Source organism: Cervus canadensis, chromosome 17, assembly GCF_019320065.1.
Source record: "Cervus canadensis isolate Bull #8, Minnesota chromosome 17, ASM1932006v1, whole genome shotgun sequence".
NCBI lineage: Eukaryota > Metazoa > Chordata > Mammalia > Artiodactyla > Cervidae > Cervus > Cervus canadensis.
Genome location: NC_057402.1, coordinates 34,167,541 through 34,237,287, shown reverse-complemented (window position 1 = coordinate 34,237,287; position 69,747 = coordinate 34,167,541). Strand labels below are relative to the sequence as shown.

The 69,747-nt window shown below is 48.9% G+C and overlaps 3 protein-coding genes and 1 non-coding gene across 7 annotated transcripts; 1 reads left to right on the top strand and 3 right to left on the bottom strand.

The window, feature by feature from the left end:
- Positions 1 to 16,739: 16,739 nt before the first annotated feature.
- LOC122419633 (translationally-controlled tumor protein) lies at positions 16,740 to 17,464 on the bottom strand. The gene has a single exon (XM_043434361.1). It carries the CDS (start codon positions 17,433 to 17,435, stop codon positions 16,953 to 16,955), a length of 483 nt encoding a protein of 160 aa, XP_043290296.1. The 5' UTR covers positions 17,436 to 17,464; the 3' UTR covers positions 16,740 to 16,952.
- A 9,315-nt stretch (positions 17,465 to 26,779) lies between these two features.
- Positions 26,780 to 40,503, top strand: LOC122455135 (cholesterol side-chain cleavage enzyme, mitochondrial). Its single transcript, XM_043490046.1, has 9 exons — positions 26,780 to 27,168; positions 30,469 to 30,624; positions 32,327 to 32,526; positions 33,572 to 33,775; positions 34,667 to 34,824; positions 38,543 to 38,709; positions 38,994 to 39,072; positions 39,532 to 39,729; positions 40,100 to 40,503. Exons 1-9 carry the CDS (start codon positions 26,900 to 26,902, stop codon positions 40,229 to 40,231), a joined length of 1,563 nt encoding a protein of 520 aa, XP_043345981.1. The 5' UTR covers positions 26,780 to 26,899; the 3' UTR covers positions 40,232 to 40,503.
- TRNAK-CUU lies at positions 38,298 to 38,372 on the bottom strand. Its single transcript has one exon. It is a non-coding gene; the product is annotated as a tRNA-Lys (tRNA).
- Positions 40,504 to 40,634: 131 nt separating the features above from the next.
- Positions 40,635 to 67,132, bottom strand: CCDC33 (coiled-coil domain containing 33). Of its 4 annotated transcripts, none has more exons than XM_043490049.1 (10): positions 67,030 to 67,132; positions 49,160 to 49,325; positions 48,826 to 48,914; positions 48,499 to 48,630; positions 48,313 to 48,403; positions 47,133 to 47,281; positions 46,654 to 46,749; positions 45,619 to 45,705; positions 43,147 to 43,260; positions 40,635 to 42,287 (listed from the first exon to the last, which is right to left on the bottom strand). In XM_043490049.1, the coding sequence occupies exons 1-10, from the start codon at positions 67,096 to 67,098 to the stop codon at positions 42,183 to 42,185; spliced, it is 1,098 nt and encodes a 365-aa protein (XP_043345984.1). In that variant the 5' UTR covers positions 67,099 to 67,132; the 3' UTR covers positions 40,635 to 42,182. The 4 variants fall into 4 exon arrangements, with proteins under 4 accessions (XP_043345984.1, XP_043345987.1, XP_043345986.1 ...); XM_043490052.1 differs by lacking the exon at positions 46,654 to 46,749 and adding an exon at positions 46,507 to 46,518; XM_043490051.1 differs by having other exon boundaries at positions 48,499 to 48,591.
- Between the last annotated feature and the right edge of the window lie 2,615 nt (positions 67,133 to 69,747).

The following is a 69,747-nucleotide window of genomic DNA, read 5'->3' as shown; positions in this document are numbered from 1 at the left end:
CCTTGGCTTTCTCCTGCCTCCTCTACGTGCTTCTCCTTTGTCCTCTTTGCAGATTCTCATCTGGGAGCTCATGGGGGCCACCAAGCCTCAGCCCACGAATCCTACTTCATCCTTCTCTTTGGAGCCCAGAGTCCATCTAGTCCTTCCCTGCCTCAAGGCTTTCTCACTGCCTCCCCTAATTGTGCCCTCCAAGGGGTCAGGGCCCGCATGGCCTCTGGACTGCCACTCCCCACCCCAAACCATTACCTGGCCCAGTGTCTAGAGTAGAGATGTCAAATGCTGCAGGTGGGGAAATTAGTAAAAACACCAGCCTCCCACCCACCCCCCCAACACCTCTTCGTTGTGACCTGGCAAAATCTGGCCCCACCTAATCACCCAAGTAGACCTCTGAACTTCGGACTTTTGAACTTAGAAGAACAAGGCACAGATAAACTCATTCACAGAATGTGATGCAACTTTTCCGAGAGACAGTTCAGGGGCATTTAATAACAAATGAGAAATGCTTATGAAGATGTTGATGACCATGTGGCATCACAGAAAGTTGTATAAAAATAATGATCATAGCTGGGTGCACAGGATGTCTGGAGGGTTTCTGGGTCAATGTGTTGAAGTTTGCTCCTTGGAGTCATTGAACCAAGAAGGCTCTGGGCCTGGGGATACCACCTGCAATGAAGTGAGTGAGATGTCTTGTACTGAAAATGTACAAGATTCTTCCTTAGGGAAAATGATCAGCCTAAGTGAAAAGTCATATAACCGCTGACACTGGGGATCTGTCAGAGTCCTCTCTCATGACCTTGCCCTGAAGCCACAGCTGGGCAAGCCTTGTTCATCTGCTCCAAACTGGATAGCCTTGTGTGTGTGTGTGTGTGTGTGTGTGAGTGTGTGTGTGTGCTCAGTCATTCAGCTGTGACTGACTCTTTGTGACCCCATGGACTGTAGCTTGGTCAGGCTCCTCAGTCCATGGAATTCTCCAGGCAAGAATACTGGAGTGGGTTGCCATTTTCTACTCTAGGGGATCTTCCCAACCCAGGGATCGAACTCAGGTCTCCTGCCTTGTAGGCAGATTCTTACCCTCTGGGCCACCAGGGAAGCCCCAGCCTTTTGGGTCTTGACTGTTAAATTTGGAGTCCAGGCAGGACTCCTAGGGAACTGCCAAAAATCAGTAGACATTTGAGGAAACTTCTGACATGAAAAGTACAGACTGAAACAAATAGAAAAAGGGACTCAGAGGAAACAGAGATAGTAAGAGAACAAAAGAAAATTGAAAACAAAAAAACTTATAAAACAACCCTATGATTAATATCTTCAGAGGTTTGAGAAGCTGTCATGTCCATATTGTGTCGACATTCAGACACAGGAAGGGGCCTGAGGAAGCTGAACAATGGATTGTTGTTGTTCAGTCACTAATTCATGTCTGGCTCTTTGCCACCCCATGAACTGCAGCACGCCAGGTTTCCCTGACTTTCACTATCTCCCTGAGTTTGCTCAAACTCATGTCCATTGAGTCAGTCATGCCATCCAACCATCTCATCCTCTGTTGCCCCCTTCTCTTCTTGCCTTCAATCTTTCCCAGCATCGGGATCTTTTCCAATGAGTTGACTCTTCTCATCAGGTAGTCAAAGTATAGGAGCTTCAGCTTTAGCATCAGTCCTTCCAAAGAATAGTCAGGGTTGATTTCCTCTAGGATCAACTGGTTTGATCTCCTTGCTGTCCAAGGGACTCTCAAGGGTCTTCTCCAGCACCACAGTTCAAAAGCATCAATTCTTTGAAGCTCAGCCTTCTTTATGGTCCAACACTCACATCTGTACATGATTACTGGAAAAACCATAGCTCTGACTAGACGGACCTTTGTCAGCAAAGTGATGTCTCTGTTTTTTAATATGCTGTCTAGGTTTACCATTGCTTTTCTTCCAAGGAGCAAGCATCTTTTAATTTCATGGCTGTAGTCACCATGAGATTGGAAGTTGAAGGAGAGAGTCTCTCATTAGATGGAATGAAGAGACAGAGAAATGTAGTATGGGAGAGAAAAGGAAAAAAAAGAGATAAATCCAGGAAGTTCACATGTAACAACTAGGAGATCTAGAAATAGAGAAAAGAGAAATTGAAAGGGAGAAATAATGAAATAAATTATACAAGAAAATGTCCAGGGATTTGAGGATGTGAGTTTGCAGATTTAAAGGGCTTACCAAGGATCCAGCCCCAGAATAATGTGACAAGATGCATTGTGAAATTTGAAGCAACCAAAATAAAGAGAAGGTTCTATGAACAATTGGAGGCGGGTGGGGGAAAGAAGGCAAATGTGAAGCTTCAGGAAACAGAATGGCTTGGACTTCTCAACAACAGTTCCAAGATTCTATATCCAGCTAAACTCTCCATCAAGGTTGAGAGTAGAATAAAGACATTGTCAGAATAGCAAGATTTCAACATTTGACCTTCCATGCACTCCTTCTAAGGAAGGTCCTGAAAATAAGATGGGGAGCTAGGAAACAAGGACTAAAGGAAATACATCAAAATGTTTGCCCAGCATCAAGTTCTACCTACAGTTCACCCTGGAAGGAATTCAGGGCAAAGATCAAGAATGAGGTAGTCTGTGCTCCGGGAAAACAAGTAGAGTAGGCCTCCAGAGGTTAGATATTTTGAGGAGACAATTGTCTGAACACGAATTCTTCCACCTTGCATACTTACAAAAGAACTAAAATAGTGTACTGAGATACCATTCCTCATGACTAACAGTAGCCTTCTAGCGAAATGTGTGTTTGATTACACATACCTCTTCTCCAAAGTCAGGTATACACTGACTTCTCTCCTTACCTCTTTGGCACAGTTCTTCAGAGCCGTCTGAGAGGCTGTGTCCTGGGCTATAGTCCTCAATAAGTCTCCCAATAAAACTGAAGCTCACAATTCTCATGTTGTGCATTTTTTTTCCTTCAGTTGACATTTGGTTTATGTTTATCTTAGTGTGACAGAACAATAGGTATTATAGTGGCAGTCCCCACGATAAACCCGTGGCCCCCCTGTTTCCATCTAACACCACTTTGTTTTGCTTCTTGGTATTTTTTTTTTTTTTTGGCCATGTCTCACAACATGTGAGATCTTTGTCCCCTGCATTGGAAGTGCAGAATCTTAACCACTGGGCCACCAGGGAGGTCCCTCAAAAGCACTTTGTTATGAGACTTTCTCTCTTTGGTTCCCGGAATGTCCCCATAACAAATCTAGAGGGCATAAATTAAAAGTAAGATGATACAAAATGATCCAACTTAGCTTTATTAATTTAGGTGTAAATGACCATTGACATGTAGGAGTGTGATGGACTTTTAGCAATATAGTTCAGTTTAGTTCAGTTGCTTAGTCATGTCCAAATCTTTGAGACCCCATGGACTGCGGCACACCAGGCCTCCCTGTCCATCACCAACTCCCAGAGTTTACCCAAACGCATGTCCATTGAGTCGGTGATGCCATCCAACCATCTCATCCTCTGTCGTCCCCTTCTCCTCCTGCCTTCAATCTTTCCCAGCATCAGGGTCTTTTCCAATGAGTCAGATCTTCACCTCAGGTGGCCAAAGTATTGGAGTTTCAGCCTCAGCATCAGTCCTTCCAATGAACACTCAGGACTGATCTCCTTTAGGATGGACTGGTTGGAGCTCCTTGCAGTTCAAGGGACTCTCAAGAGTCTTCTCCAACACCACAGTTCAAAAGCAACAATTCTTCAGTGCTCTGCTTTCTTTATAGCCCAACTCTCACATCCATACATGACTACTGGAAAAACCAAAGCCTTGACTAGACGGACTTTTGTTGGCAAAGTAATGTCTCTGCTTTTTAATATGCTGTCTATGTTGGTCATAGCTTTTCTTCCAAGGAGCAAATGTCTTTTAATTTCATTGCTGCAGTCACCATCTACAGTGATCTTGGAGCCCCCCAAAATAAAGTCTGCCACTGTTTCCACTGTTTCCCCATCTATTTGCCATGAAGTGATGGGACCAGATGCCATGATCTTAGTTTTCTGAATATTGAGCTTTAAGCCAACTTTGTTTACTATTGATTCATTGAGAGTGCTTAGTTGTCAAGAACAGAATTCACTCCAGCTAGTATTTCTCAGGGAAGGAACTTATCAAGTGTTACTGTGTCATTCACAAAATCTATCAGAGGGAAGTTAATCAGGCTTGGATGCCACAGTGTCAGAAATATCAGTTGAATCATATCCTAGGGCTGCCTTGGTGGCCACCCACTGATCCCTGCCCATGCCCTACCTCCCCTCTGGGCTCACACACTGCAGCTGCCCAACCTGGAGGTCTCTGCCACAACAGGTGCCAGATACCTTCCACATGGTGCTACCTCTCCATGTCACTAGCTTCTCAACTAACATTTCACGACGGGGGCATTTGATTGGTGGAGCCCAAGTCATTGGCCTGCCACCAGGTACAAGGGATGCTGGGAAAGGGAAATTCTGGCTTTTGCCTCCAAACGGGGTGTGGAGATCTTAAATGGAGAACCTCTGAAAACAAAGCAATGTGTGGGCATTTGTCCCTGGGACAGCACAGCCCTGGATGCCCAGCAGTTATTTTGTTTTTTTGGCTGTCCTGAGTCTTAGTTGTGGCAAATGGGATCTTCCATCTTTGTTGGGGCCTGTGGGATCTTTTTATTTTTAGTTGCGGCCTGTAAGCTCTTAGTTGCTGTAAGTGGAATCTAGTTCCCTGACCAGGGATCAAACCTGGGCCTCCTCCATTGGGAATACAGAGTCTTAGTCACTGGGCCACCAGGGAAGTCCCCCAGCATTTTTTGGATAAAAGACAGTTTTTGATTCATTGGCCCCATAAACAGTGAGTCTGATGGCCACTTTCTGGGCCAGCAGGACAGATGTTCGGGTGGGGCAATGCTGTCATCCTTGCTGGAACCCACTGGGGGAACTGCTGCCCCTTCCTTACCAGAAGGACTGTGCTGTGCACAGCTTCTCAGGACCAGGGCTTCCAGTACCCTCCCCGTTCTGGTTGTCTGTGCTGTCGGAAGTGCTCACCCTCCCCCAGGGACTTCCTTCTTCCCACTGTACCTAAGGATCCGGGATCTGTTTGATTTGGATTTAACTCCTGCTCAGTGAGGCGGTTTCCTCTTTGCAAAGGCTCATTCTTTTTCTTTATATTTTTAATTGTGTATATTTCATAAAATACAAATGTTGCAAGTTGATGGCTCAGGTGAATTTTTACAAATGTAAACACACAGATTAAGACAGATAACATCCTTAGACCCCAGGAAGTTCTTACATTCCCTCTCCTAGTTACTATCCCAGGAGAGAACCACTTCTAAACGGCACAATTTGCCAATTCTTGAACTTTGTCAAAATGGAATGTGATAGTATATACCTTTCATGTCTGATTTCTTTCACGCCACATGAAAGACTCAGGAGATTTCAATTTTTCTTGTTTGTCTTTTTCCTTGGTGTTCTACAGTAAGCATTACTGTAATTCAGTTTATTTTTTGCAGATAGTAATATCTTTAAAAATAATTGCAATACCTGTCAATTACAACATTTTCAGAAACTATAGGTTTTTTGGTGAGCAGAAAAAGTAGAATTTGAAAAATCATCAAACTGTACAAAAACAATTTATAATCATGTGCATAGAAATAATGAGGTGGCAACTAAGATGTATGTTGTCCCAAAGTTGCAAGGTGGCTCCAATCTCCTCCTGGGCCCCTCATCATTAACTCCAACACCAGGCTGTCTGCACAACCTTATAGATTCCTGCAGCAGCTAGCATTACTGAACCAAATTTGGGTCCTCCTGCCTGACTTGCACCAAAGCCAACCTGCTGACACCAGGTTGTGGTGAAAGAAAGTACAGCGTTTATTGCAGGGTGCCAAGCAAGGGAGTGAGAGATCAGCCTCAGAGCCACTCTGCTTGGTCTTTGAGTTAGAGGTTTTTATTTATTTTGTTAATTAATTAATTAATTTGGTTGCCATAGGACTTTGTTGCTGTTCATGGGCTTTCTCTAGTTATGGTGCATCAGCTTCTCAGTGCAGTGGCCTCTCTTGTTGCAAAGCATGGACCCTAGGTGCACGGGCTCAATAGTTGTGATGCTTGGGCTTAGCTGCTCCTCGACATGTGGGATTTTCCTGGACCAGGGATCAAGCCTGTGTCCCCTGCATTGGCAGGTGGATTCATATCCACTGTATCACCAGGGAAGTTCAAGTTAGAGGTTTTTTAAATGGGGAAGAGCAAAGAGGCTGGAATGAAGCTTGGTCTTGTGACTCTTATGTGGCATTTCTTTAATGTAGTTTTGGGAGTCAAGATGTCCCTGGTTTATAATTCTCTATGGCTTGGGTATCTGTTAGCTTATCCTGTCCTGAAGAAACAACTTGAGTTTTTACGTTGATGATGATATCTAGAACAGCAATTTTAGTACATTAATAATGTTATTGACAATAATACTTTTATTCATTTAACTCTGATTAGCATAGGGTTGAGGTCAGAGGGGATAAAGAAATGGAATAAAGTTTTAGGCATAAAGATTAATCAGGGACTTCCCTGGTGGTCCAGTGATTAAGAATCTACCTTTCAATGCATGGGACTCAGATTTGATCCTTGGTGGAGGAGCTAAGATCCCACATGCTGTGGGGCAAATAAACCTGCACAACACAGCTAGAAAGAAGCCCATGCACCGCAACGGAGATCCTCTGTGCCACAGCTAAGACCTGACGCAGCCAAACACATTTAAAAAAAGAAGATTAATCATAAACTCAGTCAGGGAACTCAGTTTTAGGGGGATTCAGTTACAATAGGTCCCACAACAGAGGTGGTTAGCAAAGGGCCCCAGCAGAGAATAAATCTGTACCATTTCTGTATCATTTCAAGGGCCCATTGGGGCTGGCACTGAGTTTAGAGACATAGGGGTCTCCTGTGCTGTGGGGAGCCTCTCTGACTGCATGAATTCCAGGTCAAGCCTTTGTACTATCAACTGAAAAAACAAAAAAACAAAAACACACACACACAAGGTGAGAACAGTGGATTTCAGTTTAATTTTGGGACTTACCTGAAGACTGCTGGGAGGAAGAAATTTTCCTTTACCCTTTTAAGTTCTTCTAGCTGGTCTAAGAGTGAAATTGACATGAGACAGATTAACAGGAGAAAATAAAACAAAGTTAGTAACATGAATGCATGGGAAAGACCCAGAAAAACTGAGTAAGTTGCCAAAATGGCTGAAACCTTCACCACAGATACCATCTTCAACTGAAGACAGAAGAGGATGCTGGAGGAAGGAGTTTAAGACTTTGAAGGGGCAGGGAGATAGGAAAGCAAATGCTTGGCAAATAAATGTTTGGTGGGCCATGCAGAGACAGTGGGATGGAGTGGTCTCCTATCTCCAAGCATCGCCCCCGCCCCCGGCACATGCTCGGGTCTGCCTGCGTGCCTGCTCAATTGTTCAGTAGCGTTGGACTCTGCGACCTCATGGCACTTAGCCTGTATTCTCTGTAGATGTTTCTGGTAATAAGTCTGTTTCTGAAACAGACCCTCTATCTAAAGTCTTCAGGGAATTTGGGAGAAAATGAAAAGTTTCTACCTGAGTCTTTTGCTTTCATCTTGAAACAACATGCATTTCAGAGATATTTTGGGGTGGCATGTTTTGCTTCCTTGCAGTCCTGCCTTTGAAATTTTTAAGAATTGTCACATTCCAGAAGCTGAGTTGGTGGATTGTTCCATCTCTCTTAGTCCTGATAACAGGACTCATTTGATTAGACAACAGTCTAATCAAATTCATTTTAGGAGATGCTTATACAGGGGGATTCTCAAAGTTAGGTCTATAAGGTTCAAGCAATCAGGTATTTAATAAGAGACATTTCTATGGAGGAAAACAAAGGTTAGTGATTGGAGTAAATTATTAATATAAACCCAGTGTCTGAGTCCTGAAAGCTACCAGTCAAGGTTTCTAGGTGTGAGGGTCGAACCAGCTGTTGAAGTTTGAAATGTCTGTGATGATGCTCTCAGGTATTTAGGTAAACTTTCTGAGTGGCCCCAACAACAACAGAAGTGAAAGCAGTTTAAACATGAGCTGTTGTGGTGATTTCTCTGAAGTTTCTATCAAATCATCCAGCTTTAGTTTGCAGGGCTTAGGAAAAAGAGCAGTTTTAGTTCTCAATGATTCCAAGTCAAAGTAGGAAAAAAATTGGAAGAGTGTGGAGAGCTGTAGTCAAATATTTGAGGAAACCCTAAGAATTCAGGATCCAGCCCAGTTTACTGTTGGAAAAACAAAAACCTCAAAGATGATAAACAGAACCGGGATCTAACATCCGCAACTGCTGTGTTCTAGTTTCTACCGAAACACCTTTTTTCTCTCTGTAAAATCACCCATCATCCCAAGCTATTTTTCTTGCTGATAGATTTTGTAACAGGGATAGCATAAACTTATTTGGCTTTTGGTAAGCCTAGATACAATGAAAGTTTTACATTTAATGTTGATAACAGTAAAAAATGCTTAATTAAATGAATAATTTAAAATATTCTTTTATTTACTAAAGATTAGTCCTAGAACCCTTGGAGTAGGAAATGGCAACCCACTCCAGTGTTTTTGCCTGGACAATTTCATAGACAGAGGAGCCACAGTTCTTGGGACTGCAAGGAGTAAGACATGACTGAGCACGCACGTAGGCACTAGTCCCAGAACATGTGAACTTGAAAAATGTTTGGATTAGTTTCTATTACATTTTTGAGATTTAGAGATATTTGATTTGTAAGTGTTTACTTTTTTTTTCCATTTATTTTTATTAGTTGGAAGCTAATTACTTTACAATATTGTAGTGGTTTTTGTCATACATTGACATGAATCAGCCATGGATTTACATGTATTCCCCATCCCGATCCCCCCGTCCAAGTTTTTACTTTTAAGCCCATTAAATAGAGGTCTTTTACAAAGTAATTTTGGCAATACATCCAGAGGTAGAAAACTACCACATCTATAATGTACACATTTAGACTTAAAGACAGACACAACCAGAGACCCTCTAGCTTTCATTTAAAAATTTTACTTGTGAATCAGACATAACAGTATAAAACTCATTAGTTTATAAATAACAATTGGAATAAGTTAAGTTATTTGCTCTGATGGCTAAGGCTTTTTACTATTTGTGGAAAAGAGTTTTAAGATTTGTATTTGTCCTTAAGAAATCCTTACGTAGGCTGTGAACTCGTTTAAAAATAATTTTATTTATTTATTTTTGGCTGTGCTGGGTCTTCACTGCCGCGTGTGGGCTTTTCTCTAGTTGCTGCGATCAGTGTCTACTCTCTAGTTGTGGTGCGAATGCTTTTCTTTGCAGTGTCTTCTGCTTCTCTTGCTGCAGGGGCTCTAGGTGGCCCAGTCTTCAGTAGTTGTGGCTCATGGGCTTAGGTTGCTCCGCAGCAAGTGGGATATTCCCAGACCAGGGATCAAATCCACATCTCATGCATTGGCAGGTGAATTCTTTAGCACTGAGCCACCAGAGAAGCCCTGTGAACTAGTTTTTGGGTAAGGGAGAACTCCAGCAATTTATATTTTTTAAAAGATCTCTTTTCTTCTTTGGTTTCAAGTTTTACCTGATCGAGTTAACTAGGCTCAGTCTCAGGCTATTGTGTGCTGTATTTATATTTCTGATTTTGTAGAGTTTTCAAGACAAAGACAGTTACTTTCAAGTCCCCAAAGAAGTGGACTGCTGTCTAAATGATATCAAAAGATTGACTTGCCCAACTACATTTTTTCTCAATTTGCTTCTTTATATCAATGAGATTTTCAACTAAATGGGAAATCAAAAGATTTTTATGTTCTAAAACTTCAGAGTTCAGTGTACTATGCCTTCAAAAGTTTGCACAAGGCATTCAACAAAGACCCCCTTTCCAAGCGCACAAGTCAACCCCAGATCAATTCACCCTAGGGGCAAAAAGCTTCCACTATTGCTCATTTTAGCCCCTTAATATTAGTAGGGGCAACTGAACCCACACAACGTGAGTCCCCAGTTTTTACCTCACACTGGATGGGTCTGTCATCCCTACTAGTTTCTTAAGCATGTTTAATTAACATTGCCTGAGGCTGGATTTCTATGCCTTGTGTTACAGGTGGGGCAAACATTCCCCAGTGAGACACAATGTCTGTCCCCACGATTGTTATTGTTGTTCAGTTGCTCAGTTTCACTCTTTGTGACCCCATGGCCTGTAGCCCGCCCGGCTCCTCTGTTCAAATCAGGCAAAAGAGACGCCACCATCTTACAAAAAGCCCATTTAGATATTTCAGTTTCCCTAGAAACTTTCATCTCAATTTTGTTAACTCTTACACTTTTAACTGTAGCCTCCATTAGGACCCCATCAGCAAGTCCTGGTCTTACAGCTGCTACTGAACCATATTTGGGTTCCTTTGCCCGACTCCACAGCAAAGCCAATTTACTGACATTGGGTTGTGGTGAAAGAAAGTACAGCATTTATTGCAGAGCCCCAGGCAACGAAAGCGGGTAGCTTATGGTCAAAAGACCTGAACTCCCCAAGGGCTTTCAGGAAAGTGTTTTTAAAGGCAACATTAGGGGTGATGGGTGCAGTTTGTGGACTTTCTTCTAATTGGCTGGTTGTGAGGTAACAGGGTGCTATTTCAGGAATCTTAATCATCAACCTTCTGATTCCAGCCAGTCTGGGGTCCGTGTCCTTGTGGTCAGTGAGTCTCCATCCTTTGCCAGGGTAGGGTTTTAATTTCTGCAGAACAACTCAAAGTTCTGAATCAGATGGTTATCTAGAGCCCTTGAGGAAGAACCAAGACTCTTTTATTACTGAACTATTGTTTAAGTTACCATTCTTTTTCTTGACGGACAGCTTTTCATTTGATTTTGCATTCCCTCACTTCTCTAATTGCTAACTTCTTGAACCTGCTCTTTGGAACTCAGGGAAGGTCTAGGAGATGAAAGCTTTTTCTATAAACAAGAAGTGGGGGACACAGAGGGGTCTTGTCACTGGGGAGGTCCAACAGGATCCTGCTCAGTTTTAATCTCCCCTTTTCTTTGATATTCATCAGTTGTGAGGGGAACAGGAATGGGACAAGAAAGAGAATAGAGTTTTGGGCAGAGAAGTTAATCACAAACTTGGCAGGGGAACTCAGTTTTAGGGGGGACTCAGTTTTACAAGGAGTCCCAGAAACTTTTATCCTCTGGCTAATTTTTTAAAACTTTTAAAAATATTGGAGTATAGCCAATTGACAATGTTGTGATAGTTCAGGTGTCCCCTGGTATTTGTCTACTCCAGTATAAAAGGCTTTGGGTCCTCACTGAAGGGTGGAGCCAAGGGACTCAGGTTCTTTGGTCAGTCTTTAACTTGACTAATTGGTCTAACTGTTGCCCTAAGTAATTCTGGTCAGCTTTTTCAGTATATTGTTTTTTCTTCCAGTTTTAATTTTTCTAAACAAGTCCACTCTGTTTACTCCCATTTTAGAAAAATTTAAAAACTGGAAGAAAAAAAAATACACTGAAAAATCTGATCAGAATTCCAATCCCAAAGAAAGGCAACACCAAAGAATGCTCAAACTACTGCACAATTGCACTCATCTCACACGCTAGTAAAGTAATGCTCAAAATTCTCCAAGCTAGGCTTCAGCAATGTGTGAACCGTGAACTTCCAGATGTTCAAGCTGGTTTTAGAAAAGGCAGAGGAACCAGAGATCAAAATGCCAAATTCCACTGGATCATCGAAAAAGCAAGAGAGTTCCATAAAAACATCTATTTCTGCTTTATTGACTATGCCAAAGCCTTTGAAAGTGTGGATCACAATAAAATGTGGAAAATTCTGAGAGATGGGAATACCAGGCCACCTGACCTGCCTCTTGAGAAACCTGTAGGCAGGTCAGGAAGCAACAGTTAGAACTGGACATGGAACAATAGACTGGTTCCAAATAGGAAAAATAGTACATCAAGGCTGTATATTGTTACCCTGCTTATTTAACTAACATGCAGAGAACATCATGAGAAACGCTGGGCTGGATGAAGCACAAGCTGGAATCAAGATTGCCAGGAGAAATATCAACAACCTCAGATATGCATATGATACCACCCTTATGGCAGAAAGTGAAGAAGAACTAAAGAGCCTCTTGATGAAAGTGAAAGAGGAAAGTGAAAAAGTTGGCTTAAAGCTCAACATTCAGAAAACTAAGATCATGGCATCCGGTCCCATCACTTCATGGCAAATAGATGGGGAAACAGTGGACACAGGGGCTGACTTTATTTTTCTGGGCTCCAAAATCACTGCAGATGGTGATTGCAGCCATGAAATTAAAAGATGCTTACTCCTTGGAAGGAAAGTTATGACCAACCTAGACAGCATATTAAAAAGCAGAGACATTACTTTGCCAACAAAGGTCCGTCTAGTCAAGGCTATGGTCTTTCCAGTAGTCATGTATGGATGTGAGAGTTGGACTATAAAGAAAGTTGAGCACCAAAGAATTGATGCTTTTGAACTGTAGTGTTAAAGAAGACACTTGAGAGTCCCTTGGACACCAAGGAGATCCAACCATTGCATCTTAAAGGAGATCAGTCCTGACTGTTCATTGAAAGGACTGATGTTGAAGCTGAAACTCCAATACTTTGGCCACCTGATGTGAAGAACTGACTTATTTGAAAAGACCCTGATGTTGGGAAAGATTGAAGGCAGGAGGAAAAGGGGATGACAGAGGATAAGATGGTTGGATGGCATCACCAACTCAATGGACATGAGTTTGGGTAAACTTTGGGAGTTGGTGATGGACAGGGAGGCCTGGCATGCTGCGGTCCATGGGGTCGCAAAGAGTTGGATACGACTGAGCGACTGACTGAACTGAAAGTTTGGAGAGACCAGTGGAGGGGGGATCTCATTGACCCACCCTGTATTAGGTAAAGTTGTATTAAAATCTTTGTTTTAATCCCATCAGTGTCTGTTTTATTTATCCTATTAGTTAATAAATATCTAAAGATTTTCATTCTGCCTGAGGGGTCCAGTGACTCTTCCCTTTTGATTTCTCTTTATTCTACTACTTACAATATTTGTTTTATTTACCTTATTTTTAAATAACCCCTTAAAATTTCCATCTTGTTCCCCATGAGGGAAAACTGAGACACCAAACTCCTTAAGGCTTTCCAAACCGTTTTTTTTTTTTTCTTCCTTTTTTTTCTCATCAGGGATTTCTTAAAGTTAGTTGCTATATTTATTTGTATCTACCCTCTTAATTTATTCTTTTTCATAGGTACCAATAAAGGAGGTACTTATGATGAGAGCTCTGTAAAATATTTTATCACTTTAGAAGCTTTCCCAATTTAAAGGATCCATCATCTGGCCATTGACAAGGATCTTAATAGTGACTCAAACCAACAAAACGCAGGAGACATCCCCACAAAAGAGTGTAAAGAATTCAGCCTTCACAAGATTCAGAAAGTTCAGTCTCAAATATAGTCTAAAAAATTAAAGACCTTTGTTGCATCACTAATAAAGCAATGAGGGTTGAGATGACAAAGGCCCCATATGGACTGAGACTCCATATGACAAACTCCCCTGAGAACTGGCATGGCTGGACAGAAAGACTGCTAGGAATCCCAGTCTATTCAATTGGCTCCCAAATGCATGCTGGTAGGTGCACTTTGTGAGAGTTGGACCATAAGGAAAGCTGAGCACCAAAGCATTGATGTTTTCAAAATAAGCTGCTAGAGGGGACCCTTGAGAGCCCCTTGGACTGCAAGGAGATCAAACCAGTCAATCGTAAAGGAAATAAATCCTGAATATTCATTGGGAGGACTGATGCTGAAGCTGAAGCTCCAAGCTTTGACCACCTGATGGGATGTGTCTACTCATTGGGAAAAACCCTGATGCTGGGAAAGATTGAAGGCAGGAAGAGAAGGGGGCGATAGAGGATGTGATCGTTGGATAGCATCACCAGCTCAATAAACATGAATTTGAGCAAACTCCAGGAGATAGTAGAGGACAGAGGAGCCAGGCATGCTGTAACCCATGGGGCCACATAGAGACAGACTAGACTTAGTGACTGAACAACAAAAGTGCATCTGCCAGATGGTAGAGAAAACAGAGAATATTCTTACTGGTTTACAAGTCAAGCTCTCAAAACACAGAATAAGATGAAAGGAAAACCTAATCAGATGAATGATTTTCTTCCTTATGACAGAGGACACAAAAAACAGACAAGGAAAAACAGTGACAATTTCTGAGAGGAAAAGAATCAACAAGTCGAGAGTACTCTGCCAAATTTCAAGCCATGAGTCACCAAGTCCATCTAGCCCTATATCTGTTTTCTCCAGATAATCTATTTTAGGAAAGAGAAAAACTTGCCACTCTTGTTTCCAACAGACCCTGAAGATAGAGATTCAGGAGACAGGCATAGTAAGAATTCTTAAATTTTGTCAGTCATCCTAAGGTCTCTTAACTGTAGCAGCTTTGAAGTGAGTAGTGTCCAGCCAGTAAAGCTGCATCCCACCCTTGTTGCCAGCTCTTGGGGAAGAAGAAATTTTCCTCTGCCCTTCTAGGTTCTAGGTTCCTCTGGCTGGTCTAAGAATGAAATTGACATGAGACTGATGTTTCATCAGAAGAAAATAAAATGAAGTTTAATAACACACATAAATGGGAGAGATCCAGAAAAACTAACATGCTGAAATACTTGAAATTTTCACCTTAAATACTTTCTAATTAAAAAATAGTCACAACCTAAGAGTTGAGAAATATGTTTTATTTGGTGGGAATTTTTAGGACTTTAAGCCTGGGAGACAGCATCTCAAGTGACCCTGAGAGAACTTCTCTGAGGAGGTGAGGCGAGGAGCCAGGTTATATAGAAGTTTTGTAACAAAGGGCAAGTAGTCTGAACATCAAAATATTATAATTAAAGGAAACTAGATATCATAAGTTAATGAATTTAGCACTTTTCTATACATGGGAAGATGTTAGAGTCTACTTCTGCTTCATTGACTATGCTAAAGCCTTCAACTCTGTGGATCATAACAAACTTTGGAAAATTCTTAAAGAGATGGGAATATCAGGCCACCTTACCTGCCTCCTGAGAAACCTGTAAGCAGGTCAAGAAGCAACAGTTATAACTGTACCTGGAACAACGGACTGGTTCAAAATTGGGAAAGGAATACGTCAAGGCTGTATATAGTCACCCTGCTTATTTAACTTATATGCAGAGTACATCATGTGAAATGCCAGGCTGGATGAAACACAAGCTTGATTCCTGGAATCAAGATTGCTGGGAGAAATACCAATAATTTCATATATGCAAATGACATCACCCTTATGGCAGAAAGTGAAGAGAAACTAAAGAACCTCTTGATGAAGGTGACAGAGGAGAGTGAAAACCTGGCTTAAACTCAACATTCAAAAGATGAAGATCATGGCATCCAGTCCCATCACTTGATGGCAAATAGATGAGGAAATAATGGAAACAGTGAATAACTTTATTTTCTTGGGCTCCAAAATCACTGAAGAAGGTGACTGCAGCCATGAAAATAAAAGACACTTGCTCCTTGGAAGAAAAGCTATGACAAACCTAGACAGCATATTAAAACCAGAGACATTGCTGACAAAGGTCCATGTAGTCAAAGCTATGGTTTTTCCGGTAGTCATGTATGGATGTGAGGGTTGGACAATAAGAAGGCTGAGCACTGAAGAACTCATGCTTTTGAACTGTGATGTTGCAGAAGACTCTTGAGAGTCCCTTGGACTGCAAGGAAATCAAACAAGTCAATTCTAAAGGAAATCAACCCTGAATATTCATTGGAAAGACTGATGCTGAAGCTGCAATACTTTGGCTACCTGATGCGAAAAGTCAACTCTTTAGAACAGACCCTGATGCTGGGAAAGGTTGAAGGCAGGAGGAGAAGGGGATGACAGAGGATGAGATGGTTGGACTCAATGGACATGAGTTTGAGCAAGCTCTGGGAGATGGTAAAGGACAGGGAAGCCTGGCATGATGCAATCAAAGGGCTCGCAGAGAGTTGGACACAACTGAACAGCTAAACAACAATGACTACAAGAGTCTGGGCTCACTGAAATAATTTTTTTCATTTGTATCTCAGCTATCTGGGGCCAGTATCCTGTGTTTTTCCCATAAAAGAAGATGTTGGAGGTAGGGGCTTAAGGGCTTTGAAGGGGCATGGAGATGGAATAGCAAATATTTGATAAATAGATGTTTGCTGGCCCATGCAGAGACAATGGGATACAGAGGGGTCTCATCTCTGTCTCTAAGCCCATATTCTCTGCAGATATCCCTGGTGATTCCTGAAACAGGCCCTCTATATAAATTCTTCAGGCAGTTAGAGGTGTCAGGTGAGTGTATGCTCCTCAGTTCTTTGTCTCGTCACAACCAAAATTTGGAGTGACGGACATTAAAGCCCCCTCGGCAGGTCACAGCTCTCGGGTCTTGGACAGACCGTGTTATAGCTCTCAGGTCTTGAATGGACCGTGTTATAGCTCTTAAATAAATCAGTGTTACAGCTCTATTTTATTTAGATAATAGCAGGAAAATCCATCTTTGAGGCGTGAGGGCACGACGATCTAAAGACGCGAAGAGAAGAGCACCCCATCGGGCGGGAGAGAGAGAGAGAAGAGGGCTTTGGCTCCTCTTTTTATATGTTTCTCTGTCCCTTGGCCTGTCTTATGTAAATTGGGCCAGCCAGGAGTGTTTGTTTTACCTGAGGTTCTCACTCCAGTCCTCAGACCTTCCTTTGTTCTATTTTCGTGGACTTTCCCCTTCCAGGTCTTTTTTTTTTTTTTCCAATGAGTTTAAATGCGTTTTATTTTTAGACAACCTACATGACACGTTTTTCTCAAAAACAATGCCTCCGCTCCAAATAAATCAACGTTCAAAACAAATGAAGAGCTCGAGATGACATCAGTCCCATCTGTCTAAGTCCTGGTGTTGTGTGGATGAAAAGCAGTGGCCAGCCAGTTATGACGACAGGTGATTGATCCAAAGTAACTGCCAACTTTGTTAACATTTTTCCATCTCTAAACCATCCTTAAAGAAAATCATATATGGGGTTACACCATCCTCACGGTAGTCCAGCAGAGCAACCATGCCATCTGGATTCATGTTTTCACCAATAAAGAACTGATAGTTTTTGAAATTAGCAAGGATGTGCTTGATTTGTTCTGCAGCCCCTGTCATAAAAGGTTTTACTCTTTCTGGTCTCTGTTCTTCAAGTTTCCCTTTGATTGACTTCATGTAATCTTTGATGTACTTCTTGTAGGCTTCTTTTGTGAAGCTGGTTTCCTGCAAGTGATGGTTCATGACAATGTCGACACCAGTGATTACTGTGCTTTCGGTACCTTCGCCCTCGGGGCCTTCAGCGGAGGCATTTCCACCAATGAGCGAGTCATCGATGTTACCCTCTGTCCTACTGACCATCTTCCCCTCCACCTCCAGACACAGCCCGTCCGCGACCTCCCGGATCTTGTAGATGTCGGAGAACATCTCGTCATCTGCTCGGGGACACAGATCCACCCGTCACGAGGCGCCCGCGGCCCGAGCGGGCGCCATTTCCCGCGCCGCGCCGCCCCTCCCCGGGCGCCCCGGGCCCCGGCGCGCGCCCCCAAGCAGCGCCCCTCCTCAGACCCACGACAGCGGCGGCCCCCTTCCAGGTCTTTTAGTCACCACCATTCTGGACTCCTTTTCCCTATTCTAACTACCTAACATTCCCCCCTCAAGAGATGGGAGGCCCAATTCTTTGGGAATGGGGCGTTGAGGTCTCTCTGGCTACTTCCTGCTGAACTGGGATGGCGAGGGGCATTGGGCCTTCTCCTCTTGGTAGTCTCAAGCCTCAGAGTCCTTATAGTGGTGTCCGTCTAAGGGTGAGTGATATTTTCCGTGGTTGGCTGTAGTTTTATATCTTTGTTGAACTGGCGCTGCATGTTGCAGCTTGACCTGGGCAGAGACAAGACAGATTAGACAATTGACAGTACATGGAGCAATCATAAGTAGCATCAGTATGGTGTAACAAGGACTAGTAGGGGCATTAGCCAATTTCAAATTTACATCGCCAGGATGGTTCAAGTCTCTCTTTGTTCAGAGATCAGATTTTTCTCCTGTCTGTTTTGGAGTATCTCTGCCAAGCTGTGTTGGCTCTTTAGAGCAGTCTTGAGAAATCTTATCCCCAGAGACCAGGTTTTGGGGGTGTTCATTAGAATGACACTCATTTGTAACTCTGAATAGGTATCTGAGATCTCCCAGGGGCTCACGGGTGTATTGAGTGTCCTCTTCTGTTTTCTTCCACGGTTTGACTCGTGAGTAGTGAATCCAGGAGTCATGTCCTGGCACCTTGACCGCTGTGGGAGTAGAAAGTATTACAGGGTAGGGGCCTTTCCATGTGGGCTGGAGTTGAGCCTTTGGGGACCCATCTTTCCAGACTTTAATTAGGACTTGAGTCCCTGGAGCATATAGTGGTGACTCCTTAGAGTCTTTTGGGTCCTGGTTCATACCCCACAAGCGTATATCCTGTTGGAATTGCCCAATGGCCATCGTATAAGACTGGAGGGTCTGAACCTCTGGATCTAGGAAGAGGTCATTGACATAAACAAAAGGTCTCCCATATAGCATCTCATAAGGACTAAAACCAACCTGTTCCTTAGGGGCAATACGGGTACGGAGGAGAGCTATTGGTAAAACCTCCTTCCATCCCAGGGAGGTCTCTTGGGTTATCTTTTTTTATCTCTGATTTTAAGAATTGGTTGGCTCTTTCTACTTTTTCTGAAGACTGAGGCCTCCAGGCACAATGGAGATAATAAGTAATGCCCAATGCTTTAGAAACTCCTTGGATGATCTTAGAAGTAAATGATGTCCCATTGTCACTTTGTAATGACCTGGGCAGACCAAATCTTGGAATGATTTCATGGAGTAGTTTTTTACCACCTCCTCAGCCTTCTCAGTCCGGGTGGGAAAGCCTTCAATCCATCCTGTGAATGTATCTATCATGACTAATAGGTATTTATACCCTTGAGAAACTGGCATCTGGGTGAAGTCCATCTGCCAGTCCTCTCCTGGATAGGCCCCACGTCGTTGGACGGGCTGGGCCAGCTAGGGTCTTCGAGCTCCTTGGGGGTTGTCCCACTTGGGCAAGTGGGACAAGAGGAGACCACTTGTCTTATAGTTGTTTGGAAGCCTGTTCCTCTGAAAGACCTTTCTAGTAATCTTTGGAGGGCCTTTTCTCCTGAATGAGTGGTGGCATGTAAGGAGTTAACCAACTTCCACTGGAGGTTCCCAGGCAGAAAAAGGAGCCCCTCCTTTTGGAACCACCCCATATGATCTTCTTGAAACCCCTCACTCTTAGCTTTAAGAGTCTCACCTTCAGTATATGAAGGAGTTTCTGGCAAGTTAGTCTGTGTAACTAGGGTGGCAACCCCTATTAGGTCATTGGTCTGTAAGGCTGCTCTCTTAGCTGCCTGATCGGCTGCTTGGTTCCCTTGTGCCACTTCAGTGCTCCCTTTTTGGTGTCCTTTACAGTGGGAGGCTGAAACCTCAGTGGGCAGATGGACTGCCTCCAAGAGTCTAAGAATTTGATCACCATATTTGACTGGGGACTCTCAGGTGGTCAAGTGGCCCCTTTCTTTCCAAATAGCTGCATGTGCATGTAGCACCAGAAAGGCATACTTGGAGTCAGTGTAAATGGCTGTTCTTTTTCCTTTTCCCAGCTCTAAAGCTCGAGTCAGGGCTATGAGTTCAGCTAATTGGGCCAAAGTACCTGGTGGCAAAGGTTTAGCCTCTATGATTTCAAAATTGGAGACTACTGCATATCCGGCTCTTCTTTTTCCATCCAAGACAAAGCTGCTTCCGTCAGTGTACCAGATTTCCTCATTATTGGTCAGAGGATCTTCTGACAATCCCCCTGGGGGTTTTGTCCAGTGGCCCAAGGTTTCTAGACAGGAGTGAAAGGGGAGCGAGCCCTCGGGGGTAGGCAGGAGGGTGGCTAGGTTAAGAACCTCACAAGGGGATATAGTGAGGCCTGGATTTTCCATCAGTATTACTTGATATCTGAGGGCTCTCTGATCAGACATCCATAAATGGCCTCTCCCATTTAGGAGTTGTTTTACTTGGTGGCTGGTAAAAATAGTTAGTTTTCCCCCAAAGGAGAGTTTTAAAGCATCTTCTATTGCAATAGCCGCAAGATTTCAAATGCAGGGGGGCCAGCCTTGGGTGGTTGGATCAAGTCTCTTGGATAAGTAAGCCACAGGCTGGGACTCAGATCCCAACCTTTGAGTTAACACTCCCAAGGCTATTCCCTTTCTTTCATGGACATAAAGTTGGAATGCTTTTTTGGATCTGGCAACCTCAAGGCAGGTGCCTGAGTTAAGGCCTGTTTTAGTGTAGCCTCTGCCTTCTTTTGAGGAGTTCCCCACATCAGTGGGATTGAATCATCTCGTTCCTTTAAGCTTTTATATAAGGGCTGGGCACTTAGACCATAGTTGGGTATCCAGAGTCTACAATACCCAGTTAGCCCCAGGAAATCTTGCAATTGTTTTTGAGTCGTGGGGGAGGGCAACTGGAGGATTCCTTGTACCTGATCAGAGGACAGCCTCCTGGACCCATGTGTAATCTGAACTCCCAGGTAAGTGACCTTTGTCTCGACCATCTGTGCCTTAGCACGGGAGATCTTATATCCCCTTTCTGTCAAAAAGTTTAGAACCTGAATTGCATGTTGTTGGGCACTTTTCTCATCGGGAGAGCAGATTAGTAGTTCATCTACATATTGTAATATTTTCCCATTAGGTCCCAGGTCCAAATCTAGGAGATCCCGGCTAAGGGCCTGTCCAAACAAGTGGGGGCTGTCTTTGAACCCCTGAGGTAATATTGTCCAAGTCATCTGTTGGTGTTTTTCTCCTGGGGCCCCTCACTCAAAGGCAAAAAGATATTGGGATTCTTTAGCCAGTGGTATGCAAAAAAATGCATCTTTGAGATCCAAGACTGTAAACCACTTGGCACCGGGTGGGATTTCTCCCAAGATTACATAGGGATTGGGTACGGTGGGATGGAGGGGGACTACAGCTTCATTTATGATCCGGAGATCTTGAACCATTCGCCAGATTCCATCCTTTTTCTTTACTGAGAGGATTGGGGTGTTACATGGCGAACTGGTGGGGACCAATAGCCCACAAGCAAGGAATTTATTTATTAAAGGCTGTAGTCCCTCCCGAGCCTCTCTTTTGAGAGGCTCTTGTTTCCGGTTAGGAAACCGAGTGGGATCTCGGAGGACAGTGATGACCGGTTCAGCTTGGTGGGCTTGTCCAGGAATCCCCTGGTCCCACACCTGGGGGTTAATTTTTTCCTCCCATAGTCTTTGTTCTCTCTCTATTGGAGAAGGTGTAATGGATTCTTCAGTAGTAACCAGAAGCTGTAGGGCCCTAGGGGCTGAAAAGCTTCCCATCACAAGGGTGGTGCCCAGTTTAGTGAGTATGTTTCTTCTCATTAAGGGAGTAGGATACTCAGGGACTACCAGAAACTGGTGGGAGAATATCTGTCCACCCCAGCAACAAAGAAATGCTTGGGTGAATCTTTTAGTAGCTGCTTTTCCTGTAGCACCCAAAATGGTACAGGTTTGGGAGGAGAAGGCTCCGGAATAGGAGATCAAGACAGAGTAGGTAGCCCCTGTGTCAACCAAGAAATTCTCGGACCTACCTGCCACATCCAGTTGAACCCTTGGCTCCAGCCCCATGATGGTTATCTGTGACAGGTGGGCTGGCTGGAGCGGGCCGCTTCAGTCCTCTTGAACCATCGTGAGGGAAGGCTTGGCGCTTGACTTTGAGGCTCTTGGGTCCCCAGGGCAGAGTGCCGCCCAATGTTCCAGTTGATGGCATTTGTGGCAAGCTGTTCTAGGAGGCTTGTCACGGTTAGGACACTGTTTGGCCCAATGCCCCGCCTGTCTACAGATTGGGCATTTGCCTCGTGCCTTGTCATTCAAGGGCTCGGGGTGTGCCATAGGGCTTCCCTGGAGGGCGGCCAGCATCTGGACATGGCTTGTCTCTTTCCTTCTCTCCCTCTCCTGGGCCTTGGCCTCCTTCTCCTTTCTCTGTTATAAAAGGTATTGGTGGCTGTCTGGATCATCTCATCTAGAGAGGCAGCAGAGTTCTGCTGCTGTAGCTGTTGTAACTTAATTCTGATATCTGATGCACACTGGGACAGGAATTTGTCCTTTAAAATCATCTGTCCCTCGTAAGAGTCTAAGTCCAAATTGGTAAACTTTTGGAGGGCCTCTTTTAGCCTTTCCAGAAAGGCAATGGGGTTCTCATTGGACTCCTGAGTTATTGCTGAGACCCGAGCATAGCTGATTACTTTTTCCTGGGCTGCTTTCAGGCCTGCCTTTATACAGATTAGAAAATGATCTCTTTCTCAGATGTGCTCAGGGTCATTATAATTCCAGTTAGGATCGGAGGAGGGGACAGCAGTTTCCCCTACTGGGTATCTATCACTTGACATGTGAAGCCCTGTTGCATACCTCCAGGCTTCCTTTAAGACCCTAGTATGTTCAGGGTCAGATAAAGTTTGACTAAATATGACCATGATGTCCTTCCACATCAAGTCAAAGGCCAAAGTAATATGTTGGAATGTATCTATATATTTGCCTGGGTCATCTGTATAGCTTTCTAGGTCTTGTTTGATCTGTCTTAGTTCTAAGAGGGAGAAGGGTTTATGGACTCGAGTTGGTCCGAATTTTCCTCCAGTTTCAACTAAGGGACATACTTGAGCTGGCTTTTGTGGAGGGGATGCTCCTGGATACGGGGACATGCTTGGATACAAGGAAGAAGTACCAGGCAACTCGGGAGCTGTGGGAGGTGAGCCTTCACAGGGGGCTTCCTTCTCTTGGTTGCCTGTGCCTAACACCATTTGCCTAGTGGGCTCACTTTTAGGGCATACAGCGATCCCATACTTAAGACAGAGTTCCTTCAAATCTCTCAGTCTGAAGAAAATTTGGACATAGGGTATCTCTGTCCATTTCCCTTGTCTTTTGCAGAATAATTCTAATTGCAGGATGGTATTGTAATTTAAAGTCCCATCCTCAGGCCAGTGTTCCTTGTCCCCGGTGGATACCGTGGTCACACAGTGGCACAAAAGAATTTTAAATGACTCCTCCTCAGAGTTAGAGGATCGAACAGCTTCCAGTTATCAAGGATGCATCTCAAGGGCGTCTGCCGGGAAGTGGATTGGTTATTTCCCATCTGAAAAACAGTCATGACAGGGAGGAAAAGGAAAAGAAAAACCTAATAGGCTTTTTGAAGCTTATCCTACCCAGTACTGTCGCAAAGTGAGAGCCAGGCGTCCCTGGGTCAGGGTGCAGATCCCCAGGCAGGCTGAGGTGTGACAGCCTCCTAGAGATCGAATCCCTGGGCAGGTCGAGGCGTGACGGCCTCCCGAGAATTGGGTCCCTGGGCAGGTCGAGGCGTGACGACTCCTGGGACCCTTGGGACTAGCAGATCCCTGAGCAGGTTGAGGCGTGACAACCTTTTGAGGACCAGATCCCTAGGCAGGTCAAGGCGTGATGACCTCCTGGGACCCCCGGGCTGGAGTTTGGGCGTCCCCAAGGTCTCCAGCGTGACCAGTACTGGGTAGAATTAAGGGGTTGTAACTCATTGCTAGTTTGTCCACCGTGGATGGGAATAGATACCATGATGTAAGCTCATCCTACCTAGTACTGTCACAACCTGAGAGCCAGTGTCCCCGGGTCAGGGTGCAGATCCCCAGGCAGGCTGAGACGTGACAGCCTCCTAGAGATCGAATCCCCGGGCAGGTCGAGGTGTGACGGCCTCCCGAGAATTGGGTCCCTGGGCAGGTCGAGGCGTGACGACCTCCTGGGACCCCTGGGCTGGAGTTTGGGCATCCTCAAGGTCTCCAGCGTGACCAGTGCAAGGTAGGATTAAGGGGTTGGATATTATACAGTACTTCCCTCCCAAGACCAGCTATTTTCTGGTTATCCCTCTAGAAGGTTGTAGAGGCAACAGTGTGGGCCTGGATGGGGCTGAGGAAAGGAGCATGAAACAGGAGGGAAAGGGGAGCAGAGCACAACCTTTGAAAGAATGACATAGAACAAGGGCATAACGTATACCGACTAAAATCGATTGGGTCCAACATGACAAGTCAAATTCAAGTTAACCTTAACCCCCAATCTATAAGCCAAAAGACACACCCAGAAGTGGCAGAATAGCTCCAAGGCACTGCCAAAAGACAGAGGAGTAGGTGGTTCCCCAATGGCTGGGATGATCCTCCCGCTCAGTAGCATATGAATTCACCCTGCTTGCAAAACCTAGCCAGGCCACATTCCATTGCCCTTACCCTGTAGAATGGGCGCTTTTTTTCTGAATCCTAGCAAATCCACCTCCCACTTATCACTTTGTCTCTCACTGAATTTTTGCAAGACCTCAGAGCCTGAGCCAGGCATCCTGGGTTTTGGTCGGGCTCGAGCCCCGGGAGAAAGAGCTGAAGGACAGGAGGAAAAAGAAGTGGGAAAAACATGCCAAGGAATCCCCTTCATAGCCTGCTGGAAAATTTGCTAGATATCTGACCAGTGCTCACAGTTTCCATTGGCCTGATTCTTAGCATAGAGAAGAGAAGGGATAGAAGAACCCCCACCGGCTTGGGTAACAGCTACTGGGGCCCAGCAGATAGTGCCTTGAGGACATACTGAAAGAGTAGCCTCTCCAGAGTCCCTCAGTTGTACCCACTGCCGCCCGCCTGTTTGCGGGGTGGTTTGAGGAAACAAGAAATGAGAGATTGTAAAGGAGTTAAGATTTTGTTAGACATATGTCCCTCCAGCCATAGAAGCGAGGACCTCCTACCTTAACCGGAGGTCTTCTGGAATCTGAGGCTGAGCCACGTGGGCTTTCTGCTGAGTTCATTTTCCGCTGCCCCGATTTCCAGCACGACAGGCCTTCCCTTGCGCTGGGTTTTCTTCGCGTTCCGCTTTTACCGCAGGAGCTTCACCGAGTTGGGCTCCTGCTGCGCTTGGCCTCTTCCGCATGGAGGTTGTTTCAGCCAGGTTAAACCCGAGTCACGGCACCATAGATGTCAGGCGAGTGTATGCTCCTCGGTTCTTTGTCTCGTCACAACAAAAATTTGGAGTGACGGACATTAAAGCCCTCCTCGGCGGGTCACAGCCCTCGGGTCTTGGACAGATCGTGTTATAGCTCTCAGGTCTCGAATGGACCGTGTTATAGCTCTTAAATAAATCAGTTTTACAGCTCAGTGTTACAGCTTTATTTTATTTAGATAATAGCAGGAAAATCCATCTTCGAGGCGTGAGGGCACATTGATCTAAAGACGCGAAGAGAAGAGCACCCCATTGCGCGGGAGAGAGAGAGAGAAGAGGGCTTTGGCTCCTCTTTTTATATGTTTCTCTGTCCCTTGTCCTGTCCTATGTAAATTGGGCCAGCCAGGAATGTTGTTTGTTTTACCTGAGGTTCTCACTCCAGTCCTCGGACCTTCCTTTGTTCTTTTTTCGTGGGCTTTCCCCTTCCAGATCTTTTAGTCACCGCCATTCTGGACTCCTTTTCCCTATTCTAACTACCTAACAGAGGGAAGGCCAATTTTTTCCCAAGTCTTATGGGCTTTGATTGTTTTCATTTTTAAATAATCTGCATTCTAAAGAGATATTTTGGGGTGGCAGATTTTGGTCCCCTACAGGACTTTGGCTTAGGAAACTGCTCTCAGCCAGCTCCGACGATCTGTTCCAAAGAAGTAAGGGAAAAGCTAGGGTTTATATCAATCTTTTATTTTTTTTTTGCTTTGAGGAGGGGGATGAACATGTAGTCAAACATAAAAAGATTACTGCTAATCCCAAACAACAGACATCTCAAGTGAATGATTTTAGTGTTTTTCTATATATGTTGCTGTTTAGTCACCAAGACCTGTCCGACTTTTTTGCGACCCCATAGACTGTAGCCCACTCGGCTCCTCTGTCCATGGGATTTTCTAGGCAAGAATACTGGAGTGGGTTGCCATTTCCTTCTCCCTGGACTCTTCCTAACCCAAGGACTGAACCCTTGTCTCCTGCATTGCAGGTGGATTTTTTACTGACTGAGCCAAGAGGGAAACTATGTGTGCAAGAATCTGGGGTCATGGAAATTTTCCTTTAGATATACAGCTTATCTAGGGACCAGTACAATGCAAATGCTTCCTGTTTTTCTTCAACCTGAAGTATCCTCAGGGTGCACTGAGGGGGTCCCCTCAGGTGGGTGACCATAGTGGCTGACGCTTGATGTTTGTAGAACTGTTTCAGGACGGGGGACACCTTCCAGGGCCCAAAACTGGGCTCCTGTCTAACACTCAGAAATGAATTGTCCCAGGAGACACATGTGCTGACAAAGCAAGAGGTTTTATTGGGAAGGACACCCAGGTGAAGAGCAGGAGGGTAAGGGAACCCAGGAGAACTGCTCTGCCAGTGGCTCGCAGTCTTGGGTTTTATGGTGATGGGATTAGTTTCTGGGTGGTCTTTGGCCAATCATTCTAATTCATTGTCTTTCCTGGTGGCGCAAGCATCGCTCAGCCAAGATGGATGCTAGCAAGAGGGATTCTGGGAAGTGGACGGATAGGCAGTGTCTCCTCTCCACCTTTCCCGAACTCTTCTGGCTGGTGGTGGCTTATTAGTTCCATATTCCTTATCAGGATCTCCTGTCATAAAACAACTCATGCAAATGGTTATTATGGTGCCTGGCCAGGGTGGGCGGTTTCAATCAGGGGCTTCCCCTAACAGAACTGGAATGATTGGCTACATTCTTTCCTTTCCAGTACCCAGTCTGGGAGGAGCTATGTGGGCTGGAGTCAGCCGGAGGAGGCTGACCTCCCTGTCAGCTTCTCACTTAGCCTTGAGCTGGTGATTATAAGCTGGGCCCCAGGGCCCCAGGGCCAGAGTCACTTGCTGCAGTAGGAGCAGGGACAGCGGCGGCTGTGGGCGCAGCATGCTGGCCAGGGGGCTTCCCCTCCGCTCAGTCCTGGTCAAAGGCTGCCCACCCATCCTGAGCACGGGGAGGGAGAGCTGGGGGCAGCACAGGGTGGGCACTGGAGAGGGAGCTGGCATCTCCACTAAGACCCCTCGCCCCTACAGTGAGATCCCCTCCCCGGGTGACAATGGCTGGCTTAACCTGTACCATTTCTGGAGGGAGAAGGGCTCACAGAGAATCCACTTTCGCCACATCGAGAACTTCCAGAAGTATGGCCCCATTTACAGGTAAGCCTGGCAGAGGATGGGGGCTGGCGGGATAGGGAAGCCTGTGGTGGCCCCCTCCCCGAAAGGTCTGCCCTCCCCTTCCAGGCTCTGGTTCCCCTCTGACTTTATTTCTTCCCGCCTGGGGGTGGCAGGAGTAGAGTTAATGCTTCCCAGACAGTGGGTTCACTTCCCAGCCCTGAGGCATCAACAGTCCCCGGGCTCTACACCTTTGAAACTTTGGGGCGGTGGGGAGGCCAAGAGAATAAGCCTCGGTACCTCTATTATCTGCAGGACACTTTGCAATGTGTGGTTGTCATCCCCATTATCAGAGGAGAAGGAAGTTCAGAGAGGTTAGGACTCTAGCCCCATCACTCAGCTAGAAGCCCGTCCTGCTGGGGTGCTGGCCTTGGCACCCCTTGGCCTGTGGGGCTCTGAGTGGCTGATTGGTCCCTTCCGCTAGGCCTGGCTGCGGCCCCTCTTCCCCAAACATCTGCCTTGCATCCAGACAGGAGGGAGGGCCTTTGGTCTTTTGGCCTCGGTGTACCCCACCTTCTTGCCCTGGGGTGGGGGTGAGGTCTGGAGGCTGCCCTTGGGAGGGAGGCCTCACTTGTTCTTAGCAGTTTCTAAGGTAGGTGGGCTTCAAGAGACATTTGGGTTCCTTTCTGACAGCATAAGTGAGGGGGATTAGAGGTGGCAAAGGTGATGGCTGAGGGCAGGGAGGGGATACCAGGAAGGATAATGCTTTACTTTTACTTTATTTCTTTTTGGTGGGGGAGGGGGGGTATGCACCACATGGCCTGTGGGATCTTATTTCTCTGCCCAGGGATCGAACCTATGTCCCCTGCAGTGGGAGCACTGAGCTGTAACCACTGGACTGACAGGGAATTTCCCCTTTTAAAGTTATAGGTGCTTTTTTAGAACTGGTTGGAGACAGGGCAGCCCCTTAGCCCCAGGCTGAATGTTAGGTTTGGAAGAAGTTTGCTCCTGAGTCTCTCTTCTTAGTCTTTCTGTCTCTTTCTCTCCCTTCTAAGCCTCTCTCCCCAGTCTCACTTCATGGATCTTTCATTATTCCCTGCATCCTCCCCTCCTCCTCCTTCCTATTCCTAGCCCCTTGTAGGAACCCTTCATTTTATAAAGCCCCTATTTTCTGAGTCACTTTCATCTGAGTCTTGCAACCTGTCCTTAAATTTGGCATTATTCCCAATTCACAGATGGGAAAACTGAGACCCAGAGAGAAGGGTCTTGCCAAGGTCACACAGTTCATCAGGACAAAGCCAGGGCTGGAACCCTGATTGTTTGGCTTCCAGTTCAGGGTGTCAGTCTTCCCAGGGGGGCGCTAGTGGTAAAGAATCCACCGGCCAATGCCTTCAAGAGATGCAGGTTTGATCCCTGGGTTAGGAAAATCCCTTGGAGGAGGACATGGCAACCCACTCCAGTATTCTTGCCTGGAAATCCCATGGACAGAGGAGCCTGGCAGGCTAGAGTCCATGGGGTCGAAAAGAGTCGGACATGAGTGAGCATGCACATTATTATATTATTCAGGGTGTCAGTATTCTAACTATAGCCTTGAAATAACAAACTTCTAAATGAACATGAGGAATTTACAAGTTTCATGGACTTTTCCTTAATACAAGGTTATTCCTGTTCTTTATTCAATAGTTTAGAAAAATTGATATCAAATACAATCTCAGTTTTGATAATATTTATGTACCGTTCAGAATGTGAATGTATTTATATGCTATTTTGTGTTGTCCTATAACAATGTACCAAGGACTTCTTTTCTCTTTTCTCTCTTTAATATAATTTTAAAAGGCAGCATAGTAGCCCATAGTATGGATAAGGCATATTTTTTTTAAGCTAGCTTTTTAAAGTGGATATTTAGACCACTCTAGGTTTTTTTTTTTTTTTTTTAACTATTAGACATCCTTATCCATTTTTTTTCCTATGAACATTTTCATCCATCAGGCATCACTGATGTCAGATAGCTGCCTTGGGCTAGATTCCCAGAGGCAGAATTGATAATAACAATAGCAGTTCAAGGACTTTGCTTAGCTGTTTTTAATGGAGCCAGTGGTTTGAGGATGTGTGGCAGCTGGAAAAACACTGAGGGGATTTTCTGGGAGGCCATGGTCGGCCAAGGAGACTTGGGGAAGATAGGCCTGGGCTCTGTGGGTTAGTGGCTAAAGCCATGCTCTCTCCCTCTCCCCATCCTCTCCTCCCCTCCCCCTCCCTCTCCATTCTCAAGGGAGAGGGAGGAAGAGAGGGGAAGGAGGGTAGAGAGAGGGAGAGAATGAGAATTTGGCTTATACTTGTATGCTTTTATATTTTACCTTGAAGTGTATCTTGAATTAACTTTCTTATGCAAAAGGCAGATACAAGTGAGAAGCAGGATTTTCTGTTGTTTCATGACAGTTGTACTTTAATACTATGCAAAGTGCCTTAAGGTATATTTATACCTGGGGTTTGATGTTTTACCTCAGTTTTATTTTAATAGTGACAGAGTACTTGGTTGGGCATCAAATTCCTGGGGGAGGGTGACCAGTCCCAGAACTTCAATCGTAGAGCTTAGAAGGGACTGCCTGGCCTGGTGTGTGACCTGCCTAGCAAGCTACACAGAGTCACTCTAGTCCAGGGTTACTCCCAGCTGCCATGAAAGTGCCATGTTTCTGAGCTCTGCATAGGTGAGAGGGTGGAGGGTGCTAGACACACAGGAAGAATGAACATTGGAGGACCTGATGATCCAGGGGAGGCCCTGGGTAGGGGTGGGCTTGGTCCTGAGGATGTGTAGGAGCCACTGTGATGATAAGATGAGCACGAAGCTGTTACTTAGAGAGACTGTCTTCCCAGGTGGCACAGTGGTAAAGAATCCGCCTGCCAGTGCAGGAGACGTGAGAGATGAGGGTTCAATCCCCGGGTCAGGAAGATCGCTTGGAGGAGGGCATGGCAACCCACTCCAGTATTCTTCCCTGGAGAATTCCATGGACAGAGGAGCCTGGTGGGTTACAGTCCATAAGGTCACAAAGAATCAGATACGACTGAGCACAGACACACACAATAGGAGTCACACCCATAGATTTCATATCATCTTATCCTTCAGCAATCCTGTCAGGCGGGTACTATATTTATCTCCAGTGAAGAAACCGAGACTAAGATCATACAGTGTGGAAACCATGGGCCAGGATCCACTCCCAGGCCTGTCTGCTCTGTGCTGTCAGCCACAAAGTGGTTACAGAGGAGCTGAGCCCTGTGCCCTGATTGCTCAGGGTCTGCAGGACTCTCCTCAGATCTTTACCTCACAGCACCCCTCTTCTGCCCCTCCAGGGAGAAGCTCGGCAATTTGGAGTCAGTTTATATCATTCACCCTGAAGACGTGGCCCGTCTCTTTAAGTTTGAGGGGTCCTACCCAGAGAGATATGACGTCCCACCCTGGCTGGCCTATCACCACTATTATCAGAAACCCATCGGAGTCCTGTTTAAGTGAGTCCTGGGCCCTCTCCCAGGGGCTGGAGGGAGATGCTGGGTGGCTGGGGCAAGGGCAGAGGCTGGGGGTGAGAAGCTGGGGCTGTGCTTGCCCTGCCCTTTCTGTTAACAGCTGGGCCCCTAGACAAACCCCTGTCATCTTCCTGCCTCCATCAAACAGATGATGGGGAGGGTGAACTGCCCTGCCAACCTTCAGGAACATGGTCAGGAAGAAGATCTTACTGAGTAATTAAAGACCTTGAAAAGTTCTCATTCATTGGTTCATCCAGTAAGACCCATTTTATTGAGTGCCTCCTCTGTGCCAGTCCTGGTGCTAGACTCTGAGTGACAAGCAGGGCAGGGCCCTGCCCCTAGGAGAGTGCCTTATAGTCTAAAGGAGCAGTAAGAAGCATGAATAAATCAGTGTATCTAAATGCAACAGATACCATTTTCCACCACATTGCTCATCAAAAAATGAGAATGTGACCATAACAAGTGTTGATGAGGATATGGAGCAACTAGAGTGCTCCTAGCTTGCTAGTGGGACTGAAAGCCGATGCCACCACTTGGGAAAATGGTTGAACGTTACTTCCTGCAGTTGAATGTTTATAATGCAGCCATTATAAACCCATGCTTATAATGCAGTCATTCTGCTCTCAGGAGTATACTCCAAAGAATACCCCCACCCCACCCACTGAGACGGATATGTACTAAAATGTTTGCAATGCAGTTGTTCATGATAGCAAAAACCGGGAAACCACCTAAATGCCCAACAGGAGCATGAAGAGAGACAGTGGCAGACCCCCGTCAACAAGAACAGCCTTAGCATCTCACAACACAGATGATACTTAGTGATATAAATTGAGTGAAAAAAGCAAATCATGACAGCTTTCATAAGAAGTTGAAAACAAGCATGCATTTTTAAAAAGCACATTTTAGAAATATATGTCGATCAGCTAAAACTATTTACAAAAGCAAACAAGAGATTCAGGTTAGGAGGCAGGGAGGCAGGATGTGGGAGGACCGGGTAGGCATCTGAAAGTTATCATCAAGTTTCTAGTATTCATGTTGGATTGTGAGTTTATAATAACATTCTTGTAAACAAACAAACAAAAAAGCCCCCAAATAAAAAAGAGGGCTTTGCACGGATCTGTTTCCAAGAATGGGCTGTAAGTTGAGACTAGGAATGGGTATTAACCAATTTTGGGCACCTGAGATTCCCCACCAATTAAAGTAATGGGACGTGTTGGGGGTGCAGAGGTTGGTCAGTTGTGTCCGTGAAGGGGCCAGAAAAGGTGATGTAGAGGGACCCTTGAATGGTAGGAGGTGAGACTGGCCAGGAGGAAGCGGAAGTGGTGGGGAGGGCAGGCCTGTAGCAGAGGCCAAGACTAAAGGGCTTGACAGTTACTTAAAGGCTCTAAGCATAGGATTGCCATCTTGTTTAAAGCAGCAGCAGCAGCAGCAGAGGGAGGAGAGCACGGTTGGGGGTTTGAACTTCAGCCTTTTATTTTTCTGTCACACAAGCCTCCCCGTTCCCTCCCCTCTGTCCCACCCAGGCCAGGCAGAAGCTGGGAGGAGGGGAGGGCAGGGAGGGCTGTGGATGTGAGCGCTGGACTTTGAGCTGTGGCTCAGCCTCCTGGGAAAGCCTAGTCAGCGCCCTCTGTGTTTGCCAGGCCTGGGGTTTGTGACCATGAGGGCCCGAGGGCCCATGTTTTCTCAGGAAGTCAGGAACCTGGAAGAAAGACCGGGTGGTCCTGAACACGGAGGTGATGGCTCCAGAGGCAATAAAGAACTTCATCCCCCTGCTGAATCCAGTGTCTCAGGACTTCGTCAGCCTCCTGCACAAGCGCATCAAGCAGCAGGGCTCCGGAAAGTTTGTAGGGGACATCAAGGAAGACCTGTTTCACTTTGCCTTTGAGTGTAAGGAACTTGAACCTACCTGGCCACAGTCCTGGGGATTGGAGAACCCAGCATCTCACCTTGAGACTCAGCATAGACTCTGAAGAAGTGTCAGGATTTGTTTCTGGGAGGAGCCACTGAACACATTCTCTGTCATCAGCTAGCCGGGGGAGAGCTGCACGCTCTCATCTGATTCATGATATGGGGGCAAGAATTTCTAAAATGTGGGTCCCTATTGCCCCTTTCTTCCAAAAGCCAGGGTTTGACTTGGCCTTTCATTCAGCAAATCTCTCTCTTGGGACAGAGACCTTCCCTTCGAAGTCTGGGAGGGGAGGGGAGGGGAGGGGAGGGGAGGGGAGGGTTGGGTGGGTAACTGAAACAGGGTACTGGAGGATGTCTAGGAATTTTCCAGGTGGAATAAAGAAGTTGGACATTGTAGGCAGAGGGAACAGCACATGCAAAGGCCCTGTGGCTTGATGGGGATCATGTGGTCACTGCAGGAGATTTGGAGTGCCCAGGGTTTGGCATAAAATTCCTGACCCAGGAGGCGGGAAACCCTTGGGGGTTGTTGTGACTTCTTATGACCAGCCAGAGTGGGCCCTGGATGGCCAGTTACCGGGGATTGATGTCCCCCCAGGCACCCATCTGACCTGTTCCAGGAAGTATTTAGCCACTCTGGTCAATTATAGATGAGAAGTCTCTCTTCCCAGGAGGAAAGCTGAGAGGCTGCTGTGGGTGCTGGTGGAAGGGGGACAGCGCAGTTTCCTCCCAGCCTGAGCCTTTTTTCAGCTGTGCTGGAGGCTCTGCCTCCCACTCGAGGGATCCCTTTTTAGGGTCTGTCCCATGACCCTCTGAAGGGCCTGACTGGCTGCCACAAAGGCAGTTTTCCTTACTCCTGTGATTTCAGCCCTTTGGGACTCAGCTTAGTTACTTTACTGAAGGAGGCTGAAGTTGGATGCAAGGGCTCCCATGTGTTGGTGGGGGGGGGGGGGCGATGGTTTCCTGGGAGCTGAGGCTCTCAGATGGTCAGGTTGGATGAGATTCTTCAACTTTGCCTCTACCACAGCCATCACCAATGTCATGTTTGGGGAGCGCCTGGGGATGCTGGAGGAGACAGTGAACCCTGAGGCCCAGAAGTTCATTGATGCCGTCTACCAGATGTTCCACACCAGCGTCCCTCTGCTCAACCTCCCTCCAGAACTGTACCGTCTGTTCAGAACCAAGACTTGGAGGGACCATGTAGCTGCATGGGACACAATTTTCCATAAAGGTGAGGGCTGTACCCTGGGCAGTCATAGAAGGGAGCCAGGAGAGCCCTATCTGCCTCTGGAGATGGGAAATCCAGGCCTGGGTTGGAGGGCTGAGGGTTGGGGGAGTGGGGAGAAAGACACAGAGGTGGAGAGAAAGTCAGTTGGAAGCCTCAGACCTTGACCTGCCGCTTTGTCCCAAGTTATGATTGCGGTATAGAAAACTGATAGATTGCCATCAGGAAGGCCCAGGAACCCCTGAATATGGTAGGCAAAAAGCTGGCTCCTGGGGATGATCAGATTTTTCTGGAGAAAGAGGATTAACGAGGTCTGTCATATTCTTCCAAGGAGCCAGGATTCCCAACATGGGTTAAAGACCAGCATTTCAGACACGGCTGTGCTTGGTGACAGAGCAGGGCTTTGGTGACAGGGATTCGTAAAGGGTGAAGAAGGCTGACTGGGATGTGGTGATGATGCCAGGTCTGGAGTTAAATCCTGCCTCTGCCCTTGACACCCTTGTGACCTTGTGCAAGTTATTATCTTAGATGGACTTCTGTTTCCTTATCTGTAAAATGGGGATGATAGCACTTACCCTAAATAATTAATAATTAAAAAAAAAACCACCCAGGTATGAGGAACTTTATAGAGCATGCTCCTCAGAGAAACAGCAGCCAAGAAAGTGCAGGGCTCCAGAATCCTCAAGCCCTTGTGCTCCTTCTCGCCACTCTGCAGAGAGCCTCACTGCTATTTCTTTTTCTTTTTTTTTGGCCACCTGGAAACATGTGGGATCTTATTTCCCTGACCAGGGATTGAATCTGTGCCCATCCCCCTGCAGTAGAAGCATGGATTTTTAACCCCTGGACAGCCAGGGAAATTCCTGGCCTCACTCTGTTTTCTTTCTTCCTGCCCCACAGCTGAAAGATACACTGAGATCTTCTACCAGGACCTGAGACGGAAAACAGAGTTTAGGAATTACCCAGGCATCCTCTACCGCCTCCTGATAAGTGAGAAGATGCTCTTGGAGGATGTCAAGGCCAATATTACGGAGATGCTGGCAGGGGGCGTGGACACGGTGAGGACACAGTGAGGTGGCCGTAGGGGTACCTCCTGTCCCTTCCTGTGCCCCTTTCCCCACAGTCTTCCTCACTGTCTGAAACCCCTGTCCATGAGGGCTGCATCTCCCCTTCCTGACCCTACTTCCTAGATGCTAATCTTCTAGGAGGGCGAGGTCAAGTCAGTCATCCACTGAGCATGCCTCGAGGCTGATCCACCATTTTTTCTTTGCCAGTAAAGAGGGGGTGACTAGGTACAGGTGGGTGACACAGCTTGCTCGGTATCAGGAAGGCAGCGGGATCTCAGAGAAGCTGGGAGCCAACTGGTGGAATTTGCCCTTGGCTCGCCCTCCAGATCTTTTTGTTGCCTTCCAAGCCCCCTCTTCCAGACCTCAGTCCCCCTTGATGCCCCCAATGTCTGAAGGCATCATGCATGGTGTCTCCCAGAGGTCCACAGGCAGAATAATATCCAAGAAACTTCTTTTTTAGTATTTATTTTATTGTATTAACTTGGCTGTGTCAGGACTTAGTTGTGGCCTGTAGGATCTAGTTCCCTGTCTCAGGATTGAACCCGGACCCTCTGCACTGAGAACGTGGAGTCTTAACGATTAGACCTTCATGGAAGTCCCAGAAGCTTCTGTTCTTGAATGTCAAAATTTCTCAGTCCTGTATGCCTTTCCTTTTTCTAAACCTTAAACTTCCTCAAGCGAATGTGATGGTGAGGATTAATTCATTAGTGTTTCTTGATTGCTAGTTATGAGTTAGGCCCCAGGACTATAAAGATGAATACAGCAGACCTCAAATATCCTAAATGGCTCAGATAGGAAGCATGTATAAGTTTGTGAGAGGTGCCATGACAAAGTAGTACTGACTGGGTGACTTAAACCACAGAAATGTAGGGTCTCATAGTTCTGGATCAAGGTATCAGCAAGGCTGCTTTCTTCTGAAGCCCCTCTGCCTGGCTTGTTGATGGCTGTCTTCTTCCTACATCTTCACATAATTTTCCTTACTTCTTTCTTTTCCAAAAAAAATTATTTATTTGGTTGAGCCAGGCCTTAGTAGCAGCATGCAGGATCTTTAGTTGCAGCATTTGAACTCTGATTCCACGCTGTCAATGTAGGGGGCCTGGCTTCAATCCTTGGTTGGGAAACAAGATCCCACATACCTCAACTAAGAGTTCCTGTGCCGCAACTAACACTCCCGTTTCTTCTTACATGGACACCAGTCCTATTCAATTAAGGCCCTCCCCCCCATATGACCACATTTTACCTTGTTTAGTAGCTAAGTTGTGTTCGCTTCTTTTGCAACCCCATTGACTGCAGCCTGCCAGGCTCCTCTGTCTGTGGGATTTCTCAGGCAAGAATACTGGAGTGGGTTGCCATTTCCTCCTCCAGCGGATCTTCCTGACTCAGGGATCTAACTGTGTCTCCTGCATTGGCAGGCGGATTCTATACTGCTGAGCTATCAGGGAAGCTCTCGTTTTACATTAATTACCTTTTTAAAGGCCCTATCTCCAAATACAGTCACACTGTGAGGTGCTGGGGGTTATGACTTCAACATATGAATTTGGGAGGGACACAGTTCAGCCCAGGACAAGGAGGCAGCATAGGCCCAGACGACCACATCTTCATCTTATAGGGCTGGATGACAAGGTACTGGGTACTGACAATGCTAAGAAGAGGGGAGAGACCAACATGGCCTTGCAGGACAGGGAGAGCCTCCACAGAGTAAAGTCAACTTGTCTTCCCTCTTGTGCCAGGAGGAAAGAGAGGAAAGCATTTCAGGACTGGGGAGAAGCAGGTGTCAAAGCCCCTGGGTGAATACCTTCATTTCCTAGGTATTCTATTTATATTGTGCTCTAATCTCTAATGCAGGAGCTTCCATTCCTGGGCTGCAGATGGAGACTGTGAGCATACTTTAAACATAGTTCATTGTCAGTCATGTGAAAGGGATTCCCCTCTAAAAGCTCACCTGCACTAGAGCAGCTGTTACTCTTGGGTAACATTTATTAAGCAAGCACTATATAGCAAGCAGGATCCTAAGCTTTTCACATGAACTCTTAACTCATTTAGTATTCACAAACAATACTTTGCGGTATGTTACTGCTCCCCTTTGTTGAGATGAGGAAACTGGGGCATAGAGAGGTTAAGGAACTTCATTAAGGTCACACAACCAGTAATTCGGGTGAAAGTGAAAAGTGAAAGTGTTAGTCGCTCAGTAGTGTCTGACTCTTTTCCACCCATGGACTATAGCTCACCAGACTCCTCTGTCCACGGACTTTTCCAGGCAATAATACTGGAGTGGGTAGCCATTCCCCTCTCCAGGGGTCGAACATTGCAGGCAGATTCTTTTACCATCTGAGCCACCAGGGAAGCCCTAACTTAGTTGAATACAGCCAGTAGTCTCTCTCATCCTGCAAAAGCCATGCTGGTCTCTCCTCTTTTCTCAGTGCTGTCAGTACCTGATGCCTCGTCATCCAGCCCTCTTACTTACTAAACAAGTATCTCCTGAGTACCCACGCTGTGTCAGGCTTGGAAGGAGTGAGACAATTACTTGCATTTGATCTGAGCCTTGAGGGAGGGGTACACACCTGCTTCCTAGGCTGGGGAAGGGGACTGTAGGAAAAGGGAACAGCATGAGGAAGATTTCTGGGCTTCAGAGCTGCATGTAGCTCAGGGTGGCTGGACCATGTTGGAGGGAGGTGGCAGTGGGCTGGGAGCAACCGGCAGGTGTTGGAGGGGGTCCATGGGTCTGGTCACAGCCTCTGGACTTGATCTGGGGACTCCAGGGACCCAGGCAATAATTTCAAGCTGGGAAGCGACTGGATGGCTTTTTTTTTCACAATTGCTTCCACTGGGAGGAAGACGAAGCATATCTAAAACTCTTGGACCAAAATATGATCCTTGGCAAGTTAACATGCCAACACCATGTGTCTAACCCTAGGACATATTCCAGTTCCATTACTGAGGAATCTAAACTGTGGGGCCTGAGAAGGATCACTCATACCTCCAGTGAAAGCCCTGAGATTAGCTGGTCAGTCTCGATATAGACCACATGCTAATTGCAACTCTGATGTAAAACAGGTCTGGTTGTTCTGGTTTCAGCATTCTTGAGCCTCACTTTATGCTATAATACTATAGGCAGATGCTACATTTAGGTGGAAGTTCTACTGGGGAGAGGGCTGCTCATTTACAGGCATTTCAAGAGGAATGGCAGTCATCAGGAGTACAACCATTACAGAAGTAGGATTTGGCCTCTTAAGGCCTCTGGAGTCCTTTGGAAGAAGGCATTAGTTATGTGGATGACCCTCTACTGGCTGGGAAGATGGGATGGCTCTGGTGATGTGAGTGGGGAGGGCAGGGATAAGTGCTGCCCCAAACATTCCTGCTTGGACTACAAGAAAAGCTTCTTGGACATTTGCCTTAAAAAATAATAATTTAAAAATTTACTTATTTGGCTGCACCAGGTCTTCGTTGCAGCATGCAGGATCTAGTTCCCTGACCAGGGGTTGAACCTGGACCACCCCTGCATTAAGAATGCAGAGTCTTAGCCACTGGACTACCAGGGAAGTCCTGACATTTGCCTTCTGAATTGTGTTTTGCTTTATGTGGATAGTGGTTTCTGGATCCCTGGACGAGCGTGAGGGGAAGTGTTCGGCAATGAAAATTTAGCATGTGTCTAGATGCACCGTGAGTAATCAGCCCTCTGGGTTTTCTGCATCCCCACATTCTCCACCAGACATCCATGACGTTACAATGGCACTTGTACGAGATGGCACGCAGCCTGAAAGTGCAGGAGATGCTGCGGGAAGAGGTTCTGAATGCCCGACGCCAGGCAGAGGGAGACATAAGCAAGATGCTGCAAATGGTCCCACTCCTCAAAGCTAGCATTAAGGAGACGCTGAGGCAAGCCCACTCCCACCTATGCCTGCCCCGCCCACCCCACCCCCTCAAATCCCTGGGCAGGGACAGGGTGCTGCCTGGGCACAGGGTTACAAGGATGGGCTGGTGGAGAAGATGGGTAGCAGGAAGTGAGGAGTCTGGGGAAGACAGCTGGGAATGGGGAAGAGGGGTCCTGCCTCTAGACCACCCCCACCAGGGTGCTGCAGCTGGAACTGAGCTGCCGTGCTGGGGGCCAGGCCTTTGTCCAGGCCTTGGGGCATCAGCCTCTGAATGCTTTTCACTGGCAGACTCCACCCCATCTCCGTGACCCTGCAGAGATACCCTGAAAATGACTTGGTTCTTCAAGATTACCTGATTCCTGCCAAGGTAGGTATGGCAAGAAGGCTGCCGGTTCTGTTAGTCAGACAGGGGAGGCCGGGGGCAGACTGCAATTGCATAAGATAGTGGTGAGGGCGGCTTCTGTCCTGCCTTTCTTCCTGGGGCTGGCTGGTGGGGTCCTTGGCAGCAGTGGTCCAAGGGTGAATGAAGGGCAGAGGGGATGGTCACAGTGGACGGTGGTGTTTGGGATGTTGCTGGACTCCTAGGTTAGGAGGGAGATTCCACGGGCTGCCTTGGTTTCTGAGGGTCCTCTGGGACTGAGGAAAGGGGCAGGACAATCCCTTGGGCCATCCCCAGCCTAGTGTTTTGGTGTGCCCATTGGATGGGTGAGGCTCATGGAGAGGTGGGGCCTTATTCAAGATCACAGTGGGTATTATGCTGAGCTGGTATTGTTCCGGGCTGTGAGGAGGTAAGGACTACTCAGACCTCGGCTCACCTTGTCCTTAGACACTGGTGCAAGTGGCCATCTATGCCATGGGCCGAGACCCTGCCTTCTTCTCCAATCCGGACAAGTTTGACCCAACCAGGTGGCTGGGTAAAGACAAGGACCTCATCCACTTCCGGAACCTGGGCTTCGGCTGGGGAGTGCGACAGTGTGTGGGCCGGCGGATCGCCGAGCTGGAGATGACCCTCTTCCTCATCCACGTGAGTCTGCCCTGGGGACATCTGTCTCCTGGGACTTGGTCTCCCCTCCCCCACAACCTCTTGCGGTCTCCTTTTGGGGCAAATCCACTCACCATCCACGGGTGCTCCCTGGCCATAAGTTCCCACAGAACTTATGATGGGAGGGGGTGGGGGTGGAAAAGTTTTCATAGAAACCAAAGTGAAAGCCTGAACCAGGGGGACAGAGTGCTAGTGGTATTTTCAGGCTCTGCACAGGGCTCAGTAGGAGCTGGAAGTAGACCCCCTTGGAGCATCTCACATCACACGCAACTGCTCCCAGGGGAATGAGCCTGGGCTGGGGGAGACAGACCCGCCCTGCCTCTCCCCTAAGCCCACTACCTCTCTTTCTCAGATTCTGGAGAACTTCAAGGTTGAAATGCAGCATATCAGTGATGTGAACACCATATTCAACCTCATCCTGACGCCGGACAAGCCCATCTTCCTTGTCTTCCGGCCCTTCAACCAGGACCCGCCCCAGGTGTGACCGGAGAGGACGGGCACTGCCCTTTCCACCAATCCAGCTCGCCGGGGTGTGGGAGGACGGCCAGAGCGGGTGGGGCCATGGCTTTTTATTTATGCATGCCTCTATTGCTCGCTCAGTCCACACCCCTTGCACCTTTCTGGCCAGCTCTGACCAGATGGAGCTGGCACTCGGGGGCCAGCTGCTTCAGCTCAGCTGAGGCACCCCTGTCTCACCCTACCTCTTCCCCCTCTTCACCCACCCCATGAAGGCAATAAATGGGTGAACACTGCAAAGTGCATTCATTTTCCATCTGACCCCCTAAGGTAGTCATCACTCCTGGAGTGATGCTCTCTGACCCAGGTCAGCAGATAGATCTGAGCATGAATGGAGAACTGCTACCCTTGAAGCCATTTCTGCTGGGACCCACCCACCTAATAGAAGCTCAGGAGCCAACAGGCTCCACCTCCCTGTTGTCCTGTTGCTTATGAGGCAGAGCAGATGGATGGCTATTGCCATTGCACCACTGGAGCAGCTGGCAGAGGTACAAAAACTTGGCTGAGTTCTGCTGAGAGAACAGGGCAGCCTGAGAGGTGTGGGCCAATCCTGGCTCCCCGGGCAGGCCCATCTATCAGGGGTGAGGCTCCTACAGTGCTCTGCTTGGCTGAGCCTTGGGTGGGAATTCCCTGTGGGGCCACAAGGACTTCCTGCCAAGGGCCAGTGAGAGTCTGGAGCATGATATCTGGGGATGATGTGGTGAAGAGGCTGTGGGTGAGGGGCTGGTGTGAGGTGACTGACTCTGGGAAGAAGAGGCCGGCGTGCTTCCTCTATCCCACCTGCCCACCCTTCTCTGGGCTTCCCCAGGACTTAACTTCCTACACCAGTGGGACAGGCCCACAGGCCCAAGCTCTGGGCATTACGCAGGGAGACTGGGGCAGAGTCTCTGGTGCATTACTTGGACTGCCTGACAATGGTCTCAATTTTAACCCCCTTGGCCCCCCTCTGAGTTCTGTGACTTCTGACTTGACCAGGTACCTGAGTCTCCCTGGCCCTTGGCTACCCAAGTCCAAGTCAGGCAGACATGAGGGGCTAGTGCTGCTCAGGATAGCAGCCCGAATGGCTTGGCCTCTTCTACCAGGATCTGCAGGTTCTGAATTCACTCTTGGAGCCTTTCTGCTTTTCCTCATCACAGTCTGCTTCCTTGTTGTCTTTCTCTCTCCTTCCTGCTTCCTTTCCATTCTCCAGGCTTGAGTCATTTTTGCTTGGAAATGTTAGAGTTGGAGGGCCTTACGGTCACAGATGTTAGCCCAGAGAGGTTGCTTGAGTCACTCAAGGTCACACAGCATGCTTGTAGCTAGAAGCCAGGCCTCCTAACTTTCAGTGGAGGGCTCCTCCTTCTAGCCCCATCTGCTTTTCTGTCCCTGGATGTGTTTAGACACAACACTCCCAGCTCAGCCTATCCCTCCTGAATGGAGTATTTCATACTAACATGTAACTGATTGTCACAGGCAGGCTTCAAGTCTTTGCCTTCCCAAGAAACAGAGAAACCAAACTTGAAACAAAGGATTTCAGATATGATACATGTTGAGGGGCAGGTAGAAAATCCCAGCCTCTCTTACCAGCTGACCTCTGGTGGTCTCAATTCTTTTGGAGGTCTGAATGGGGCTTGTCTCCCTGGTTTCTGCTTTGAAAGGCCTCTTCGCTCTCCCTGCCCACTCCTGTCCTGGGTCCACTATGGCATTTGACTCTCTAAAGAGGGTAGCTCCTGGAACAGACAGGTGGCTATAGGGCTACAGCAGAGGGCCCAGACCCAGAGTGGGGTCTGGAAGGAGGAAGCTTAGGTACCCCAGGCTGCCCTGCTCTGGGAAAGGGGTGAATGCTCACTGACATACAGCATTTAATAAAGTCATTTTAATGGGGTGGGGCTGAGACTCCAGCACACAGAAGGGGTGGTCTGCTCTAGGACTCAGGCCTGCTAGGAGTCAGTCTGTTGAGATTTCAAGAGCTTGTTGAGCTTAGTCTCTGAGCTGGGCATCAAGGGGTCCAACTTGGAGGGTTGCGTTTGGTCCTTGGAAGGGTTCTGTGGTGGCAAAGCGAGATGAAATGAGTATGCCCCTGCCCCCAGAGGGGTGATCCAATAAAATGCATTTTTACTGGAAAGCCATGCCTCAGACAATCTGAAATCCAGTGGGTCATGACTTCTCAAAGATTTGCAAGCCCATTTAACCACAGTAGGTCATACCTAATTTCTCCCAGAGTCTCCAGGGCTCAGTGGGTAAGTCTACTAAGGTAGCCTGGTATTCCTCCCACCCCCAGAGCCCCCATCCTTTTTGGGTGTGTCCAGGAGCCAGGAAAGAAGCAGAATACTGATGCTTCAAGAGCAGGAGCAACCAGGGGGTTTGCTTTGTGGGGCTGGGTGGCCCAGGGCTGAGCTTGAGGGGCCTATTTGTTCTTGGGAAGCTGGCAAGCTTTCTCTCTGGCAGCACGATCCCATCTCTGGCAGTGTGCGGCACTGCACTTGCCCAAGAAGGACATGTTCATGGGAGAATCTTAGGCACTGTGGGGTGGGGTGGGGGCCACAGCTACTCTGCCCATGAGCAAATCCAGTCCTAAGGTATAGCCAGTGCCAGGGCATTTGAGAAATGCCCTCGTGGGCAACCTGTCAACCACAGCCATCTGTGGTTGTGATGCTCATCACCACCTGAAGGGGAGGGCATGTCTTGGCAGGATTCACTATTCCCCTTAGACCAGGGGGCATTGCAATGGGGCAAGAGCTTCGGCTGGTAACTGAGCAGAAGCTGAGCCTGGGTCCTCTGACTACCAGCCAGGAAGCAGGACCCCCTGGACAGTTTTTCTCAAGGTCCAGTGACTCTGGAGGTGGGGTGGCTGCCAGACCCACCACCCGAGCCCCAAGGAGCTCCCCCATGGGGATCACTCACGGGCGCGTCTGTGGTGGCCATGTTGGAAGGGTGCCGCAAGCCATATTCTTGTTCCTGCAGCTGTGTGGCCAAGTCCTGCTTCTCTCGTCCCCAGCGCCGAGCTGTGTCCTCTAACTGTAGTTATGAAGAGGCACAGATGGAGAACCACTAGGCAGCAGGCCCCCTCCCAGAGAGCTAGGACAGCCTACCTGAGTCTGCTCTTTGGGGTAAAAGCAAAACCCGAGTTCATGTGGGCTAGCTACCCTCCCAAGAGACTCAGGGTGACAAGAGTGGGTGAAGAGGGACTCAGTGACCGCTTGACTATGACTGATGGATCTTCTCTTAGTTCCACCGCATACTGAGCCCAGACATTATTACAATGAGTCCAACCAACCCTCCACCACGGGGCTCCAGCCCTCCTTATATGTATGGGAAGCCCCGTCTCACGTCGACACTTGTCATGAGTTGAGCCCCCAAACTCCTCATGCACTGAGCCCCAAACCTGGTCACACAGGGAGCCCTGATCCTGATCACAAAGTGAAAGTGAAAGTGGCTCCATTGTGTCCAACTCTTTGCGGCTCCATGGACTGAGCCCACCAGGCTCCTCTGTCCATGGAATTCTCCAGGCAAGAATACTGGAGTGGGTAGCTGTTCCCTTCAGGGGATCTTCCTGACCCAGGGATCGAACCCAGGTCTCACCATTAAGGAAGCCCCCCTGATCACAAATAGAGCCCCAGCTTTCCTGACACACAGATCCCAGACCCTCCTCACAAACAGAGCCACCACCCTGATCACACGTGAAGCATGGACCCAGTCACACACCAAACTCGGACCCTGGTTCAAATGGAGCCCTGACACTGGATGCAGACTGAACCCTGACCCTCCTCACTGAGCCCAGATGTGGTCACACAGGGAGCCCCGACCCTGGACAAACATTGAGTCCTGACCTTGGTCACACATGGAGCCATAACTCTCACACACTGAGCCCCAACCTTCCAAACACATGAAGACCTGATCCTTCATACAAGGAGCCCCAACCCAGGTCACAAATGGAGCTCTGACCCTGGATGCAGACTGAACCCTGACCCTCCTCACTGAGCCCAGACATGGTCAAACAGGGAGCTCCATCCCTGGACAAACACTGAGCCCAGATCCCGGTCACATATGGAGCCCCGACACTGGTCATATACAGAGACCTGACCCTCCAAACACACAGAGCCCCCACTCTCGAGACTACACACGGAGCCTCAACCCTCCTCACGCCCTGAGCCCCAGCCCTCTTCTAACATGCAGACCTGACCCTGGTCACCAGCGGAGCCCCAATTCTTCTCACAGAGCCCTAACCATCCTGAAACACAAATCCCTGATCCTGGTCACAAAGCAAGCCTTGACCCTCTTCACACTTGGAGTCCTAACCTCCTCATACAGGGAGTCCCGACCATAGCAAACACCCATCACCAGTGCCAGACACACACAGAGCTCTGACCCTGGTCAGGGAATTCCCACCCTGGTCATGCATGGAGATTGACCTGAGCCCGACCTACTCTAACATGCAGCCTTGACCCTTGACAAAGGGAACCCTGACTTTCTTCACACACTGAGCTCTGACACTCCTCACACAGGGAGTCCAAACCCTAGACCAAAACTGATTACTGAGACTTCCCTGTCATCCAGCAGCTGAGAATCTGCTTTGCAACGCAGGGGACGCAGGTGAGCTAAGCTCCCACATGCCTCAGGGCAGCTAAGCTCGTGTGCCACAACTACTGAGCCTGTGCTCTCCACAACTAGAGTCTGTGCCCTGCAAGGAAAGATCCCGCATGACACAACGAAGACCCCGTGTGCTGCAACTAAGGCCCGATGCAGCCGAATAATAAATAAATATTAAAAATAAAACCACCATCACCAACCCTCAACACACACAGAGCCCCCACTCTGATCACACACAAAGCCTTGACCCTCCTCCTCTCATACAGAGTGCTGACCCCAGTCACACACTGAACCAAGACCCTCCTCACAGAGGAAATTCCCACCCTGGTCACCCCCAGAGACCCAATCCCCCTCACACACTGGACCCCAACCCTGATCACACAGCGAGCCCCGACGCTAGTCACACAGCAGGCACTAGTCCCAAAACGGAGCCCCCAATCCTGGTCACAAATGGGCCCCTGACCCTGGATGCAGACTGAGTCCTGACCCTACACATACACATTGAGCCCAATTGTAGTTAAATTGGGAGTCCTGATACTGTAAATACGGGGAGCCCCAATCCTGGTCATGAATTAAGTCCTGACCCTCCTCACACATACAGCCCTGATCCTTTTCAAACACAGAGCCCCGACTCTGGTCACAAATGGACCCAAACCCTCCTCAAACTTGGAGCCTCGGCGCTCCTCACACACGGAGCCTCCAACCCTCTTGAAATATAGAGGCGGAGCCAGGTCTCTGAACTGAGGGGAGACTCCCTGGCCTGTGTGACCCCTTCACCTCACCTACCTGGCTTTCCAGGGACAAGATCCGGCTCTGAGCTTGTTCCAGCTTGGCCAGCAGGCTAAACTTGTCTGAATTATTGGCAAGGAGATCCTGTGGGCAAAGCAGAAATTTGCACATGGTCCCCGTGGGGGGCTGGAGCTCAGGAGGCCAGGTGACACTGAGGGAGAAATCAGCCAGGTCCAAGCTCCAAGTTCAGCTCCCAGTGCAGAGCCTCAGCTGGTGCTTAGTCGTTCAGTCATGTCTGACTCTTTGCAGAACCTCAGACTCAGGGACAAAGCCCCTGCCCAGGGTTTCACACTTGGCATGTGCCATTTTCACAGCTGTTCTCCCCACATAGTTTTGAGTGTATGAAATTTTTTGTACATCAATTAAAATTTTAAAAATATATGAGGGAGGGCTTCTCTGGTGGCTCAGGGGTGAAGAACCCCCCTGCCAGTGCAAGGTACACGACTTTGACCCCTGATCTGGAAAGACCCCACATGCTGCGGAAGCAACTAGGCCCATGTGCCACAACTCCTGAGCCTCTGCTCTAGAGCCTGGGAGCCGCAACTACTGAGCCCACGTGCCTAGAGCCCGTGGTCTGCAGCCAGAGAAACCACTGCAATGAGAAGCCCATGCACCACAATGAAGAGTAGCCCCTGCTCACTGCAGTTGGAGAAACCCCACACACAGCAACGAAGACCCAGCACAGCCATAAATAAATGAATATATCTTTAAAAAAATGTATTAATACTAGGGAGCACTAGGTTAGTGCACAGAAGGGACTCTTAATCTGGGGCGGGGGGTGGTCTTTCTGTAAAGTAAAGGATCTGCTTGTAAAGTGAGGGTTCCCCATCTTCCGCACTTTACCTGGATGTCCACGCATCAAAGGTGCTTTCAAACAGAACTCACCTCCTGCGAATCCTGGGATGAAGAGAAAAACTCTGCTGTGCCCAGCTCACCTGGCTTTTGTAATTCCAAATGTTCCGTCTCTGGGTTTGCATAAAGCAGGGACACCTGTAACAGCCTCAGAAGGAGAGAGGGGCCAGGGACACCCACCTGCGTGGTCAGGGTGCCCCTGGAGTGGCCTGGGGCTTCTGTCTCTTGCAGTCTCTCTGCCAGATCTCCCCTTGCTCCCAACTCCCCTGGGTCCACCTGGGATCAGGGAAAGGGCTCTCCAAGGCTGTCCCAATCCCAGGAAATGCTCCAGGATGGAGTTCTGAGAGCCCTTTGTGGAGTCCCACTGTAGGCCAGCCAGGTGGCAAGTGGGGTCAGGGGTCGGCTAGGGGCTTGCTTGCTCTCCCAGGATACTAGATGAGGGTAAGGGTGCAGCTTTCAGACTCGTGAGTGTTTCCCAGGGGAAGAGAGCCAAGGCCCGAGAGCTAGAGACTCTCCAGAGATTCCAGGCACACTGGAGACCCTGGGTAACCTAGCTCCTGGTCTGGGGCTTCACCTCGGATTGTGTGGTGAGTGGTTTCTGGGCACCTGGTGACCTGGGTAGGCAGGCCCAGGACCACGCTTGTGCTGGTGGCTCTTACCGGCAGGGCCTGTGGCTGCAGAATGATGGGGGCTGACTGGTGGCAGTTCTTATCCAGCTCTTCCTGCAGTCTCAAGTTTTCCATGAGCAGCACTGTGTAGACGTCAACAGGCAGATTCTCGCCCGTAGGATCCGGGGGAAGGCCAGAGGCTGAGAGCATGGGGAAGGTTGTGAATGTGGCCATAGATATGCATGAGATAGGCTTTCCTGCCTCCATGTGCCTGATCAAATCTGCCTCAGTGTTTTCCTTCTTTCTGCTCATCCTCTGCTCCCCAGCCTGCTATGGCTCCCTACTGCCAGTGAGATCAGGTTCACACGCCTCCTGAGGCCATCGTTCTAGGCTCTTTAGAATCTGACCCGGGTGATCTCCCTAATCACTGCCCTGCCTTTTGTCCTGGGTCTGTTTCAGTTCCTCATCTCTATCTTTCCTCCTTTTTCTGCTTCTGGCATCCTTACTCCCTGGGCCAGGGCCTGGCTCTTTTCTCTCCCAAGATTGCCTTCTCATCTCTCATGCTAACCTCAGGGTTCCTGAAAGGCAGGCCCAACTTTCATTGTTTGTTACAGGCCTTCAAAAATGCCCCCTCACTGACACCCCATGCAGTGAAGGCTGTCACAGGGCTGGGCTTACGGGGGTCCCCGGTGAAGTGGCACAGAAATCCTCTGCTTGGGCTGACCTGATCCCGTGCGACCTGGTTCTCTTCTGCTTATCAGAGCTGCCTTAGATGGGCAGTTCTAGATGGCTTTGGTTTAACATCGATGGAGAAAGCAAATCATAGACTTAACCAAAATATTTTTTTTCTGTTTATTTTGTAGAAACTGACTCTTTGAAGATATAGGGAGATGAGTATATAATTTGAAGGGTCCTGGAGTTAAGAAGTTGGGAACTGCTGCCTGGGAAAGCCCCTCTTTGCAGGCAGCCCATCTCTGTTCACTTGAGTCTCAGAGCTGCTTCTGGAAGGTCAGAGCCTTTCCAGCGTGGTTCACACGCTGTGTCCCCTCCCTTGTGTTCTGAGGGGCTCCCTGGCAGGAGAAGGGAGTTCAGGGGGCCTCTGGAAGTGCTGAGTGTCTGAATGAATGGAGAACTAGCACCCTCTGGGCAGTTTGAAGGTGCTTCTGAAACTGAGAGGCTCCAAGAAGGCAGGGCCCCCAGGGGCGGGACGACAGCCGGGGAGCAGACTCACGCATGCTGGGCTTTCCCTGCGGCTTGTCCTGCAGGGGCTTACTCCTCTTGCGCAGCTTGTCCTCCAGCACTTGCTCCATCTTCTCGATCACCTGGAGGGCGGAGCACAGGGGCTGGGCTTGCCCGGGGGCACCACACCTTCCCCTCAGTGGCTGGGTCTGGGCAGCCTGGCCCTTCTGCCACCTGCCTTCTCCTGGTGCCTCACGGTCTCCTCCAGCGCCTTCGTCTTCTGCAGCTTGTCCTGGTAGCGCTTCAGCAGCGCAGCCTGTGGCTGCCGAGCCTGGTGTAGGAGGAGCAGCTCCTTTTCTCGACCATTCTTCTGACGGTGCGGGGGGCAGGGGGGAGAGGGGAGAGGAGGGGGAACAGGGGTGCCCTTGGCCCCGAGGGTCCACCCCAGCCCTCTCTGCTCAGTCCTCCTCTGCCCTGGCCCCTGGCCCCTATGTACGTCTTCCTTCTACTTTCAGACACTCCCTCCCGAGCGCCCTTCCCCTCTGCCCTCCGAGCCCTGGCTTACTTGAATCAGCTCGTTCTGCAAACGCTGCACCTTGTCCCTCAGCTTCTTCGTGTCCAGCTCACTCAGCAGCAGTTTCTGCTTCATGGGTGCTGGTGGTGGTGGAGGACTGGCTCAGGGAGGAGGCCCCGCCCAATTCAAACCGGAATACTTGGTGGGGGGCAGGTGGGGAGGGCAGGTGTCTCTCAGTCCTGGGGCTTGAGACAGGACTGGACTCTCAATTTTCCACCCCGGAGAGACCCCAGGCTCCTATTGATTAGCCTGTGTCCCGCAGCACGCAGCACCCCTGGGCGAGGCCCCCGCCTCCCTGTTCCCTCGGTGGCCTGCACGCCCTCACCCAGGTTCTGGGCCTTGTCGGGGCTGGCTGACTCCTCTTCTACCTCCTTCTGGGCCAGCTGGCTCCTCAGCATGCGATTCTCTGCTTCCAGGATGCTGGTCTGTTTCCGCAGTGACAGGATGTCCTCTGCCATCTTCTGCATGGCCCGCCGATAGTTGTTCATCTCCTGTGGACTCCAGAGCTCAGAGCTGAACCCCCAGCCCCACTGTGGCTGCCACCCAACATCGACATTCACACTTGGAAATCAGCGGGTCACTCCCGAGGCCAAAGAACAGAAAGAATCGCAAGCTGTGCCCTCAAGTCTTAGCAACTCTTTGGAGGGGTGGTCATGACAGGGTCTTCACCCCTCCTGGTCAGTGAAAAGAGCTGTGTAAATGTGCTCTTCTGGGGGCTTACTTCTTTTCCTGAGATACCTTCTAGCGGGGACCCAGGCGTCAGACACCAGTGAGGAAGCCCCTGCGTGGTGGAGATTTGAAAAGCTCTGGGCCAGCTCTCCAGGGCCTGGCCAAATCAGGGCCATTTTCACCTTCTCCTTTCTCCTTTCTTCTCTAATCCCTCTTCTTCCTCATGTCACTGAGAACCTAGGGAAGAATCTCTCTGAAATCTCCCTGAATGCCCCTTGGGAGCTGCCCCTGGGCACCAGCCTCCCAACCAGCCCAGGGGTCTTGAAGAGACCCAAGGTAAACCTGGGAGACCCAGATAAGGACTCAGGGTCAGTGCTAGGATCCAGCTATAGGATCCAGGGTATGAGGTGGGGCCAGGATGCCAGGTTCTGTCATTAGGTTAGGAGTAACAGCAATACTAATATCTGGTATTCTAGACATTTTACCTAGAACATTTACCATGTTCTAGGTCAGGCCCACCTCCTTCATTTAGCCTGTGAGGATGGGTTTTATTATCATCCTCATTTTACTGACGATGAAGACAAGGCCCAGAGAGGCAAGTAGACTGCTCAGTCACAAAACTAATGAGTGGCAGGGTCAGGGTCTGAAATCCAGGCCTGCTGGCCCTTGAATCCTTGTTCTTAAGCTCTGTGCAATCCTGTCACAATGCCCCCAAATAAGGAAACTTCACAATATTTTGAGAAGTGATGAAAACGGGTTACTACAAAGAATTATGATCTCAACTTGGGGGAAAAAAATGCATGTTTGCCCTTATTTGTACATAGGAGAATTCATAGGTTATATTTACACTATTTGCTTTATAATCAGAAATTCCCTACTGTTATTTACAAACACCTTTGTGAAGATAGTTTCTTAAATATAAACAGTACAACAAAATAGAAAAGAGACTCAAAACGTGAAGCCAGAAAGATCCGCGGAGGGGGAGGAGGTAGGAGCTAGTTTGGGGGTGGAGCAGGAGGAGGGAAGCAAGGCCATGGGGAGCTTGCTAAGCCCTGGTGGCCTGTGGTTTTTCTGAGACTGTGCAGGCCTTGCAGGTGGGGGGTGGGGGCTCCAGCCAGGAAGGGGCTCCCATGTCCTCAGGAAGCAGAGCTTGGTCCCCAACTCCCACCTGGGCCCCATGCTGACTGGGGATGTGGCCTGGCTCCCAATCACTGTCTCCAACCTGTTGCATGGTGGGCTGCTGGCTTCCCAGGGTGGGGTTTCCAGACAGCAGGGGCTCATCAGATACCACTTGTCACCTGCTGCTGTCTAGCCTTCTGGCTAGACTGCCTCTGACTGGTGCCAGCGCTGGGCCCATCTCCCCAGCACCTGCCCCAGTCACGTTTCAGGTCTTGGCTCCTGTAGATCTGCCCATCTGGTGCCCTCAGACAGCTATGTTAACTAGGACACTCAGCCCAGAGACTGCACACCCACAGGGCTTTGTGGTCAGGCCCCAGGCAGAAGCCCAGCTTGGCTACTGACTCCATGAGTGAGCTTGGACGAGCCCCTTCAGCAAGGGGACGAGCCCCTTGCTGAGCCTCAGATTCCTCTGGCAGGAGGAGCGTGGAGTTGCTGCAAGCTCTGAGTTCAGGGGCTCTGCCTCAGGCACGCAGGCCTTAGAGGCAGCAGTTCCCACTGCACCCCATCTCAGTTCTAGTACCAGCTTTAGTTAACAGGTCAGACCCCTTCCTCTTCATCCTTGCTACCCTCAGCCTGGGTTCCCTTGCTCCCTCCTCTGCTGTGTTCCACATCTTCAATGTATAGCAGCCCCCTGATGGACAGGAGTTTGGGAGGCTCAGTAGACTGTCAAGAGGAATCACATGATATTTTTTGAAAAAGGAAATTCATCTCTCCTTTCCCTCCCTAGCCTAGTTCAGGCTCTTCTCATGTCTTCTCTGAACAATTACAGCAGTATCCAAGTGGGTTTCCTTGATTTAGAATTATCTTTTAGAGAAAACCCAACTCGTCCAAGAAAACAAGTTCAAGGATGCCCCACACACTGCAATTTGTGATTTTATTCTGGGAAATGCTCAGTCTCTGGATATAGGCAGTACTTACAAGGAATGACCTAGATTCAATTGTTCTGAGGCAGAGATGTCCATACTGTATTTTTAAGTAAAAAAAAATAATAACAATGTGGCAAATTAATATGATCACATCCACAACTGGTATGTGTATGTGTGAATGCATATGTGCACTTGTATGCATGAGTGCATACATACAAACGTATAGTAACAGTAGGACTGATCAGTTTGGGAAGGAAAAGGAAACCTTGCTTAATCTCTGCATTTTTCTAAGAATTTATCCATGTTATTCATCTAATTGAAAATAATTTAAACCGAAATACATTGAGGGCTATATACCATGTTCACAGACTGAAAGATGAAATGTTTAAAGAGTTAGTTCTTCCTTAAACTGATTCATAGATTCAATGTATTTTCAATTAAGATCATAACCCTCTTGTGTATGTGGAGAAATAGATGAACCTGTTCTATGAGAAATAAAAAGAACAAGTATAGCCAAAATACTTTTGAAGAGGAACAGGTGGGAAGACTTGCTCTATCAGCTGTCGAGATTCATGATAAAGCTACAGTAATTAAGACAGGGTAATATAACCGCAAAGTTTGATAAGCAGGCCAAAGCATAAGAGAGCCCTAATACAGATCCACACATATACGGACTCTAAACATATGATGGTGTTACAGGGTGGTAGGGAAAGGATAGTAATTTTAATAAAAGGTGCTGTATCAATATGATATCTATCTGGAGAAAAGGGAAACCTGACTCCTATTACATACCATAATTAAAAATAAATCCAGATGGACTGTAGATCTAAGTGTAAAAGGTAAATCAATAAAGCCTCCAGGAGACAAGGATAAGAATATCTTTATGAACTTGGGGTAGGGAAAGGTTTTTCAAAACAGGACATTTCAAAAAAAGGGGAGACTTCCCTGGTGGTCCAGTGGTTGAGATGCGGGCCTTCACCACTATGGACCCAGGTTCAATCCCTGGTTGGGAAACTAAGATCCTACAAGTCACGCAGTGTGGCAAAAAACAAAACAAAACCCAAAACAAAAAAAGCCCAAATCAAAATATGCCCCAAAAGCACAAATCAGGATAGAAAAGACGGTACTGATAAACTGGTACATTTAAATTAAGAAATTTTATTCGTGTAAAGACATCATTAACAGGGTGAAATGGGCAAGAAAAGTGGGAGAAGATACTTGCAAAAAACACAACCAAAGATGAACTCATATTCCGATATAAAAACAATTCTCAGGCTTCTCTGGTGGTGCGGTGGTAAAGAATCCACCTGCCAATGCAGGAGACACAGGTTTGATCCCTGGTCCAGGAAGATCCCACATGCTGCAGAGCAACTAAGCCCAAGGGCCTCAACTATTGAGCCTGTGCCCTAGATCCCGGGAACCACAACTACTGAAACCCACGTGCCCTAGAGCCTATGCTCCACAACAAGAGAAACCATCACAGTGAGAAACCCACGAACCACAACTAGAGAGTTGTCCCTGCTCAAAGCAACTAGAGAAAACTGCACAGCCACGAGGTCCCAGCATAGCCAATGAATACATAAAACATAAATAAATAAAATTATAAAAACAACTCTCACAAATCCATAAGAGGAAGTCAGAATATATAATAGAATAATGGACAAGAGATTTGAACTGACCCTCAACAAAATAAGCCAATAAACATCTGAATCAGTGGCCACCCTCATTAGTCCTTTAAAACCAAAAAGATTCTGCTATACACCGCCACATTGACTAAAACAAAAACAAAACAATCCTGACCATATCACATGTTGGTGACGATGTAGAACAAGTAGAACTCTTAGTCTCTGCTGGGGGAACGTGAAGTGCCACCATCCTTTCACAGATCTGTTCGGAAACTGGATCCTATTCAAGTTGAACGTCTGCATAGCCTATGATCTGGCAATTATACTGCTGAGTATGTACCCACCCCCCCACCCCCAAAATGCACATGCGAAAGCATCAAGAAGCTGGCGTAAGAACATTACTAGCAGTATTATTTGTGATAATCTTAAACTGGAAATAACACAAGTACCCATCACAGTAGAATGGTGGGAGAGTCATATGATAAGATGCTACACAGCAATACAAATGAATCAATGATGGTCACGGAAAACCACATGGAGGAATCTCTCAAACTAATTGTGGGCAAAAGAAGTCAGACACAAAGTACCTACTCTACAGTTCCATACAGATTTTCTCTAAAAGCAAGTAAACTTTAACAAGTTAGAAATCCGGGTATTAGATCCCCTTGGGAAGGTAGAGAGATGACGAGGGCATGAGGGAGCTTCTGGGGTGCTGGCAGCGCTCTTCTTGACCTGTAGGACCTGTAGGGGGTTACATGTGCGTATTCACCTTGCGATGATTCATTCCTTAAATACATTTATGTTTTGCGTGTTTGTTTGAATGGGTGTTGTACTTCACATTAAAAAGTTAAAAACTTTTAATGGGCTGGAGGAAGCACAAGCTGGAATCAAGATTGCTGGGAGAAATACCAATAACCTTAGATATGCAGATGACACCACCCTTATGGCAGAAAGTAAAGAAGAACTAAAGAGCCTCTTGATGAAAGTGAAAGAGAAGAGTGAAAATGTTGGCTTAAAGCTCAACATTCAGAAAACTAAGATCATAGTATCTGGTCCCATCACTTCGTGGCAAATAGATGGGGAAACAGTGGAAACAGTGGCTGACTTTATTTTTCTGGGCTCCAAAATCACTGCAGTTGGTGATTGCAGCCATGAAATTAAAAGATGCTTACTCCTTGGAAGGAAAGTTATGACCAACCTAGACAGCATATTAAAAAGCAGAGACATTATTTTGTCAACAAAGGTCCGTCTAGTCAAGGCTATGGTCTTTCCAGTGGTCATGTATGGATGTGAGAGTTGGACTATAAAGAAAGCTGAGTGCCAAAGAATTGATGCTTTTGAACTGTGGTGTTGGAGAAGACTCTTGAGAGTCCCTTGGACTGCAAAGAGATCCTACCAGTCCATCCTAAAGGATATCAGTCCTGGGTGTTCATTGGAAAGACTGATGCTGAAGCTGAAACTCCAATACTTTGGCCACCTGATGCAAAGAACTGACTCATTGGAAAAGACCCTCATGCTAGGAAAGATTGAGGGCAGGAGGAGAAGGGGACGACAGAGGATGAGATGGTCGGATGGCATCACCGACTCAATGGACATGGGTTTGGGTGGACTCTGGAAGTTTGTGATGGACAGGGAGGCCTGGCGTGCTGTGGTTCATGAGGTTGCAAAGAGTTGGACACAACTGAGCAACTGAACTGAACTGAATGAATTAAAAAAGAAATGAAATCCTGGTTCAGCTTTGCTTAAGTACTGGAAGCCTCCACTTTGCCACCCCTTTGGAGATCATCCTGGTTCTCAGCAATAGTGGGTTTCTTTCCAGCCCTGAGCTTTGGATGCTCCCTGTGGGCACTGATTCTGGGCCCTGATCATGGCCTCTCCACCCTGTGAGGCTTACTCAGTCCTGTCCAGGAGAACTGGCCAGATCTGCTCTACCTCCCTGGCAGGGCCCTCTGAGAGCAAGCAGGCCACACACTGACCCTTATTGAGGGCCTAAAGGATGCCTCAGAACATCCTATGAGACTCAGATTAATTCAGGTCTCCCATTGCCTGCAAATGTGAAGCGAGCCTTTGTACCCAGACCCTGCTAAAACCTGTGCTCTTTTCACCTACTGGATTGAGGAAGGTTGGGGCTTCACCCAGAGGGAAGAAGATTGAGATCCTGCCTTGACAGTAGCTGAATCTGTCTACAGAAATTGAGGAGCACTGATGGGGGAAGTGGCCAGCACAGGTACCAGTGTCCATATGATGTCCCAAGGTCCCAGGGTACCCTCTGTCCCTGATGCCAAGGCTGCCTGGGGTGGAGATGGAAGAAGGGCATCCCCAGCCTGCTCCTCAGGGAGCTGGAAGTGCCCGGGTCTCCCTGTGTTGGGACAGGTGGGCATGCAGCCTGCCTAGCACAGTGAGAAAACTGCTGGCCTGAACCCATTGCTGCTTCACCAGCTTTTCCTTCAGTGGGTCCTGCCCAAGGTAGGGGTGGAGGGAGAGAGGCCCTGGGCAGGGAAGAACTCTTCTGGATGCTGGGGTCCGGGCACCTTAGTCTATGTGTGTGTAGGTGGGGAGGGCTGAGAGCATCACGGCTGTGGTTCAGAATGAGCTCCTGAGGTTTACAGCAGCTTTCTTCCTGCCCTGCTTCAACTTAGAGGCAAAGTCTAAGGCTTGGCATTCAAGGCCTCTTACAAGCCACCCTCTTATGCCCATCAACCCTGCCCTTCCCCTCCAGCACTCTTATCTCCCCCTTCACATCTCTACTCAGGCTGAACTATTAATATCTGCAGAGAACCTCTCCCCCATTTCCACTACCCAATCTTTGATCTTTTATAGTTCACTCAGTAATTTGTAGTCTAAAGGACTGCAGAGAGAGCAAACCAGTCAGTCCTAAAGAAAATCAATCCTGCATATTCATTGGAAGGACTGATGCTGAAGCTGAAGCTCGAATACTTTGGCCACCTTATGCAAAGAACTGACACATTGGAAAAGACCCTGATGCTGGGAAAGATTGACGGCAGGAGAAGGGGACGACAGAGGATGAGATGGTTGGATGGCATCACCGACTCGATGGAGATGGGTTTGAGCAAGCCCGGGAGATGGTGAAGGACAGGGAAGCCTGGTGTGCTGCAGTCCATGGGGTCGAAAAGAGCTGGACATGAATGAGTGAACGAACAACAACAACAGTAATTTGTAATTGCATGAGGACTGGTAGTGTGTGTGCTCCTGAGTGTGCATGTGTGTGCACCTGTGCACGTGTGTGTGGAGGGAGTCCTGGGGAAGGGGCTGTGGCCTTGGCCTACCCCACGGGTCTAATCAGCTCCTCTTCTTATTCAGGGCTCACCCTTTCTAATGCCCTATTACTTCTCACTCAGGAGTCCTGGGGGCGAACAAAGCTCTGTTCTTAACACCCTTCCTCCTTGACAAAGAAAGAAAGATGAGGTCCAGGGGAAGGGAAAAAAAGAAATGGAGAAGGACAATGTGGCTCCTGCTGACGTGGTGGTGGGGCCCTTACATCAGCCACATGGCCGATGGGTTCTTGGGGGCTCCATCCCTGGGAGGTTAGCCCTACTGAGCTTCCACAGGCTCCACCACCACCCCCCCAGCCAAATCTCCTCTGGAGGGGTGGAGAGGGACCCGGCCCTGGATCACCCACCCTCAGACTCCACTCTTGCCGGCTCCCTCTGTCCCAGGGGACCCAGAGGGGAGGCAACCTCCTTCCATCTCCAACTCCACTCACCCCAGCTGAGCCGTGCTTCTAGATGGCAGCCCTGACCTCTCCCCACAGACTGGGCTGGGCTCCCGGCTCAGGGCCATGTTCTGCGTCACAGCGCAGCCTTGCGAAAACCCAGGACACCACGACCCAGATTCCTGTGGTGCGCGGCCCCTCCGCTTGCCCCCTCCCCGTCCAGCTCCCAGGCTGCTCTGCTGTGGGGGTTGTGGGCAGGACGTCAGCCTCACTCCTATCCTCTGGGTCTGCACACCCTCTAGGGACAAGGACTCTACCAGTGCGTGACCCCGAGTGCCCACTGTACCTCCCTCACCCACTGGGACCCTGGCTCTCTGAGCAGCGGAGGTGAGAAGCACCAAGTGGCCCTGGGTTCATAACTCCCCCGCTACAGGGTGTCGGTGGCCTTTGCTGCATGAACCCCTCTCTGGCTCTGGAAGGGTGGTGACTATGCTCTGAGCCTCAGTGTCCTCATCTGTGGAATGGGAAAATAGTCTCATCTCAAGCGGCGGCTGTGGAGTCAGGAAGTGAGATGAGGGCCTGCCTGGCTCTGGTTTATAGGCTGCCCGGAGACGCCACATCCCATCTTTGTTTTTCTGGCCACACCTTGGCTTGTGGGATCTGAGTTCCCTGATCAGGGATTGAACCTGGGCCGCAGCAGTGAAAGCCTGGGATCCTAACCACTAGGCCACTAGGGAACTCTCTCTACCTCCCATCTTTGTACCACTTTTGATAACCTACAAACTGGATACAAAGTAGAAATCACCTTACACATATAAAGAGCAGGTGAGACAACGAGGAATTATTGGACATAGATTTAAAAAAAGTACCTGTGTGATAGCCCTGAGCACCAAGTCCAGAAGATGTGATTATCTGACTGATCCCCTTTTACAGAAGCCGAGGCCCAGCGTCCACCTCGCCCTCTTTAATTAAGGAGGAGGGGCAGTGGTGATCTTTCACAAAAGCCTGAAGAGGGCAAAGCTTGCCCCTCTCCCCCACAAAGAAGTTTCTTATGGTGGAATCAGAGGCACTTCAGCCACTTGGGGATGTTCAAATATCCCTGTGGCCACAACCAGCTATGTTGACCAAAGTGAAAGTGAAAGTTGCTCAGTGGTGTCCGAATCTTTGTGACCCCATGGACTATATAGTCCATGGAATTCTCCAGGCCAGGATACTGGAGTGGGTAGCCTTTCCCTTCTCCAGGGGATCTTCCCAACCCAGGGATCAAACCCAGGTCTCTTGCGTTGTAGGCGGATTCTTTACCAGCTGAACCACAAGGGAAGCCCAAGAATACTGGAGTGGGTAGCCTATCCCTTCTCCAGCGAGTCTTCCTGACCCAGGAATCAAACTGGGGTCTCCTACATTACAGGCAGATTCTTTACCAACTGAGCTATCAGGGAAGCCCAGGTATGCCTTTGTTCAGAGGGGGAAACGGAGGCTAGAAGGCAGCAGTGTGCCCAAGGTCACAGAGACTCAGTTATAAAGCCTTGACTGGGAGCAGCTCAGTAAACACCCAGTCAACCAGCACTTGCTGAGTGCCATGTGTGAGCTATGCTGGGGCCTCAGAACTCAGAGGAGCCCAGACTGTTCCAGGCTGTGGTGGGCTCCCCTCTAAACTGAGGAGGTTGGCAGGAAGTGCCCGTGACAGAGGGAAACTCAGAGGAGGCTCTTAACCCAGCCTCGGGGCAGGGTGGGGCAGGAAGGCTTCCTGGAGGAAGTGATCATCTGAGTTGACTCTTGGGAATGAGCTCTCTGGAGGTGGAGAGCGGACTCTCCAGGCAAAGGAGTGTACACTGCTCCACTGATCAGTCATGCCTGACTCTTTGGAACCCCATGGACTGTAGCCTGCCAGGCTTCTCTGTCCACGGGATTCTCTAGGCAAGAATACTGGAGTGGTGGCCCTTTCCTCTTCCAGGGGACCTTCCCGACCCTGGAGGTGCAGAGCCTCCTGCACCTCTTGCATTGGCTGGTGGACTGTTTACCACTGACCCACCTGGGGAGCCCCTGGGCAGAGGAGACGCTGTGGCCAAGACAAGGAGGTGAGAGAGAGTGAGGTTAGGAGCAAAGCAGATGAGAGCAGGGTGCGGGGAGGAGAAATAGGGGTTCAGTTGGAGAGGTAGCCGGGCAGACAGAAGACAGCCTTGCAGGCCAGTCTCAGGGCCTAGGACTCCGTTCTGAAGGCCACAGAAGGGCCTAAGCTGTGAGGCAGGAGTGCCTGTGATAAGACCTCTCAGGATGCTGAGCCCAGAAGACAAATCAGGAGAATGAAGGCTGAGAACAGTGAGCCAGGTGAACTCGTTGGGACCTGTATCAGGGGGAGGCAGCAGGTCTTCAGGGGAGGAGGTGTGTGCATGGAGTACGGAGGCTGAGGCTGTGTGGCCTTCAGGTGAAGGTCGTCACAAGCAGCTGATGGTGGTAAGCTTCTAAAGAATCTCAGCTGGAGATAAAGGGGTGGGAAGACAGCCTCCAAAGTGTGATGGAAACCTTGAAGGGAGGAGATTTTCCAGAGTCAGAGGAAGTGTAGGGTGGGGAGAGGGGTTCAAGGACAAAGGAAAAGGATGGTGGTGGGACAGGAGACTTCAAGTTCAGGGAAATTGCCAGAGGGGTGGGAGGAAAAGGGGTGGGTGCAGGCTGGCTTGGCCAAGGCCACAGAGCTTAAGAAAGGAGGGGAGATAGCCTTCTGCTTTGGATAATGGCAGATGCAGTAACACAGACCAACTTTCCTTGTAGATAAGCTGCAAAGCTGGATACAAAGTAGAAATCACCTTCTTAAACATATAAAGGACTGGTGTGACAGTGAGGAATTAATGGACATAGGTAAGAGAGGAGGCTGGGGTGGGGTGGAGGAACCCATATGGTAGAATACTATATAGCAATGTAAAAGAGGACCCACAGCACCCAGCACCATACAGATGACTCTCACACATTTAGCTGAGCAAATGAACCATACCCAAAATAAAACATACATTGTGTGATGCTCTTTATAGAAAGTTAAAAACAGGGACTATTAGGCCATAGTGATTAGGGAGGTGTACGGAGGTGTTGATAATATAAAGAAATAAAGCAAATGGGACTTCTCTGGTGGTCCCGTGGCTGACTGAGCTCCCAGCACAGAGGCTTGGGTTTGATCCCTGGTTAGGGAACTAGATCCCAAGTGCGGCCAACTAAAAATCCTCATCCACCAGAAAATCCCCTCTCCATCCCTAGGTTTTTTTCCACCCTGTATCCTTAGCTAAGGATGCCACATGCCACAACTAAGACCCAGCGCAGCCAAAATAAATATTTAAAAAGAAGCAGCAGCAGCAGAGTATAAGACATGAGCGGGTCCAGGGGTCACGTCTAGGAGATGAGCAGCACCAGGGTCTTGGGGTGCTGGTGATGTTCCATTTCTAGATTTGAGTGGTGGTTTCATGGATGTTTACTTTAAGATAATTTGGTTGTGTTTAATTTTTCTGTTCAGCACAATTGTCTCCATAGGGGTTGTATTTCACAATTTAAAAGGCTTTTGATAAAAGGTGAGGTTCACTAGCTTTCCAATCTGCAGAGGGAGCCTCCAGGCGTGACCTCAAGGAAACGGCCCCTGGTGACCTTGGCCAGTGCTCTGAGTTCCAGGAGGAGGGTGTGCAGGAGGAGGACAGAGGATGAGAAAGGACAGAGGTAGCTGGGGATACAGGGTGGAAGAGAGACCTGGGGATGGAGAGGCGGTTTTCTGGAGGATGAGGAGACACGCAGGGAGAGGTGTTTGGGGTCATGGATTAGAGCAGAAGGATTGAGGGCCTTGGCGGGGGCTTCACGCTCCAAGGGGAAGGAAGAATCCTGGAGTGTCTGGATCAAAGGTGGCATGGGTGACAGGGCTCTGCAGGGGGTGGAGTGGGTGCAGAGGGTGGGTGGGGAGGCCCAGCCAGGGGGGTGGGTTTGCAGGGCTGGGCATGCACCCTCCCGACTTTGCCCTTCCCTGGGGAACCACCCAACATCTGGGTCTCCAGGCCTCAGGGATCCCTGACTGGCTGACTGGCAGGCTACCTGCAGTGTGGTTTGCCTTTGCAGCCGGCAGAGGGCACTCGCCTTCCACGGATGCTTTGGCTTCAGCCTGCAGTGGGAACAAGGATGACCTGAGTGGGCCCGATGCTCTTGGGGAACACGTCTAGGGGTGCTGTCTTGCTGTCCAGCCCCAGGCACACGTGTTCCTCCTCCAGGTAGTCCAGCCTGCCATCTCACACCTCCTGCCCCAGAACTCTTATCTAGGAGATTCTGCTGAGAACTACCCAGGGAGGCCAGAGAAGTACAGTAATTTACCTGAGGTCACACAGCAAATCCTGATCTTCCACTGGGACTTCTGTCCTGAGCCAGCCCCAGGGAAAATGATGGGGTTAAGTAGGGAGAGATGGGACTTGGGACAAGAGCCATTTCAAACCACTGAACTGACCCTGACGGAAGTGACACATACACAGCTTACCATTGTGCCAAAGGAAGAGTTGAGAGGGACTTGGATGCAATTAAAAAGTGTGCGCCACCCCCTCACGCACACACCCCAAAGCCTAAATCTTTACAAGTCCTCTATCCACCCAGGAAGATACACAAAGTCCAGGCTGACCTGTAAGGGTCATGGAGCCTCATGACAGCAATTCCCCTTTGTTGAACATCTGTCACTGGCCAGGCCCCTTATATACTTTTTCTCTGACCTGAGCAATGAGTCTGTGAGGGAGGCATTTTCAGACCCAATTTGCTGAGCAGGAAGCTGAGGTCCAGAGCAGGAGGAGCTGAGTGATGTGTTCACGGTTGCCCCACTCGCAGAGGAGGAGCGGCAGTTCTACCTGGGGCGCTCTGGGCATTGTTGAGGGAGGCTGCTATGGAGCCCAGGAAGCCAAGCCTGGGGTAGGGTTACTGAGCTGCTGTCTCCAAGGGGACAGGATAAGTTGCCACCCTGCCCTTGACCTTCTCCATTCTCCAAGGACTGGGGCTATCTCCTAGGCAATGTGTCTGCCTGGGGGTGGGTGTGTGAACATTCTTTTCAAGCAAGGTGTTTTTGGAGCCCTTAGAAGCTGCTTTTTTGAGTCAGAGACCAGAACGATTCCTGCCCACACACCCCCTTACCCTGGTCTGGCCAGGCCTTGGTGTTCCTGGACTCCTACACAAGCAAGGAGGGCCCATTTCTATTCCCTCATAATCCCTCTGCCTTTGTGTGTGTGTGTGGGTGTGTGTGTGTGTGTGTTCAGTCATGTCTGACTCTTCACGACCCCATGGACTGTAGCTTGCCAGGTTCCTCTGCCCATGGGATTCTCCAGGCCACAATATTGGAGTGGGTTGCCATTTCCTCCTCCAGTGGACCTCCCCAACCCAGGGATCAAACCCACGTCTCTTGCATCTCTTGTATTGGCAGGCAGATTTTTACCATTAGGGCCACTTGGGAAGCCTGTGGCCCCTGAGAAACCAGCTAAGAATGTAGATATATCCACCCTCCCCTCAGGGATTCCATCTGCCCAGAAGGGCACAAGGATGGGGCAGCCTCTTCCACTGCTCCTGGCTGACTGGTCTGATCTCTGGAGCCTTCTGCAGGCAGGCCTCATGGTTCTCCGCTTCTCTTACATTTGGTCTTTCTTTGTGCTGCCTCAGTACACAGCCTACCTCTCTGATCAATGAAAGAGGGCTAAAAAGGCTGTGCTCCTCCTCTTATCAAATCTAATCTCCTTCCCCATATAACTGGATGAACCTCAGAGACTTTGCAGACTGCCACATTGCAAGGTTCTGGGGCTTCTCAGGCCAGGTCATCAGAATCTTCATAGCTTCCACCCTTCCTCCTGGAGGTCTTGCTGTTCCCCCAGAGAAGAACGACCACTACCCTGAGGTGGCCACGCTGTGAGGAAGCCCAAACTAAGTGTGTGGGAGAGAGATGCCTGCCTGGCCCCAGCCTCCCTGGGCTGGGAAGTCATGGCGGCTGGGAACCCACATACCATGGATTGAAACCAGGCCTCCCTGCTGTGCCTCGGCCTAGCTCCTGAACCGCAAAACTGAGAATGACAAAAGAAGACATTACTGCTTTAAATTTGGGATGCTTATTATGCAGCAACAGGTAACTGGAACCTTCTCTCTGGCCTCTGGAGCTCTCCAATGGCTCCACAAGCCTGCATAATAAACTTCCAACTCAATTTCAAGGCCATCTATCACAGCACAACTATATCACCTGGCCACTAAGCTCATGGGCCAGTCTTCCTGGGCTCCTCCCTATCTCTGAAATCTTACTGCTTCTATCTAGAAGCCATCCTTGACCTCCACCCCCAGTCTAGCTTGGCACTCCTTATCCCACCAGTCTCCGCTTAGCTCCTTGAAAGTGTTAGTTGTTCGGTCGTGTCCAACTCTTTGTGACCCCACGGTCTGTTCATGGGATTTCCCAGGCAAGAATACTGGAGTGGGTTGCCATTACCTTCTCCAGGGGATCTTCCCAACCCAGGGATTGAACCTGGGTCTCCTGCACTGCAGGCAGACTCTTTACTGTGTGAGCCACCAAGCTCGTGAAAGATCCTGACTTATGGAAGGACCTCTCCTCCTCTCCACAACCTCTGGTTGCCATTCTGAGTTGGCGAAGTAGGGTCAGAAAGACCAACCCCCGCCCCACACACCCCAGACTGGTGGCCAAGGACCCTGCCAGATTTGTCCTCATTTGATGGGCAGAGCTCCTATAGGTCCCCTCAGGATATCTGAGAGGTCACTCTTGGCTAATCTGTAGCTTTAAGGGGGAATTAACCACATTTCTTTAAAATGGAAACACTCAGTTTGTATGAATTTTTGTAGTTCCTGAGATCAGAAGTCTGAGCAAGAGCTCAGTTCAGGGGAGCTATCTCAGGGAGGCATGGGAGAGGACAGAGGTTGTGCCTGACCACAGCAGTCAACAGCAATTCCGAGATGCTGGACTTGACCTGTGTGATTATTTATAGTGTTTTTGTGGTCTTGAACTTTTGCACATGAATCAAAAGTTTTTTTCTACCATGAGCATAAGCCTATGCAGAACTTCAAAATTAATCCATTTTGTTGGGTTTATGGTCAATTACATATGACCTGTACTTCTTGGTGGATTTCTCCTCTCTGAGGCTCTAATTGGATAGCCCTTAGGAAATTTATTCTAGAAGAAAGAAGTTGTAGTTCTGTCTGAGTCACTATTGATCTTACTAGATGGAACCCACTTGGCCAATCAATCATACTGACTCTAAGCAAGATCTTTAAATTTACTCAGGCTCAATCAGAGAAATGACCTAAATTTCAATCAAAGAATACAACTTCTCGATTATTAGGAGGGACCCCCCCTCAGTTATGGGATGGATTTATACAGCTTACATCAGGCTATTATGGCTTAAATGGAAGGTACCCCCCTCCCCTTATGTCAGGGACAGTTAAATCATACTAAGGATAATCAGCCTAATAACACTAGGAAATTGGGGCTGGGTGCCTTACAAACAGGGCCAATACATCATTGCCCTTAAAGATAGCGATGGATACTAAACAGATTGGGTCAGCTGACCAGGGATGTACTGGGCAGCATCTAATGGAAGTTCTTGGCTTAAATTCTTACTTATGACCTTATAAAGCCTACTAGTTATATTAGAGGAGGAAATGGCAACCTACTCAAGTATTCTTGCCTGAAGAATTCCATGGACAGAGGAGCCTGGTGGGCTACAGTCCATGAGGTCTCAAAGAGACACAACTGAGCAACTAAGACTCACTCGCATATTATTATATTCTGCCTATTTTGCAAGATTATTATTCCTTGTATTGTCCAATGTGTGACAGCTACTGATAAAAATGATGACTGGGTGACTTGAAATGACCGACCAGATAAATAGTTCTACATAAGATCAATGATTGCAATAGTGTAATTGCAGATACGAGAAGAAACAGCAAGAGGGAATCTTCTTGTGGACCATAACAGATAGACATGTCCAGAGACTTTTGGCTGCGTTCAACAGGGTCTAGTCCAGTAATAGTCCATTGAGGGACCTAGCAATGGAATCCCTGCCCGACTCAGCAAAGAGCATTTCTACTAAAAATTGGTCATGCAACGCCTCCCAAAACTTGGTTGAATTTATGAATGCTTTCCCTCATCCAGTTCCGTGTATAGTACACCCTGAAAGAAAGTCAGGGCAAATATCAGGAATGAGGCACTCTATGCTCTGGGAAAAATGGCAGAATAAGCCTTCAGATAGTTAGGTATATTTTCAGGAGAAAATTGTATGAATCCAGAATCTTGCATCTTCCCCTCCTTAGAAAAGCACTAAAACCATTAACTGAGATATCTGTTCCTCGTCGCTAAGAGCAGCCTTCTGCCAAGAAGTGTGCTTGATGGCATGGACCCCCTTCTCCACAGTCACATATGTGCTTGCTGACCTCCCCACTACCTCTCTGAAGGAGTTCTGTCAGAGCTACGAGAGAGGCTGTCTCCTGAGCTATCGTCCTAAGACCCCAAATAAAACTGAACTCACAGTTCTCAGGTTGTGTGATATTTTTTTCCAGTTGGTGCTTCCACCCAACACCTCCACTCCTCAGATGTTAGCCTCTCAAACACAAGCAAATCTGTGCAAATTGCAGTTTAAAAAACAGGTTCCCTGAGGGGGAGGCGGTTGCCTCTTTGTTCAGCCCAAGGTTACAGCAATGAAACAAAAGGAGCGAAATTTCCTTTTCTTCTGTTCTTCCTTTTCCTTCCAGCTGCAGCAGAGCTGGCGCCTGGAAAGCTTTTGTGTTCAGCACACTGGAGCTTGGAGGGGTGGTGGCAAGGCCTTGGCTGCTGACCCCAGGCTCTGCCTAAGTGGCCCCTGCCGAACCAGGCTGGCTAATTGAGCACAGCCTGGACAATGGACAGGGGTGGGGCTGGCTTGGGGGAGGGGCTTCCTGGAGGATGCTCTCTCCCATTCCCATTTCCCTTCCCAGGCATCCCTGTGGACCTTCAAGGCTCTACTCTGGACCTTCTTCCTCCAGGAAGACCTCCTGGGCCACCTCCATCACACCTCCTCAGGTTTGGAGATCAGAGACCTGCCTCTCCTAGACTCAGCTTGGGGTTGGCCTTTGACCTCAGCCCAGGGAAGTCGAGGACCCGGCACTCATGGCATTGGTGAGCAGACAGATCCCTGTCCTGGCTTTACAGGCTCTGCTTACTCTCCCATAAAGGACCCCTGCCCCTGTGCTCACCTCCTGCTGCAAGCCTCCTCCCTGGTTAGAGCTTTGCTGTCCCTGAGTGCTCCATGTGGGGTGTGAGGAGAGCCCTGGTTGGAGTCCAGAATCTTGGGTTTTAATCTAGCCTCTGCTCAAATCAGCTGTGTGACCCTAAGCAAGGCCCTGACCTACTCCAGGTCTCCTGATCTGCAGGCTGGAGATATGCTGCCTCATGGGCCTGCTCTGGGTTCTTGCCACGAAGAAAGAATAAAGGCTTTGGCTCCTGGGGTCTGAAGGAGAAAGGTGTCCCTATCCCAGGCAAGGCAGGCCCCTTGGCCCAAGGCTGACTCCCCTCCTTTTGGATGACTCCATCTGCCTCTGATGCTGGGTAAGATGGAAGGCAAAAGGAGAAGGGCTAAGCAGAGGACGAGAAGGTTGGATGGCATCACTGACTCAGTGGGCTTGAATTTGGGCAAATTCCAGGAGATAGTGAAGGACGGGGAGCCTGGCTTGCTGCACTCCATAGGGTTGCAAAGAGTCTGACACGACTTAATGACTGAACAATCTGCCTTGCTCTTCACCCTCACTGGCCCTTATGAGCTCTGGCCCTATCAATAAGACCTTCTGGCCTGACTGCCCCAGGCTAGCCCAGCCCCAGCCACTTTCTAGGATATAGGACTGGACCTCTAAGAGACCACAGCCAAGCCCCAAGTTAGCAGGATGCAGTGGTCACTTCAAGGGGTTTTCCCAGAAGTCCTTCTCTCTTCCCTTTCTGGGTTCCCAGGTGTGGGCTCAGGTAGCCTGGGCTGGGCCTGGGAGCCCCACAGAGGTTCCAGTGACCACGGGCACCCAATGGCCAGTGGCTGTGGGCCTGATCTTCTAGTTCTCCCTTTGTCCTGCTCTGGGAATACCTTTATTGGTTGCCAGGCGACACACCCCCAACACACCTGGCTGCTAGGTGAGCCAACCCATCTTCCCAGAACCAGAGGTATGGGGGCAGACTTACGGAGTAGCTGTCCAGGAGGCCTGGGGCAGCCTGGGGGGCTGGAGGGGATGGAGACTCTGGCTCCCCCATCTTTCCTCCTAGCAGTTCTGTTCCCCAGGATGGGCCCCAGGGGACCGTTGCTACAACAAGTGCCTGCCTGGTGACTGAGCCCTGCCCTGAGCTGGAAGCAGGCTGGCCCAGGGGACCACCCCCCGTTTGTTCCAGGGTGAGGGCATCTGGGTGGGGTGGCTGGAATCAGGCTAGGCTCATTCCTTAGCCAGGGAACTGCAAGGAGATGGCAGGATCTGAAAGGGCTGTGGGGCCAGGAGACCAGGAAACAGGCAAGACCCTGAAGGGCTCTGAGCTTCCGTCTCCCCAACCCCAGTCTCAGCACCCTCCCCTGACCTGCCCTCTATGTAGACCTCAGTCTCCCCTTAGTCTCGCCCCTCCATCCCCACTGTCTCTGCCTTCGGGTTACCCCATACCCTCAGGCTCCCCTCTCCTCTTCCCTTTAGCCTCCTCCTATTTGGATCCCCCAGTCTCCCTTCTCTCTGGCCCTTGAACCCTCAGCGGTCCACCTTCTGCAGTGGTCCAGGCTGGGCTCACTTTTCTCCTGCAGCTGCCCAGCAAGGCCTAGGGCCCCAAGCCTGCCCCCCAGGCCTTCCCATCTCCGCTGTCCTGATAGTCTGGACAAATTCCTTTCCTGTTAGTTCAGTGGAGACAACATGGGTGGATGTCTTTAAAAGGAACTCCCTGGGAAGCAAATGGAAAACAAACCCAAACAAGGCAGCCCACCACCTAGAAACGGCCTTGGTCTCCAAGGCAAAGCCATCTGCTACAGCTGCCCTTGGCCTGGGACTGCAGAGACACCCTCCTAGGGCTTGGAGTTGTCTGTCTGGCTTTGCCCCAGCTGAGCTGGGTCCAGCCTGTCTATCCCAGGCAAGCTTGGTCCCAAAGCCTTCTCTGATAGCCCCACCCCTCCATCTGCCCCTAGCAAGACGCCTACGTGAAGCTGGGACTCCATATATATTTGTTCACCTGTTTAATGAATGAATGGAGGAATGACGGGGGTTTCTGGGGTTTCAGTGGTGGTTCAAGAAGACAGTCCAAGACAGACAGCTTGACCTGGTTCCAAAGCTCCAGCCTGTCTAAGGCACCCCCACCCCCAACTGCCGGGTGCTAGCCCAGGGTTCTGCGTGGGTGGGGGCCCCTGTCAGTATTGTGAGTGGGCTCTTACTCTTTTCCTTGGCAGGCCTCATTTCTCATTGAATTTACTCTGAGACCCTGTAGAATTCACTCATGGGGTTTCTTCCTCTCTATCATAGGGATATGATATCACAGGGGCAGGGGTGTGGAACAGGATAAGCCCTCACAGCTCTGGGGCTCATACTTGAGCTGGCTGGGAACCGTGGGAAGGCAGTGGGTTTTGTGTTTGCCCAGCACTGTGTTCGAGTCCCACCCTGGGCCTCAGTTTCCTCCTCTGTCAGATGGGGAGTGTGACCACACCCACCTCCCAGAGCTGCTGGGGGGCAGAGATACTGAGGCTGGGGCAGGGGGCTGGGTAGAGCTCTAAGCAGCTCTGGAAATGCTATCATCTCCTCTGTGGGACCCCTGGGGGTTCTAACCCTTCTCTAAGGAAATGAGGCTTGTGAGGGATTTGGCCACCCTCTCTGGGCAGTGCCAGCCTCTCAGATGGCGTCTCAGATACGGGCCTAGATGTTCCTGATCCTGCCTCTCAGCCTCCCCGCAGGGGAAACAGGCTGCTGCCTTCTGCTGCGTCTCCCATCTCCACCCACCTCCATCCCAAGATCCCAGGGCAGAAGCCTGGGATACAGGCAAAGCCAGAGTAACAACCCCTCCCAGCCCAGCCTTCAGCCACCCGCCCCCTCACTGAGAGGGGCCCTGGGCTCCCACGCCTGCTGCGCTGGCTATCGATTGAATCTGCTCCCATCCTCGGGCGTGCCATGAATTTTTCATCAAAGGCCTGTAGACTTTGGGAAACGCACAATTAGAAGCCCCATCAATAATGCACCATGCAGAGGCATTGCTGAGATCAGCCAGGCCCCAGACATGGCTGTCTTCCAGTCTGCTCTGGTGGGAGGCAGGAGTGGAGCCCTCGGGGGTCCATCACTGGACCCCATAAATGTGGGATGCTGGGAGGTGGGAAGAAGCCGGACTCAAAGACTTGAGCCTGCCCCCTTGAAACCTCGTCTCAGTCACTTCATCCGTAGAATGGGTGCTGAGGAGCCCCTATTCCTTAAAGCATGTGAGGCATGGCAGAGAGTTGCTAGGTGAATTCTAGGGTTCTTTGTGGGGCTGCGGGATGTCCTTCCTCTGTGGGTTCCAGGAAAGCAGAGTAGGCACCAGGCTGGGGTGGGGAGGCAGTTGAGGGGAGAAGAGAGAAGCCTGGTGGCACTGAGGCAGGGGTTATTCACCCAACTCCGTGGTCAAGGTCCAATGTGATCCTGGTCCTGCCTCCTCCAGCCTCAAAGCCCAGCTCCCTTTCCACGAGCGCTTCTGCGGTCTCAGAATCAAGGCTGGGGGAAGAACAGAGGCTCTGTTCTGTTCTCCTCTGAGCCTTTGCAATTCTTCCACAGGAAAGATGGAGGCGCCTTCACCCTATCTCTGCAGATCCCTCCTTCAAGAGTCTCCCTCCTGACAAAGCCTTTCCACTCTCCTTGACGAGAAGGGATGGCAGCTTCCTTTGCTGAGTTTCTAGAGCTTGAACCAGACCCGAAG

Coding starts and splice junctions, on each gene's coding strand:
- CCDC33 (XM_043490049.1), bottom strand. CDS start 67,098: ATGGGGGAGCCAGAGTCTCCATCCCCTCCAGCCCCCCAGGCTGCCCCA. Junction 48,915..49,159: donor CGACAAGGCCCAGAACCTGG/GTGAGGGCGTGC, acceptor CACCACCACCAG/CACCCATGAAGCAGAAACTG. Junction 46,750..47,132: donor TGCAGCCACAGGCCCTGCCG/GTAAGAGCCACC, acceptor CCCTGATCCCAG/GTGGACCCAGGGGAGTTGGG.
- LOC122419633 (XM_043434361.1), bottom strand. CDS start 17,435: ATGTTCTCCGACATCTACAAGATCCGGGAGGTCGCGGACGGGCTGTGT.
- LOC122455135 (XM_043490046.1), top strand. CDS start 26,900: ATGCTGGCCAGGGGGCTTCCCCTCCGCTCAGTCCTGGTCAAAGGCTGC. Junction 27,169..30,468: donor AAGTATGGCCCCATTTACAG/GTAAGCCTGGCA, acceptor CTGCCCCTCCAG/GGAGAAGCTCGGCAATTTGG. Junction 39,730..40,099: donor TGACCCTCTTCCTCATCCAC/GTGAGTCTGCCC, acceptor TCTCTTTCTCAG/ATTCTGGAGAACTTCAAGGT.